General features: G+C 36.2%; 2 protein-coding genes across 2 annotated transcripts; both read left to right on the top strand.

Moving 5' to 3' along the window:
- Positions 1 to 27165: 27165 nt before the first annotated feature.
- Positions 27166 to 43888, top strand: LOC133865770 (ubiquitin carboxyl-terminal hydrolase 18). The gene is made up of 11 exons (XM_062302237.1): positions 27166 to 27731; positions 33180 to 33375; positions 34359 to 34447; positions 34629 to 34714; positions 34797 to 34959; positions 35104 to 35227; positions 35917 to 36074; positions 41313 to 41397; positions 41612 to 41824; positions 42335 to 42396; positions 42808 to 43888. The coding sequence occupies exons 1-11, from the start codon at positions 27460 to 27462 to the stop codon at positions 43592 to 43594; spliced, it is 2235 nt and encodes a 744-aa protein (XP_062158221.1). The 5' UTR covers positions 27166 to 27459; the 3' UTR covers positions 43595 to 43888.
- Positions 43889 to 45371: 1483 nt separating this feature from the next.
- LOC133866441 (membrane-associated progesterone-binding protein 4) lies at positions 45372 to 59436 on the top strand. Its single transcript, XM_062302971.1, has 8 exons — positions 45372 to 45595; positions 45799 to 45875; positions 45976 to 46047; positions 46763 to 46800; positions 49074 to 49117; positions 52157 to 52203; positions 58404 to 58578; positions 59039 to 59436. Exons 1-8 carry the CDS (start codon positions 45476 to 45478, stop codon positions 59204 to 59206), a joined length of 741 nt encoding a protein of 246 aa, XP_062158955.1. The 5' UTR covers positions 45372 to 45475; the 3' UTR covers positions 59207 to 59436.
- Positions 59437 to 68232: the final 8796 nt, after the last annotated feature.

Raw genomic sequence — 68232 nt, 5'->3', positions numbered from 1 at the left:
TCTAAGGTTATGTCTCTGTTGACTATGAACTTTTAAAAGTACCTCAAGTCTTCTAAGAGGTCAAGTAGGACCTCTTCTGCTATTCTCTCTAAGGGGGATTCTCGTAGTGACTCCTATGTCAAAAGGATTGGGGATAGGAAGGATAAGAAAATCAAGGTATTCAATGCTATGAGTGCTCTGGTTATGGGTATGTGAGAGTTGACTCTGGTAATTTGAAGAACAAGGATAATGTTGATTTCCTCTATTAGTGACAAGCCTGAGTCCGATGACTCTCAAGACTCTAAGAATAAGAAGCTTGTTTACATGGCTTTCCTGGCTACCTTGGACAATCGTGATGATGCTTCTATTTCTGGTACATAGAAGGATAGTGAATTTTGTAATGATAGTTTATAAGGATCGTGATGATGCTTCTATTTCTAGTACCTAGGGTAGGTTGTGAGTAGCATAATTAGAATTGTTTCTTGTGCATTTTTCTTTGCATCCCACTTCATGTAGTTTTACATTTTGTTGTTGTTTCTTATATTTCGCTCCCCTTGTGTTTGTCTGTTCCTTTCTCTTCTTCTTCTTCTTTTCTTTTTTTTATGGTAGTTGTCTTTTCATTGTATTGTATTTTAAAAAAAAATGGGGTTCCCATCTTGTTTGCTTGATTAAGTGTCATCAATTTCCATGTAACTCATGTATGATTCACTTATTATGTCATATCTTGTACCTCACTATCATGGACATTCACTTATATGATGGAAATTTTTATGTGTGTAAGCAATGTCCTCTTTTTGCACATATTTTCACAAGCTTGAGGTAGGTTACATGTGTAAGACTTGGTAGGCTTTTTAGTGTAGGGGGTGTAGTATTTCCTAATATCAAATTAACCATACACCATTCGAACCAAGGGTTAAATACTTATAACATTACCTCTTTCAATGACGATGCAAAAGGTGATCCAATATCAATTTTTTTTTTTATTGTCAAAATCAAAAAGATATAATCCCATCTTTCAAATTTTTTCCTTAAGTCCTTATAGAAAAAGTCGGTGTCAAATCATTGTGAAAAAATATGAAATGCCTGTGAGACTTAAATTGTATATGAATGCTTGAACAATTGAAGAGGAATAGTTATGTGAGTGCCCTTTTGGCCCGGGTAAAAGGTTTGCCTTTTGTGTCCCATGGTTTGCCCAGCTTTCATATGAGTTTGTCTATCTCCCTCACATTTGTGTGTGTGAAAATTATCATATGCTTCTTACATGCTCAAGGAACAAATGACATTTTTAGAAATTTGATTGGAGGAATTCCTACAACTCAATTTCTAAGAAATTTATAGGAAAAATCTCACTATTCCCCCTGATCTTTCATCACTTTTTTAATCATACCCTTAAACTTTAAAAAGTATCAATTTTGTTTATCCATCTTTCAATTTTTTTCAATTTCAACCCTCCGTTAGAATTTTCCGTTAAATCCTAACAGAGAGGTGTCAAAATTTTTAAAATACTCATTTTTTTAAGGGAAAAAAAATTGCAAAGATTTAAGCGTTGGTCAGGATTTAATGGAATTTGCAAAAAAAAATATCTATGTATGAATCTTTGAAAATTTTTATAATTGTTTTATATATGTATAAAGCACAAGAATATTTTAGGAATTTTGACAGGATTTAACAGAAAATCCTAACGGATGAATGAAATTAAAAAAAAAAAAAAAAAAAAAAAAAAAAAAAAAAATTGAAATATGAATACACTAAATTGACACTTATTAAAGTTTAAGGATATGATTACAGTGATAAAAGATTAAGGGTGGTAAGTGAAATTTTTCCAAATTAATATCCTTGCTTAAGAAGATCTTCGAATTGAAAAAATAATAAATGAGATCACGTGTTGTTCACAACGTAGTAGTTAATAGGATGCGGAAGTATAAAGTTCAAATATTTTGATTAAGAGTAATGCTGGATTGATTGATTGATTGATTTCTACTGGCACTGGAGCTTCTCCTGCTGGTAGGCATTTCTCGCTAATGGTCTAACGGCTAAAGGGTGAATCGCCTTAGCTGTGCCTTAGCTGCTGCACAATCTTCTGTCTTATTCCTTTAATCAATTAGTTGTTCCTATAATAAAAGAAGAAATAAGAGTGCTTAAAACTCAAGTTGATATCTACAACATATAGAACTAACAATTATAATTGGAAAAGGAAAAGGAAAAAGTAAGTAACTTGATAATTACGAAAATAATTAGGAAAAGTCAACTTAGATAAGTACGTAAAGTCAACTTGTCCTTGTAGTTTACAAAAGAAGGAGAATCATTTACGAAGATGAATTTTGATTAAAGTTGAGAAATGATTAGATTTTTAATTAGGGCTGTACTATTTGTCATATGGCCACGTCACTCCTTAAAATAAAATATGGCACTGCCACAAATAGAACTTATAATTTAATTATAGTTCCTTGTCCTCATTTTTAGCCCCTTTATCTATATGACCAACACGTTACCAAGGACATTCTTGGTATTTAAGGATTCTACTTTCACCAAGATAATTTGTATTCTTTCTTTTTTCTTTTTCTTTTGGGGATGAGGGTTCAAGTAATTTGCCATCCATTTGTCATAAATAAATAAAAACAAGGATAAAATCAGTCTAGGTCATTATACCAATTTGCTATAAGGTTTTTGTGATATAAAAATATTCTGATAGCTTTCTGCATGCAAAAATAATAAATAAGTCCCTTCATCTAATTTTCATTTAATTTTTTAATGGAAACCATCAAATGTGGTGTCAACATTAATTCTATTATAACACGTCTTACTCAAAACAAAAATAATTATAAAAAATAATTTTTTGTATTTATTATGTAATACATTGGGCCCCAGTCAGATTCAAAACTAATAGTATTCTCATCAATCCTCCTCTCATCCCTTCGATCCCCATGGTTAGCTACAAGGATCCTCCTTTACTTTCTGTTTAACTAGTGACTTGCAATTTTATTCTAAAACTTTAAGCTTTATTTTTGCCACACAAAAGATGGACGAAGGATTCAAACTAGTAATATCTGCTTCATGAGGCGTGATCCACAACTGACTGAGCTATCTCTCGGGAACATTGAACTACCCCTTAGTGACAAAATTTACCATGCTTTAGTTTGTTAAGTATCTATAATAATAATTATTATTATTATAAAAATTATATATATATATATATATATATATATATATATATATATATATATATATATATATATTAAAAGAAAAAATAAAACATTGAAACAAGAATGGTGGAACACCCTTTTGCCAAACGGGGTGGCTGAACCCCATTTCAGGCCGGCCACCGGGAGATCTCAATCCCCAATAACGTTATTTACCCAAGTGCCCCTTCACTTCAAGAACCAGAAGAGTCCCTATAAGAGTACAACACACTCTCAATCTCTAACGGCGAGTGCCACTATTGGTCGCCGGAGAGTGACACATCACTGCTTCCTATAACAATATGGCGATAATGGTAGCGACTTTCATCGCCTGTGTCAACGTGGGGAGAGTCAAAAGTTGCCATTTTGTGAAACCCAGAAAGAGAAAGGTCATGGATTTGTGAGAGAACGCATGGCAAGGCTTAAAAGGTCGAGGCTTTCTCTTAAAGGGATTTAAGGCATTTTGTACGTTAAAATGAGAGGTAGAAGAAGAAAGAGAGCTGGACAAGAAAGGTGTGCTAGGGCCTTACATGGTGCAGCTGTATTGAATTACCATCTAATTTAAAAGTTTAAATTTATAAAAAAAAAATGTTTTTAATATAGTATTATAATAGAGGTTTTTAGTTCGAACTATTTTTTTCATTTACCTTTTATTTCAATTAAATATTTCATGTATTGGGACTCACCTATTAAAATGAAGTTTGAGCCCAGTGAGACATAAAAATAAGTGTTAAAGTATAATTAAATAATTAAATTTATATATTCCTATAAACTTAAGTTTTTGAGATAAGTTGTAATTTAACATTTTGGACTATTAGAATAATCTTGGCATTTGGGAGTCGTTTGGTCACGTCCCTCACCGGCCAAAAGAGGTGCTTCGGCCGTCCGGTCTGTTCTAGTTTTGTTTATTTGTTTATATACTTAAATATTTATACTGTTTGTATTATTAATGACACGTGTCATAATTTTATTTGTGTCGACGTGACATTTACGTTTTTCGTAAAAATAAATTAGACAAAAGTTGAGTATAAAGACTTGTTTGTTATTTTTCATTCTACAATAAACTCTTAAAAAAAAAATTATACCCCAAAAAACTTATTGCAAGTCAGTATAAACGCGTAAAGACCATTGAAAATTGAAAGAGATAGACACTCTAGGAATAGGATCAGCCTAGCATCCTTTTCTAGGGAACAACTACTACACAATGAAGAAGTGAAAAAAATAATGGGAAAATATAAAAAGGAGATATATTAATTAATGAAAGGAATCCTAATAATTAATGTGAGCAGTGAGCAGTGAGCACCAACAAGAAATTGAAAAGATTAGTTGGATTAGACATGGATGCATGATAAATTGGTGTGTGTATATAATAAGGACATGTGTTCATATTTTATGCAACAAAACAACGAAGCCATATTCTTCTCTTCTCTGTCTGCCTTTCCCAACTCATTACTCGAGTTGATGGACATAAATCTGGTGCCTCTTCCCATGCATTTCCCCCACTCCTTTTCTCAGTGCCCCTCCCCCCTTCCCAAAAAAAAAGAAAAAAGAAAAAGAAAATGGTATGCCAGGTCACATCTGCTCATCCGGAGTCATCGCTTTAGAGAGAATGATGAAGAGCATGAGCCAAGTTGCAACGTGCTTTTCCTTAAAAGAGAAAAACAAATTAAAATAGAAGAGAGAGAGAGAGAGAGAGAGAGAGAGAGAGAGAGAGCAATAAGCATGTGGATCCTAGAAGAGTGTTCATTTAGTGTGGAAATCACCAATCTCTCAACATCAAGTCTCAAGACAGATGGGGGGCTGTTAAATGAAGGGAAGAAAAAAACAAAACAAAACAGCTTTATTAAATGCTGGTGTCCATTATTGAGGTGATTAATAACATAAGAAAGACTAGGGATCACTCTCGCATTTTACATAATTGAGAGAGTGAGAGGAAAATTACACCCTTTCATGACCCTCCTTTTATTTACCTAGAGAAATTAGGGAAATTATCTTATCATAATCCCTAAATTTTTGGTTATGTGACAGATAAAAGACCCGTTTTTGACATGTAACAAATAAGTTCTTTAATTAATTTTTTCATCTAATTCTTAACGGTAGAAGTGTCAATTGATGTAAGACCAATAAATTTGTAAAACATGTATTAAAAGCCATATTTCTTGCTACATATGCCAAAAAAATTTAAATATATCTATTCATAAAGAATAAAAAATTCAAAAATGTGGAGGACAAATCTTACCACCCCTTGTTGCAAGGGTGAAGGAGAAGGCTCCACCCTCTTCAACCCTCGCATACGGTAGCGGTGGGCATGGCTCCACACTTACCCCTCACTACAGTGGTGAAGCCACCTCCTCCAACCCCTTTGAGGGGTCGTCTTGTGAGGACAAGGGGTGGAGCGCAAGGATGGGGAGCAATTCCTCTGCCCCTCGTATTCTCTTTTTTATTCTTTTTAATAAAAAGATTTAAAGCATATGTGGTATGATGACTTGGGTTTTGATAAATATAGTACAATTTTATGAGTCTTATCTGGATAATATTTTATGTGGTAACATAAAAAAAACTTTTAGAAAGCATTGTGATAACCATTTCATTAAATGAAAGGTCGAAATTTGAAGCTGGTGCATCTAACAGTATATATAAAGTCAATGTTGGCACGTCTTTTAAAATTTAAAATAATGTGAAATTATGTACGCCATTAAATATATTAACTTTTAATCTTGACCATAAAATAAATATCATTCATTTTATTTAAAATTGAGAAGATTGTATTACCGTAATAAAATGGAAACACAATTTGTTATTATTATCATTTATAAAAGTGGAGGGTAGATTAGTAAAGCCCAATCAAAGAGTGTGCAAACTTTATTTAGAAAGTAAAGCCTAATTAGTCTAGTCCGTGAAGGTGGAATAGTAAAGCTTATTAGGCTTTAATAATGAGTTTTTGGAAGCTTTCTCCAGAAAGGATGTGCGTCATTAGAAATGCCACTCCGTTAGTTATAAATGCGAAAGTGGAAATAATTGCGAGTCGTGATTACTTGGAAAGGAGGAAGCAGGTTTCAGGAAATAAGTGGGAAAAGCACCACTCACTCACGAAACAAACAAAAGAAATGGCAAAAGCGTAGGCCCATTGGCGTTGTAATTATGCGCCTTTCTTCGTTTCTTCCTCGGATGCAACCACAAAAGCCTTATAATTTTATCCCCTTTGGCTCCCAACTGCTACCATTTTAAGCATCCACTGAGGATAAAATAAAAGGACTCATCTTTAAATGAATATTAAATACATACGTCCGACGACAAAGGAAAACACCCTGAGGAAATTTGCTTTAAACCCAACTCGGCCTTGTATATGGAGTTTTCTGGATATTCTACGGTTAAATTATCTACCTCTTGCTTTTCTTAAACTAGTGCTCCACTAGGGTCTAAGATTTGTCTAAAGATTAGAGGCAACTATATATATATATATATATATAGGGGAGTGATCCTTACACTCACACTACACAACAATTACACAATACAAAGGCATAATAGAGTGGAGCCCACACATGGACCCCACTTCATTGTGCCTTGGTATTGTGTCATTGTTGTGTAGTGTGAGTGTTTTAATCATTTCTCATATATATAAGCTTCTTTAACAAATAATCAGGAGGGCATTTCTTTTTTTCCTTTTTTTTTTTTAAAAAAAAAAAGGGAGAAGTTTCCTTTATACCTTTTGATCTTTCATCACATTTGAAAAAAATATACTCAAACTTTAAAAAGCGTTAAATTAGAGTATCATTTTTTCAATTTTTTTTTTTTAATTTCAACATTCTATTAAAATTTTCAAAATACTCCATCTTTTTTAGGAAAAAAAATTGCTAAGATTTAGGTACTGGTAAAAATTTAACTGAATTTGCAAAAATACTCATGCCTGAATCTTGGATAAATTTTATAATTTTTTTTAAAAAAATAAACACATGGGTATTTTGAGAATTTTTACAGGATTTAACAGAAAACTCTAATAGATGGTTGAAATTGAAAAGAATTGAAAAATGAATACTCTAAATCGATATTTTTTGAAGTTTGAGTACTCTTTTTTTAAAAGTGATGAAAGATCAGGTATTATAAGTAAAGTTCTTTTTTCTTTTTTTCTTTTTTTTATGGGTAAACTTCAAATTTGTGCAAAGCACCTCCTTTCATACGAATCGGTTAAGACTTCGACTTTATCAACAGATGTGATTTTAAAAAATTGTTTGCATTTAAGAAAATTTAAACATGAAATGTGACGAGGATACCATCGAGTTAAGACCCTTGGGACTTGATTTGTGTAAAGTTTAAAATTGATTTGGTAGGCAAATCCCCAAAATGAGCTACTAGAGGGTAGAAGAAACATATATACATTTTAAACTTGGGAGAAAGTAGTGATGATTGTCTGTGAATGCTGTGCTCTCAAAGTGTACGCCCTTGGATAAAAGTGCCTCCGAGCCTACTCACTCTCCTAGCAAGAACAGCCTTTTTCTATTTGTGATTTTTTTGGCGAGTTCAGGAGGGACAGAAGAGACGTTTTCTATTACCTAAAGGCAGATAGCGCACATTCAGGCTTCACTTGGACACGTCTGCGCTCGTGATTGCTGAGTCCCTCTTTTCTTCTTTATGTCATTTGCGTGAGTGATGTATAAGCAAACAGTTGTTAATCGTATATTTGCTTTTTTGTAAGGGGTTAAAAAAAAATCGCTAATCTTAGTTTATTTTAGGAAAAATTGCACCGTTGGTCCCTGTGGTATCCCGTAATTATTTTTTACTCCCTATGGTTTAAAAAATTACTGGGAGATCCTCGTGGTATGCAATAATTACAAATAGATCCCTGGCGTCAAATTCTGTTAAATTTTTTAACAGATTCCGTCAAATGCCACGTCAGCGACACGTGTCGCCATCTTATGGCGACACGTGTCCATCTTAATAAAAAAATATAAATTTATTAAAAAATAAATAAAAATACTTATTTTTTTAAAAAAAAAAAATTCAAAAAAAAAAAAAAAACTGAACGGGTGGCCGCGCGCCACCCCCAGGGGCCGCAGGGGGTGGCGCGCGGCCACCCCCAAGCCACAGGGGGTGGCCCGATGGCCACCCCAGGCAAATGGGGGTGGCCGCGCGCCACCCCCAAGCCACAGGGGGTGGCCGTGCGCCACCCCCAGAAAACTCCGGGGTGGCGCGCGGCCACCCCCAGGCCACTGGGGTGGTTGCGCGCCACCCCCGGATCTTCCAGGGGTGGCCCAAAGGCCACCCCCTGTGGCTTGGGGGTGGCCGCGCGCCACCCCCTGCGGCCTCTGGGGGTGGCGCGCGGCCACCCCCAAATGGGTGGCCAAGCCACCCGTTCAGTTTTTTTTTTCTTGAATTTTTTTTAAAAAAAAAATAAGTATTTTTATTTATTTTTTAATAAATTTATATTTTTTTATTAAGATGGACTTATGGCGACACGTGTCGCTGACGTGGCATTTGACAGAATCTGTTAAAAAATTTAACAGAATTTGACGTCAGGGATCGATTTGTAATTATTGTATACCACGAGGACCTCTCAGTAATTTTTTAAACCATAGGGAGTAAAAAATAATTATGACATACCACAGGGACCAACGGTGCAATTTTTCCTTTATTTTATTGACTATATTATGTCGATAAAAACACTCTCTTATCAAGGACATCGTAATTCCAAAAGACCATATTGAAGAATTATTAATCAAAAATATAAATGGCTTAATAAGGCAATTGATCAAGAAATGAAATGGTTGAACAAGGCAATGTATATTCCAGATAATGATAGAATAAATTCTTAAGACTTTACAGCTTAGCAAATTCAATTTCCCTTAAGACTGTCCGGACGGCCAGAAGCAGCTTCCAGACGCAAATCGCAGAAAGTCAGTGTTCGATACCTGTCTGGACGACCCAGCGAACGCGAACCATCGAGAGCACTATTTGCAAGGATGTTCGGACGCAAAAGTGAAGATTGCGGACAGAAACTCTTTTTCCAATAATCGTTCGGACGCTAGGTCAAGCTGTCCGGAGGCCCTTCAGCAAAACATAGGGTTTGTTGTTACCCATCCAGACGCTCAAAGTCCTATCCGGATGCCACCTAATTGAAATCCGAATTTGAGTAGAATTAATTTCTGAAGCCTATTTAAAGAGGCTTCTAGGCATTGTTTTTTTAAGAATTCTTGAAAGAATTCCATTGTGCTAAGAGAATGTTTAGGTCTCACTAGAGAGGAGCTCTAGTTAAGGGATCAATTGAAGAACTCTATATACGAGTCTAGTAGAGAGGCGTTCAAGTATAGGTATTTGTTAGAATTCATGGTACAACTACTGCAAAGGTATTATGAGTACGACTGTCTTGTAACTAGCTATTTATTCTATTAGTTGATTTCCTTGGTTTTGCTACTCCGGAGTGGTTTTTCTCTTTGGTACAAAGAGTTTCCACTTCGTAACCAAATATCTGTGCCTATCTCTTTATTACTTTATATATTTGATTACATGCTTGGTTGCGGTTAATTTAGGAATCTAAATTTATTTTTCATTTAACACCTATGACATGACAATTAGCAATTTTAAGGATAAGGGTAGGCGTAAGCGGCTAATAACAACTATCACCTACTCTTATATATATATAAAGACGACATCATTTTGGTACGTTTAATATAGAGTTTTCATTTTGAGTTTAATGAAAAAATTGATCTTTATTCATCGAAATAATAATAATAATAATAATAATAATATTCTTGAGCTTATTTACTTTTTGAAGCCTTCTAATTATTTGTAAAAATGCCCAAAACATCTAAAATTGGCCCTAAAAAGAGGCTCAAGCAAGGTCCAAAATACCAAAATATGCCAATTTCTAAAAAGTGGTTGTGGTATAGTTATGACATAATTTTCCTACAAACTGGTTTATAAAAACTGGTTTATAGGAAATTTCATACAAACCAAATTTTAGTAGTGACATGTGTGCCTTGTATGTGAGAAACGCATGTTTTTTTAACTGCATGTGAGATACGTCGCTTTTAGATATTGGCTTGTATGAATTTCTTACAAACGAATTTGTAGAAAATTTTTGTATGTACGGTTATGAGTTTCAATAATCGTTAACTGACGATTATTATGAGCATTGAATATTATATATTCAAGCCCCTTAACTCGCATATATAAGGCCATTAGTTTAGTTATGATATGATATGATGATTTGCATTGTTTTTATGTTAACAACATTCTCATGACTTAAAGGGAAAACACAAGTACTTATTTAGTTTTTAAGTTTCAAAAGCAGCAAAAGCGAAATCCAGCATTCTGCAAAGCAAAGGGCTCAAACACAGCTTACTTAAGCTTAAGCACAACACCTATTTGAATGAGCTCAAGTGCAATTTACACTGAGCTCAAGCACATTACCCAAACCATCAAACTTAAGCGCGCCTCAGGATAAGCTCGAGCGCACCTCAGGATAGGCTCGAGCTCAACTTGAGTTCAAGCACAGATCTATATGGGATCGAGCGCAGTCGCACGGCAGACTCTGATAGAAAGGCAAAATCAGAAAATGAATGAAGTTTTACTTCTCCTACTTGGACTAGAACTCCTAGAAGATCACGAATTGGACTAAGGTTACTTTTATACTCTATAAATAGATCTTTAATCCGTGCTTTAAGAGTATGCCACAATAGACAATAGAAATCAATAGGATTAGTGGCTAGTTTTAGGGAGAAAAGTGCTTCAAAGTTCCAGCAGCTTCTTGGGATGGATTTCTCTCTGACAAAGATGATTTTCAGCAACTCCATAAGCAGCTAACTCCTCCATAGGATGTTGATGTAGCCATTTTCAAGTAATTATATTTTTCTTCATGAATTTTATGAACAAGAATGATGATTGTTTAATCTTGAGATTATGCTTTAATGTTTATATTTGATTTTAATAAACCTCTTATCTTATCTTAGAGAGTTGTTTAGGTGGACAATCCGTGCCAACAGAAGATAGGTTATTCTTATCTCTTAATAAAAGAAATTTCTTGATAACATCTTTGGGTGCTTGACAAACACACACGAGTCATATCATTCATGTAAGTAAAATTTTCATGTTAAATGCAATTTACCATTATTATTAGATTAGTGATGAAATTAATTCCCTATATTTTCTCCATACTATCTTACTTTTATGTTTTTATTTAGTTTCAATTACAAAACAAAAATCAAATATCTTTTATGAATTAGATTAGAATTAATTTCAATAACTTAACAACAACCCACAGTTCTTGAGATTTGACACATTCACATAGATCTTATCCTATAAAGATTTGCTCTATTGCGAGTGGTTTTTATTATTGATACGCTCACAACTACATCAATTGTTTTAAAACCGCTAACCGCCTAAGGCGGAGCGGTTGCGGCTACAAAAATGCAATAACCGCTTAACCAAATCATCTACTAAGGGTCATCACATTAACTGAAATTATTATACATATCATCGATATAAAAAGATCAAAACTAAACCTTAATACACAATTCAAATGCTAAGCTTACAACATCCCCCAAAAGTACTAATTACCATGAGCGGCTTTCAAAATCATGCAATCAGTCTTCAAGCATTAATCGGATCGATATCACTACACGAAACGACCGCAACTGCTTTGATGTCCATCTTGAATCTAATATCTAAAGGCAATCCAACTATAAAACAACACATGTTTTATAGGTGGAAATGATACAAGCATAAATCCACGACTGAGTGAGTAATAATACACGTGGTTGCAGGTTATCATGTAGTGAACTCAGTTATTTATAAATCACATGCAGCAATGCAAGATTACAGTTTATCATTTGACAATGTTTTCATGGATCCAGTATAGATATAATATATGTTATAATAAGATAATCATGTCATAACTCAACACTATATAGTCTACCCAGGATATTAACCCATTCCCTATAGGGTTGGCGCTGTCCTGAGGGACCTGTAATACAACACTGGTGCCTCGGATATTGTACGCTACCGTTCATCATTAGCGGCTTGACCAAGTCGGACCTTGGGTGGCCCACGCTGTTAATAACATCAATTTACTAGACCATCAATCAAACTTGGTTACACCGGTCACAAGAATCAATGGATCCAATGTCAAACATAAAAATAAACATTTATTCATAGGGCTAACCTGTATAGTAAGCCCATGTCTGTTATCCCACATTTACTGGTGTACCATGCCATACAATGCAATTTAATATTTACCCTATTTTACATGCATACTTTTATAAACTCATCATTCTTATTATCTTGTTATTCATCACTCATTTTCACAAAATAGAGTTTACATTAATAAAAAAAAAAAAAAAAAAAGTGTATTTCATGTGAGTTATAAAACATGCATGTTTGGTACATAAAATAATCATGCTATGCAGGAAAAATAATAATAAGTATCCATGTTAATTTTTACTCACTTGTATCATAAGGTTCCTCCGTAAAATCCTCTTAAGGCTCCATAACCTCGAAATTTGATAAAAGACTTATCATTAGTCCTAATCCCGAGGTAAAACTAATTGTATGCTCAAAGAAGCTCAAAGAAGCTCAAAGTAAGCCTTTTGCCTGACCCAAAAATGTTTGGGACACAAGGATCGAACGTTCAACCTCGACATCAATCATTCGGTCAAGGAGGGTCGAACATTTGGTTTTGGACAAAAACCCATTTTTGAACCAAAACACTTCCAAGCAGGACATGCGGTCTTAACATGACTCCTAACATGATTCTAAGCCTTAACAACACATTAATGTAAGAAAAACTGCGTCCAATATCATCAAAATGCTAAACTAACATTAAACTAGTATTAAGACCAATAAAACTTATAAAGGATTAAGCCTACGAGCATAACAACAACAATAGAAACGAGTTAAGTTAGGAAGATTACCTTCTTAGAGCAAAAGGCTAAGAACACCTTCACTCCACCAAAACACTCTCACACACTCACTCTAGGATAAAGCTGGCTCAAAGGGGCGGAAATGAATTAAAGATGACGGGGGTGGAGTATTTATAGGGGAGAAAACACTAAGGATAAGGATGAACAGATTTATGCAGTACTGCCACCTGTCAAATGTTCGGTCTCAAGGTCGAACGTTCTTGTACTATTAGGGTTCCCGCAAAGTTCAGTGTACGATTCGATCGTTCGATGTACGATCTGACATACATACCAAAAGCATGGGATGTACCTTCTAACACACAGTCAACTTAGCATATGACAAATGCTTGAACATTTGGGCATTCAACATTGGACTTTCAACATCGAACGTCCGACATTAGGGTTTAACTTCGAACGTTTGGCCATGAACAAAAGTCAGTATTCTTATTTCCAACAAACCTTATCAAACTCATTAGTCATTCCAAAGTTTAATTAAACCTATATAATTTTTTGGGAGTATTACATTCCTCCATCCTTATATAAAAAATAAAAAACTAAAAATAAAAATAAAAAAATTTTGTGGTCGTCAAACCACCCCAGAGAATTGTTTGGGGTTGGCTCGACAACCCCCGTGTGGTTTGGTGGTGGCCAAGCTACCCAAAAAAAAAAATATTTGTTTGGGGTGGCTCGGCCATCCCCGAAACACATAGAGAGTGGCCAAACTAACCCAAAAAAGTATTTGGGAGTGGATCTACCATCCCTATATGATTTAGTGGTACCTAAGCCACACCAATAATTGTGGGGTTTTTTTTATTTTTCCTTATATGTTGAATTTTTTTAAAAAAAATATATTATTATTATTATTATTATTATTATTATTATTATTATTATTATTATTATTCAATTCTTTTTTAATTTTAAGGGTATTTACATGAACTTAGTTTCTAAACTTAGGATATTTTGTCATTTTAAGTTTTTTCAATGATTTTGACTAATGGAGTGGGGCGTTATATTAATAAATGGTAGTTTAAGTTGGTTGAGTGTGATAGGTAGTAGTTATTAGATTTTATGAACTATATTGCAAATATTAATATATTTTTAGCAAATCCTAATAATACATTGAAATATGGATTAAAATCTACACCATCTTTAGTTCCAAGAGTGACTGAGTATAAGTTACTTCTGTAAATAGAGATGGAGCAGCAAATAAAAACTTTATACTATATAATTGATAAGCGTTGAATGTTGCACATTCAAGCCCCTTAACTTGCATGTGTTAATTCCTTGGCATTGTTATTTGTTTGATTTTGTGTTGTTTTAATGTTTTCAGATTTTAAATAAAGATACAATCAATTCCATTAATTTTGGGCTTAAAACACACTTTGATAAGACTTAGAAGATATTGGTAAGCTTAACCAATCATAATAGAATACCTATATGATGTGGTTAAGTTTAATCAAATCAAGTGAATGATTAAATTGGAATTTCTCCACTAAGAGTCAAAATCGGATTGGGTTCAAATTTGGATTCTGCACATGTCTCAGTGTTTGGATCATAACTTTTGCGTCAGATATCGGATTGCAATAAAATTGGTGGTGTTAGAAAGCTAATAAAAAATGAAACAAATATGTCAAAAATAGCTTTTCATAAATTCGGACGTTTACTATGTCAAAATCGCCTCAAAATAAAAGACCACAATTCTGGACGAATTTGGAATCCTTTTCCTACTTGGATTGAAGTTTCAATCTCCTACTTGGACAAGAAGACTCAAGAGACGATTTTTATAGAATTCCAAGGACTTCTAGGACTTGTATGCTCCTTATAAATAGATCTCTAAGCTTTAAGAGAAGGTGTGCTTGGGCTTATGCTTAATTAGATTTAGACAGAAAATTCTTCTTGGAGGCCTAACAAGTTGAAGAAGAGAAGAACATGGCAGGAGGCCATCCCAGCACCACGATGAGCGGCTAAATTCCTAATAGGGTGTTGATATAGCCATTTCCAAGTAAAAATGGTTTAATTGTATTTTAATTTGGGATTTTCTATATGCATGATGGTTGTGTAACTGTGAGAATTGATCTTAATGTTTATATTCAATCATTAAGAATTTCTTATCTTGTCTTAGAAAGTCTTTTATATTGATTGAACTCAATCCTTCATATTTTCTGTGATTATGTGAATGATTGTTATACAACGGTTTTAATTTATATATGATCAAGAGGATTAGATAGACCATGCCTAGGGAAGACGGATTGTACTACACCTCTAGTTTAGTGTAATTTAGGTAGACAGTCCGTGCCAACCGAAGATGGGTTATACTATTCCATTGATTGTGTGTATATCCTATTAAAGACGTAGTTAGTCCATGCCTAGGGAAGACGGGTCGTACCGCATCTTAGTGGTTAGGTGGACGGTCCGTGCCATCCGAAGATGGATTATACTTATTCTTTAGAGGTAATATCTTGACTACTCGAGTGAGACGAGCCATTTATCATGCATAGTATGAATTTTCCTTATTAATTTATTATTAACCATTGTTATGCGGTGAGTGGTGAAATCAATCCCATATTCTTTATCTCATCCCTACTGTCTTTAAATTTATGTCTTTTACTTTTATGTATTTATTTTTAAAAAACAAAATCAAATCAAACATATTTTAAATTAAGTTATTTTTAATCTCAAAAAGCTTTATAACAACATATACGCAGTCCTTGAGGTTCAACACCCTCTCTAAAGCCTTATCCTACAAGGATTCGTTCTATTGCGAGTGATTAATTTTATTATTGATATATTTTGGTAAATAAAAGACCACATCAATAATCAAAGAAAAATGTTATTGTCAAGTTAGTGATTGATATCAAAATTTAAATGATTCTTTGTTTGTTACTACTTAACGATCACTTATAGCAAAAGGTCATGTGATCATCACATTGTTCATCAATCAATTAACACATGATATGTTTCTTAAGAAATTATATTTTACATACAAAATAATTTTAGAAAGTTGAAAAATTAAATGATGAAACTCTCAAAATTAATCAAACATCAACCAAATATCAGCATATGATAAATAAGATAATCAACACATGAATGAGAAAATACAAAAATCATAGCCCGTAGATCTTACTAATGAAGAAAGTCCAACTGCTTGGATAAAAATCTGAAACCTAGTCTAGATCAAATCATGTCACTATTAATGAAAAACAAGTACATGACTTACTAAACTCGTATATTGTAACACCTTGTTTCGAAGGCATGAATTTAAAACGTAAAATTTTGTAAGATAATGAAAAAAAAAAAAAGGTAGGAGAAAATATGTGATATGAGTTAGTATTAAGCATGGGTACTTAGGCAAGTGATTATTACAGCGAATAAATTGTCACGTTTGAAGTTAAACCTCGTTCAAATAGGAATGAAACTCAGTCTCGTTGAACGAGATGGAACTTAGGGAATGTGCTCGATGTATGACGTGTTAAGTGAAGACTTATTTGTATGAGATCATATGGCAGCATTACACAAAGTCACGACATAAACAATAAAAATAAGGGGATTAGGTTTAGCGTTTAGGTCATTTGTGCTACCCACGTCTTTCAGACGTGTGTGTGTGTGTGTGTGTGTGTGTGTGTGTGAGTGAGAGAGAGAGAGAGAGAGAAAAGAGAGAGCTTTGAGAGAAAATAAGGGAGGAATGACTTTTTATCTTTTAAAACAATGTTATAGTCTTTGGCTAAGTGTCTCAGCTTCCCGCAATAATAGCAAACTCCTTGCCCAATGAGGCAGTTGCCAGTGTGCGACTTACCACACTTAGAACACCCAGGACTTTGGCCTCCTACTCCATGGTGTTGACTTCTACCCTGTCTGCACATTACTCATCTTTTTGTTAGAATAGTTATGTTGCCTTTCACAAGATCTTTTGTTCTGATTGAAGAAATTAACATTCGTTTTTAATGTTCTCTCCACCACCACAACCTTGTTGATGAGATCAACAACATTTTTCAGCTCGAATCCTGCCACTCAATCCAAGATCCTAATGTGTAACCATTTCTCGAACTTTTGGGTCTTCAGTTCTTCATTAGGAACTAAATATGGGGCAAAACGCAACAGTTCCACAAACTTCATGGCATAATATTGCTTCTCCATCATAAATCCCTTAACGAGATCTGTGAACTCCTGAGCCTTGGCCAATCATAGGGGGAAGAATCGATCCATAAAGGCCATCATGAAGCTTTTCCATGTGATAGGGGCTCCTTCCCCTATTTGTAACGCCTCCAAAAATTAACAAACTAGTAGTTAACTCGGCACGCCTCCCAAAACCTATTTACCACATAAATAAGCCATAAGGGATCTCTTCCTATTAACTCTAAGTTAAAATATGCATTAGAAAATAAAATACTTATACAAGACATTTGGCTAAAATAAACCATAAACATTAAATTAGCAGAGAAAAATACTAAAGTCTCCAAAGTCTCACATAAATTAAACTTCAACCCGAAACTCATAACAAACTACTTAAAACATCATAAAATAAGGCAAGTCTCCCAATATACCGTAATAAAATTAAAATATTCTTAAGAATCTAAGCTTTCTGAATTATTCATGTCTATAATGAGTCACTCCTTGATATTTGGTTGACACCGAACACAATATACCAAAAAAAACTCGTCAATAAATTCATCAAGCTTTCCCTTGTATTCATTCCACATGAAATTCCACAACTTAGTCTCAATATCCTCAAACAATAGTTTGGCTATATCCTCGTCATCTAACTGCTGACTAGTTGTAAAACACAAACATGTTTTACAAATCTTAAGAAAACAAGTATAAGTCCACGACTAAATGATTCAAGAACACATGGAAGGTAGTTATTGGTTTAGCGAACTCAAGAGTTTGAAAAAAAAAATTTTATTTTCGTATTCAAAACATCATCTTGCAAGATAGTTCATTATCAAGATGTCTGTGCAAGAATGCAATGCAATATACATCTAGATACATGATAAGCAATAAGTAACATTATCATAGCTCAACTACATATGGTCTATCAAAGCCTTTAACCATTTCTTGATAGGATTTGTACGTTTTGTAAGAACCTCTGGTACAACACCGGTACCTCAATGCCTACAATAGTGGCCACCAACTAGAAGCCTGACCGAGTCTGAACCCGGGTGGCCCACACTACTAATGATGTCGTGCGGTTGTGGCCACCATGCGTGCATAGCTGTGACAGTCACTTGTCTGGCCCCTTGGATTCAATGGCAAAAACATATACACTATTTGGAACATAGGTCCTTACCCGTATAATGGTAGCCCATGACTCATAGTCATGTCATACGATATAATTCTTTACGATCTTTTATATGCGTGCATGATAAAAAGTACTTACACAAATGTTAATCTGATTCCATTCTTTCAAGTATTTCATATGCATAAAGATTGAGTCCACATGTTTATAAAAAATATTTTCGTGCAAGTAGAGATCATGCATGTTTCATATACATCAAATAATATGCCATAAAGATTAAAAAAAAAGAAGAAGATAAAAGTATTGATGTGAGGTTCACTCAACTTGGTCGTAGCAATAGTCCTCAAAACCAAACTTCAACTCACCAATAAGGTCTTTTGTAAAAATCTTAATGTCATAAGATTCTATCGGACAAAAAACTTGACTTAGAACTCAGAAACTAACGAAACTGGGAGTTGGAATAGGGTAGGTTTGATCCTGACAGTGCTGGGTTCGAATCTGTATAAGGGGGTTCGATCTTGTTAGCTTGGAATCAATCTTGGGCTGAAGGGCTTCAAACTTGATTGGGCAGTGACCATTCCCGGCTCGTCCTGAGCACTCTAAAACCCTAGAATGACCCATTCCAACCCAGGGAAGACTCCTAAGGGTTTTAAGATTCCTAAAAGTTTTCAATCTATACATCATCTATGGCCTCAAACATCGTATCCTAACCTATGCAACACCCTTGCGAATAGTTTTAAAAACCAAACAATAAGTGCTATGCAATCCAACAATCAAACATACCCAAAGAACTTATCAATATCAATAACCATACTGGTTTCGAACACATATCACATTAAACCCCCAAGATAAACCGTTTAGAATCATTGACAAATTAAAAAACAGTGTTTCTAATCGATTAAACGATAGAACAAAGCCTATACGACAATATAATAGGCACAGAAATCAAAAACACATGCGCGCGCGCACACACAAAAGGGTACTGACCTAATGTAAAACTCACATGCAATGGAATAGAATGCAACAATGGAACAATTATTTCACATGCAGGGCTTAGAAACTCCCGAAAAGACCTTTGGAGCTGCTAGTTGTCTTTGTCAAAGCCCACGTGGCTCGATCGACTGAGACACATGTCACCCAAAACTTTGGGCCCAAGTTTTGCCATGTCACCCTGCCACATTATTGACATATCTTGGCCAACCGAGCTCCACCTAGCAGAATCCCTAGTTTTTGCACTCGGTGTAATTTCGATTCGTTTTCGTGTCTCGTTTTCTTTTATTTTTGCATTATGAACTGTAGTTTCAACAAGATGGAGAACGAAACTAGTAAAGGAAGATGTGTGTTAGCGATCCAACCGATGATTTAAAAATAGGAATTTGGTTTTACACTTAATCGGTTTTCACAACTACGTGGATTTTAATATTTTTAACCACTCGCAATAGTACGGGACTTTGTAGTATAGTACTAAGGAGGGTATCATACCACAAGGATTGGAAGGTTGTTCAAGTTATGAAGTACCTAAAATGTTACCTAATTTAATTATGAAAAAGATGATTTGTTTTGTTCTAACACTAAGCTAAACAAGTAATAATGAAAAGTCTAAGAATAAGGAAAGTGTAGGGCATTGATTTCACTCGATCCTTAAGCACATGGTATATTGTATTCCTCTCGGATTTCTTTCACAAATGCAATACGAGCGCGTAATGATTGTCAATCACACGACGACCTCAATATAAAATTACTTTAGTTAAAGACAATGATAAACCATCTATTCATACACAAGTCATTCAACTCAAATCTAGGGTTGAATGATTCATGCTTCCTAGTATGGATTATAAGGTCTATTAATAAGCATACACATTCATGGAAAAAGCATAAATCATCTTAGTTCAACACATAATCTCCACCTAAACTTACACTAGAATGGAAAAACCTTTAAGCAATAATTAAACTAGAAAGAGTGTGGAGAGATATGTGTTCCCTAGCATGAGTTTATCAAATTCACATAAATTATGTCATGAGCACCATTACACAACCATCCTTAGTTTATGTAATCATTACACTTGTATAGAAATCCAAGAACAACACAATCTACCCCATGGCCCTTAGAGAGAGCTCATCAACACCCTACAACTAAATTAGCTACTCATGGAGTTATGGAATTTTCTTATAGAAGAAGAAGAACCCATTACTCTAGAGGATATAAAAACTACAACCCACACTAATAAGATGTAAAAACTACTAACTTTAATTATTGAATCTACTTTAACAACTAAAAAGATACTCAAAAACAAGCCTTAAAGAAAAGAAATTCTAAGTAAAACATTAAAGAACAAGCTATGGGCTCTGGAATCTAAGGATTCCAAAATTGTTTTCAACATAAAATAACACAAAAACAAAAGGAAGAAGAAGAAAGAAGTGCTGGAAATATAAGGAAATTATAAAGAACACTTGAATAACTCAAACTCCAACTTCACTTTACTATAAAAACGAGTTTAGACTAAATTACAGCATAAACATACCTTGAAACTAGCTCTCTGGAAAACATGAAGAAAAGAGTGCATCACTCCAATGCACAAAAGCTCAAAAAAAAACAATTTATCAACTAAACTAACTATCTCCTTAACCCACACGTCCATCCTCTATTTATGGAGGATTTGGTACGAAAAACCAAGCTCAAACAATCACTCTCAGCCGCACAAAATGATGGTGACAACTTTTGATTAGAACCGCACAACTTGAGGATGAATTTGAGCCACACAAAAAGCTGTCGACATCTGCAGATCTTTCTGAAATATCCGAAGTCGATCGATCGACTTATTTTGCCTTGGAGATTTCGATCGATCGAATGTAGATCGATCGATTTATTTTCTCAAGGAAATGTCGATCGATCGAATATACTTGATCGATTTTTTTCTCTTCTAGGCAGGAACACTTGATCTTCACATATCTTCATTAGGCTTAACTTGTTGATTTTTTTCTTGTTTTTCAATTAAGACCTAAAAAAGAGATGAAACACTAAAACATACTAACACGTTATTTAACAACACAAACTAGGGTTTAACATATGTAAATTAAGGGGCTTTGAATGTAAACATTCAACGCTTATCAATGTGAATGGTGGAATTGATACTGAAACTGAACATCAGGCTTTTAGATTCCAGTTGGCTCAAAGAAAGAAGCCAGCTAAAGTTGAGTAGCGCCTGAAACCCAACCAACTTCAGTTTATTAGTGCCACCATTTGTATGCTGGGGAAACCTCACACAAAAAAGAAAAAAGAAAAAGAGAAAAAAGGTGGATTGAATTTAGGGCGATCCCAATAATAACCCGGACTCATGAATCCGCCAAATGGTTCATTCATGAAAAAGCGGTCTCTTAAAGGGGTCCCCAATACAATTATATAAATCCATTCATTGACCATCTCATCTCATTAAGGCACGCACATGAACTTGTTTTTGGCCTTTTGGCTTGGCACAAACTCATTGGCCTTTCTTAATGAATGAATCTCCTCAATTAATCAAATGGAAAGTGTGGATGACTATATAGATGGATTTAGCACCTAATATCAATGCCACGTCAGCAAGTTCCAAGTCATCAAAAAAAAAAAGAGTTGTCATCACATATAAAACCCCCGCTACGTTGCAACCCCATTTGTTTCAATTGGCTTACCTCCATAAAACTCCAAATTAAGTTCATTGTAAGAGCTTCTTCAAAACAACAAGAAACAACCATAAACATTGCAAGATAATTCAAACTTTCGGAAACACATCTTTGGTGACCATAAGGAAGATGTTCCCACAACCACCATGTAATTCTAATTCAGCCTATATACTTCAAGAGTACATGCAGACATAAGAGATAATTGTCTCTGAAAAGCAATGTCCAACATTTTCCTTCCGACAATACAAAAGCAGCACCAACGAGCCAGCCACAATAGCATATGAGCTCCGTTATTCATCTTTGGAATAGGTTTAGAGGTGTCCCTTTTAGCATTTGCTTTCCTTTGATCTTTCTCATTTTTGGGTTGCTTTCCTCATAGCTTATTGTGTTGTATGGCAAAGATATAACCATAAATTCTAAGGTAAGAATAAACTCTAACAATGAAATTAATTTAAAGCGTTATGGAAGCAAGGTGGATGAAACAAAATGGGGCTTCAGCGTAATACTGGATTCATATGTGAACAGATCTTGTTTTTTGTTTTTTATTTTTTTTATTTTTTTTTTATTATTATGGATGACTTGAAACTTGCTGATGTAGCATTGACATTAGGTGTTGACATAGACGTTAACGTGTCATATGAGACACATGTGGCAAATGATAAATCGTTAACTTCGATAGTAAAGTGATAGAGGGACCAATTTAAAATTTGGGCAAAACGTAAAAACCTTATTTTGTTAATTAGAAACGCAATGACTAAATTCAAATCAAATGAAAACTTAAGGACTTCATATGATTTTTTCCTTTTCTTTTTGGGGGGGGAATTACACATAACACTCTCAAACTACCATCAATCTCATTGTCAATGTCCCCCCTTCCCCTACAAAAAAAAAAAAAATCTACCAATTGTGTAATGTCCCCCCCTAAACTACCAAAACATGTCAATGTTCATCCTAATGACAAAAATACTCTTCATACAATTATTAAGTTTTTTTTAAAAAAAAAAAACAAAAAACAAAAAAATTATTACAAAAAAATCTAAAATAACAAAAAGTTATAAAAAATAAAAATAAAATAAAAAAACTGGTTTTTCTTCTTTTTTTTTTTTAAAAAAAAAAAAAAATTGATTTTATAATTTTTCAGTTTTTTTTTTCCAATTTTTTGTTTTTTTTTTTAATTTAATTTAATTTTTTTTTTGAATTTATAAGAACATTTTTGTCTTTTTATTGGTCTTAGAGGGAACATTGACATATTTTGCTAGTTTGAGAGGAGACATTGACATAATTAGTAGTTTAAGGAAAATATTGACAATTAAATGGTAGTTTGAGGAGAATATGTGTATTTTTTTTTTTTTTAATGGTTCTAATAGGGTATAAAAGGAAGAAAGTTTTGCAGACAGGAGGTACCCAGGGCCAATTATTCTATAGTTTTTATTATTATTATTATTGAAAGGGTCAATTATTTTATAGTTAATTAGTTATAGTACTAATGTACATTTAATAGAAAAGGAAAAAAAAATTCACATAAATAAAAGATATAGAAGAGTTAAAAGAAAAGCAAAAAGTAACAAATCATCCGATCATGATTGGGCGGTTGTGGACCGTTGAAGCATGGAAATGAAAATATAGTTCAAATGAAGAGGATAGTTTAGGTGTCTTTTTATTGTACATTTTTCTTTACGAATTAAATAAATTTAAAGAAACAATTCGTAAAACTATTTTGCATAATTTTTTATTCATCTTCCCAGTGTGTTCTTGCTCGGATACAGCAATGCAAGTATGCAACTTTTACAAATTTTAATTTCAACCTTTTCGTTGAATCATAGTATTAAATCTATAGTCAATTCTTCAAAATTAGGAGCGTTAAGGAAACTTTCTATAAATTTTGTAAATAAAATTTGTGATAATACTATTTCTTGTCTGAATATGCGTTATGAGCTAATACTCTTATTTGATGGTTGAACACATTTCTTTAAAAATGATGTTTTCTAACGTAGTAATGTTAGAAATTACATTTTTATTCCACAATTATCTCGTTATGCTGACATGATATTGTTAATCTACTATTGAATTAGCTCTATTAAAAAAAAAAAAAATAGAGGTTAGATTAATAGTGCCACATCAACATAATAAAATAGTTACGGGATAAAAATGTGATTTCTAATATTACTCTTTTCAATAAATATCTCCATTAGAGATAATATATACTCTATCTTTTTCAAAGTAGATAAGTGACTTCAAATGACATGTTTATTAACCAAAGAGATGTGCTATAAACCATATTTTATCTTATAATTATTTCAAAACGTTAACGTGACAGTTCCAGTCAATTTTTAAATTTTTTTCTTCTTCTTTTAACAAAGATTAATTTAATGGTTAATTAGGATTGTCACGTCAATGTTGTAAGATAGTTGTGAGATCGAAATATAATTTCTAGTAATACCACCGAAATGTAAAATTATAGTGAATTTCTTCAAATGTATTTTATTTTACATTAAAAGTGAAAATTTTAATAAGAATCTTATTCGATTTTTTTTTAAAATAAAAAGATAATTAAAAAAAAAATTCAATATATGTTTGAAACAAGCTTTTGTTGTCAGCATCCATCGTCTAGTTAGTTAATGGCCCAAGTCACAAGAAAGTGATTACACTAGAGCTGGCAATGGCCCAATAGGCCGAAACTCATTCATCGCCCGAGAGTTTAGTCAGCTCACTTTCCGCTTACTCGGAGAAACAATCTGACCGGAGCCAATGGAATCATTTGAACTTGAACATTTTCAAACTAAAGCCCGGTCCATGCCCACTAATCTTGCCGACCCAAAAAAGTTTCTTATCGAAGGGTCCATCTAAATTTTACGATTTTAAAATGTGTCATTTAAAAATAACAATTTAAAAATATGTGATTTAAAAAAATAATTTTTAAAAATGCGATTAAACGTTTAGCGAAATCACATTTTGGCCTTTAAAATCACATTTTAGCCTTTAAAAAAACACCTCATTGCCTGAGATTGGAAAAATCAGCTTTGTTCGTTTTTAAAAATGTAATTTCTAACGATTTATTTTTACAAATTGATTTTAAATTATACTTTTTATTTACGAAATCGCAACATCAATATGCATCTTATATAAGAAACTTTATAAACTTGGAATTTTTTTATTTTTTTTTATTTACGAAATCGCAACATCAATGCATCTTATATAAGAAACTTTATAAACTTGGAATTTTTTTTTTTTTTTTTCAGGGCAAATGGTTTTATTTTATTTTTTAAAATTTTTTCTATACTTTCAAGGCAAGCGATTTGATTTGGATAAAGAACCCCATCATTTAACACCCCTACAGTGTTCCCTATAATTAGCGTTGCGTTAAAAGACAAAAATTGAAACTCATCAGCTCCCAAATCAGAAACAATCATGATGGTTCTTTTCCCGTGGGACCCAAGGAAACCAAGATCGACGGCAACTTCCATCCATGTCCTCTATTCGATTAAGATTCCTAAAATGTTCGGTTATAGTGCTAAAATTTGCATGCTAAAGAATTTTATTTTATTTTATTTATTTATTTTTAAACAAATAACATGTGACATCATATATAATTGAAGAAAGTTCAATGGCCAGGCCAAATACAAGAGGTTCAAGATCCTCTACACCCTAAATCAGACTTAAACATGAACCTAAACAATACATAATCATTACATGAATAACAATGAGCCACTCTTTACATTTAAGCATAATTAACAAATAAAAGATGACAGATCTAGCATCTAAGCCAACAAATAGTCTAGTAACATTTGAGCATCACAGAAGCATACTATAAAGAGTAAAAAATAAAAAAAAAACAAAAAAAAAACCTCTAAACAAAAGCCAAAATTGGGATCGGCGTGGGGTGGCACCGTTTACACACGCCGCCACCAGAGACCTTCTCTGCAGCAAAAATTCGCTGAAAGACCTTATATCCATCGAAAAACCCCCAACCGTGCCATAGAAGACAAGCCATAACCCACACGCGCCGGTCCATGGAGTGACCTCCCTAGTGCGTGTAGGCCACGCGCCGAGAGTGAAGTATCGGCACGGCCGTACTGGAGGCTGCTGGACCAAAAGAAGTCGATGACCATTGTGGAGAAGCGCATGACTTCGAAAAACTAGCCGAAGTGAGCAGATTTGACTCCAAATAAAGAAACCAAAGCAAAAAAAAAAAAATCAGATCAGAAACTCCGTCGAAAACACACACCAGAAAAATCGCTCTCCAACCCCAATCCCGTGAAATCTTTTGCTGAGGAACATCAACCTCCACTGGATCTAACTTGAGAGAACAAAAACTCCACATCCCTAATGGCTGAAAGACACCAAAACTCCACTGGCTCTAGTCAGGGAGGAGCAAAAACCTCACATACCCTATAAGGGCAATAAGGGAAACACCATTGGGGGAGGGAGGCATGGAAACTCCCCTACTAACACCCAGCCGCTTAGTCTTCTTTTGCTCTCTAGGGCCGACTCTAGCTCTAAAATTTTTTATCAAGACAGAATATTTCATAAAAAATTATTTTGGCTCTACTTTATCTTATGGTATGAGTAGTTTAATTAAATAAGAATAGTTGTAGTTATCTATCTATGTCGGTCTTTTAATTATTTATAGTATTATGGTGTATAAGTCTTTTAGTAGTAAGTTTCTATTGTTCATCATAGGAGTTTATCTCAAAGTGTAAGTCTTGTATTCATTCTATTTAAACGATGTCATTTAATGAATAAAAAAATAGAAAATTAATCTCAACCTTGGCGTTTGAAAATGTCTAGGTTCCTCAGAATCTAAGATCTTAGTTCTCTCAGAATCTAAAAGGTCTAGGTTTCTTCAGAATTTAATGTCTACGTTCCCTCAAAACCTAACAATTTATCTTGTTAAGTATTTGAGAAATTATTCACGTAACATATACGATCATTCAAGTAACATGTACGATCATTCTTATAACGTGTTTTAAGTATTTTTTATTTTTAATTTTTAAATTTTTTTTTTAAAATAATAAATAAGTATAATGTAATAGACGGCAGCAAAGAGTAACAGTTAATATGAAAATCTTAAAGAATCCTAATCCTGAATTAATTATAATTCCCTCCTGATAGGCAGTGATGCCCACTTTTGTCACAGCACGTGAGAAGATCGAAGAGGACACCTACTAACTAAATCTTTCCATACAAGAAAGCCTCAAGGCGACGCATCCACACGCCAGGGAAAAAGACCAAAAGGGTGGCTTGTTCATGCGCTTTCTTTCTATCTCCTATAAAAAAATTAACTTCGGACAAACGAAAGGAAAAGAGAAAGTGGAGCGAGGGATAGGGCAAGTCCTATTGAATGTAAAAAGATCCTTTTTGGCTTAGCCTTCTTCCAAATCTCTGCTACAGTGCTACACCAAGAAAATTAGAGGGCATTTTCTTGAAAGAAAGGAATTTTTTTTTTGAAGAATTATACGAAGAGATTGGCTTGTGATCGATGAAAAACCCTAGGATCGAAGAGGCATCGGCGTAGATGCTTGTCTCTGCAGTGCCTCTGGACCAGAATTGGTTCCTCCAGCTGCTATTGACGGTTTTCGTAATTGCCGTGGGATTGCTCCATCTGGTGAAGAACACGGCCTCCAAGTACTTTGAGGTCGACGCCAATTTTGAAGCGGGAGGAGGAGGAGGAGAGCCTTCACATCGCCCCCCAATGCCCGGCGTTCTCACCGACGACCACGCCGTCTGCGCCAACTGCAACAATTCCGCCTCCAAGAAGTGCTCGCGCTGCAAGGCCGTTCGCTACTGGTAATTTCCTCCTTCCACTAAATTCAATTTTCATTGTGGTTATCCCTTCTTTTTTTTTTTGTGATCATTGTCAGTTTTGTAAATGCGTTTGGTACTTGATTGTGGCAATTTGTTTTTCTATTTTTTTTTTTGTTGTGATTATGGCAATTTTGGTTCTTGAAGCTACTCGGTATTGCTCACAGTTCTGCGATGATCATGTTGTTTCTAAATTTCAATCGTTTCTTGGTTTCTAGTAAAGCACTGGAATGGTGGTGTGCGCTATTTTAGTGATTAGATTAGGCTGAGATCTTTTTTTTCTTTTTTTGGATGAATGACAAATTTTTGCCAAAGAGAAAGCACAGTACAAACTCTCCTGCTTATCCGCTGGAACACATGCTACTCAACAGCATCTTACAAACCACACCACACCTACTCTACATAATAGCCAAAACACAATTCCAGCAAACAAAGCAACTCTAATTCTCTTAGTTTTAGAGAATTTTATCTGGTAATCCCCAGCTGCAGCATATCTCTAAATTCTCATTTGTCTTTTCGAATCTCCCTTTTGCCATAATACGAATTCTAACCTCCCAAATAATGCTCTGCAATATTCTCTCCTCTAATCTAAGCTGGTTCCCATGTTTGTTGTTGTTCCTCTGCCTCCAATATGATACACTGTCGCACTCCATACCAATCTGCATATTGTTTACTTAATGTTCTTGCTTTTTAAATCTTTTAAAGCCTACATCATAATTTCCTCCCCCATTCTGTACATGGATCATTTGCTAAGAACCTTTTCAAAGCCTCCCTCCATATCCTTTTGCTAAATCTACATTGAAAGGACATATGATCGCTTCCCTCTATATTCATTTACTAATCACCTTTTCAAAGCCTCCCTCCATATCCTTTTACTAACTCTACATTGAAAGAACATATGATCTCTTCCCTCTATACTGCTTCTGCAGAAAACACACAGAACATCTCCCTTAAAGCCCCATTTCAGCAACCTGTCTCCTGTAGACAAACCATTCCTTACTACCAGGCACAAGATGAATGCGTGTCTGGGAATTGCAATGGAAAATAAAATTAATCTCCACTAGTTAACTTTTTGAAGCTTGGTTCAAATGGCATTCCAAGTTTCTGAGCTATATAATAGGTTCCTTTTTTCAGAAATGACCCAAATAGGCTGATCTGCAGATCCTATTTTTGCCATTGGCAGTTTACTTTGGATACTAACTAGCTCATCTGATCTTGCTGGCTGCCATCTCCATTCTTTATCTTTTAAGACACTTGCCAGTTTTGCTTCCACCTTATTGTCAGCATCATACACAACCCGATGCCTGTATTTTGTATAAAAAAATTCCATTAGGATGCTACCAATCTAACCACAAATGAATACTTTTTCCATCTCCTGTTGCAAATTTGATGAAATTCTTAGCAGCGTCACGAAGTTTTAATGGCCTCGTTTGATAAACATTTACAAAACACTCAAATTTTCAACTTTCTGTCACATCACAACACTTTTTCAACCCAAAAACAAAAACCACCGTCTAAAATTGTTATCAAACGAACGCAATATTTTCCCCAACTCCAAAAACAATTCCTGAGGAATTTTTGCTTGCCAGAAATTTCTACCCTTTAACAAGTTTTCCTTCACCCAAGCCACCCATAAAGAACCAGGATTAGCAATTATATTCCATATGTGTCTCATGATGGCTGCCTTGTTCCATTTGTCAATCATTTTAATCCCCAAACATCCTTCCCTTTTAGGAACACAAATCACCTCCCATGCCACTTTAGCTCTAGCACTATCAGACTACTTTCCAGACCATAGGAATCTATTGAATTTCTGTTTTAGTGATCTAATGATCTTTTTAGAAAGGATAAAGATACTAGACCAATAAACCTGTATACTACAATACAGATGAGAGGAGTTGTAGTCTCCCTGCGAATGACAAATTTTTTGATAGCCAAGAATTAATTCTAGCTGTGATTTATTTGATTAACAAATTACAATGTGCTGCAGTAAGCTTCTTTGAGATCAAAGGGACTCCCAAATATCTAACTGCCAGTTTACCTTCTTTAACTTGCAAAAAATCAGTAAGTTGCTCCTTAACCAGTTGAGGAACCCCTGTACAGCAGAGTGAGCTTTTGTTTGGATTTGCACACAACCCCAACAGATCTAAAAACTCTTGAAGCACTTTCTTGATGGTCTGCACGGATTTTAAATTTGCAGCTGAGAATACAAATTATTAGCAAAACATAAATGAGTAAGATGAAGCTTCAAACATCTAGGGTGAAAATTGAAAGATTTATCATCCATGGCAGCCTCTTCCATTAATGGTTTTTTTTTTTTTTTTTTTTATAAGTAAGAAACCAATCTCATTAAAAGCGTAAGGCGCCCCTTAGTACACTAGGAGTATACAAAGGAAACACTTAATTAGAATAAGAAAAGCGAGCAAGAAAGTCATCAAAACTAAACAACAAAGGGTGCACATAAACCGTAGTTCAAAAGTACAATGTAAGGTAAAATTAGGGTAAAATCTCCTCCAAGGTACTTTCCAAATCCTCAAAGCTCCTATTGCTCCCTTCCCTCCATAAACACCAAAAGAGGCAAATAGACGCCATTTTTCACATCTCAACACTCCCTGGCTTTCCAAAGGATCACCAACAAGCAAGCTGATAACCCGTTTGGGCATAACCTAAGACATCCCGAAACGACTGAAGAGAGTACTCTACAAAGCAGAAGCTATGTCGCAGTGAAGAAGAAGAAGATCCATAGACTCCCCAGTCGTCTTACACATACAACATCTGTTTATCATGATAACAGGCTACTTCCTGAGATTGTCGAGGGTAAGGATCTTGCCAAGAACCGCTGACCACGCATAAAAAGCCGACTTTGTAGGAGCCTGAGTGTGTCAAACACTTTTCCAGGGAAAGTAACTACCTCTAGAGCAAGCCAAGGCGTAAAAGAAGGACTTGGCCTTGAACAAACCTTTTTGGAGGAGACCCACCACATCTTGTCTTCACTACCTCTTCTTGCTTTAATTGAATGGAACGCTTGGAAAAAGGAAGCAAAAGTATCCACATCTCAATCGTGAGCTTCCCTAGTAAAGCTCACGTTCCTCTAGATGGAACCACTCAAAAACTCCAAATTATCCACAACAGAGGCGTCCTTCACGCGAGCAATACCAAATAAAGATGGAAAAGCTATCTTAAGAGCCGTGTCCCCACACCACAAATTATGCCAAAAGCTGATCTTGGTTTCATCCCCCACAAGAAGTCTAGTGAAGCTTGAGAAAGAAGCCCAACCTTTTCTGATGTTCTTCCACATCCCCACCCCAAATTTTGACAACACTTCCATTGCTATCACAAAAAGGTAAGGTGAATATGGATTTCCTTGCCTTAAACCCCTTCTTCCTTGAAAGTACCTAACAAGAGTTCCATTTATAGCAACTGTAAATCTTACATGCTAAAGAAAAGTTTTTAAATGCGTGGAGCAGGAATTATTTACATGCTAAAGATTATAGAAGTTCAATATGTATGTAACGACTCACCCCAGTGACACAATATTGTTACTTATCAAAAAGAAGTTCAATATATATACTGGTGGAACCGGGAACTATTTACATGCCAAAAATAATTGAAGTTTGATATATAAATAGTTTTTTTGATAAGTAATAAACTGGTCTTATTAAAAGCGTAAGGCTCCCCTAAGCATACTAGAAGTATACAAGAGGAAGCACTAAACTAGAAAGCGAAAAACGAAATATCCCACAAAAAGAAGGAAACCCAACAAACGCTCAACAACCAAAAGCCCTCAAACCTGAACCCTCAACTCGAAACCCACAATGAGCACTCAAAGCTACAAGAACAAAACCCAAACAAATCCACAACAACCAAAGCCCTTAAAACCAAAACCCACAAGTAACATTCAACGCTCTAGTACCTAAGCCTTTCCTTTCATTCGCCTAGAGGATACGCTTGCATTGTCGTAGTCAATGGAGCTTTTCAGATTCAACACCTCTTTTTTCCCTTTGATCTTCAGATGTGCACCCTTTTTAACCCGAAGGACTCCTCTCCAATGGCATCTCCAACCCCATCCAACATCCAATCTAAGGACATGTCGGGATGACAAACACCCAAGGGGTAAAAAAAATCTCCCTAGACGGGCCAAAATCAACCGGCTACTTCTGAGATTGAGTCAAGCCATCCGACTCGAAATTCGCCCCCTTCTCATCAATAGGAGCAGCGGAACCACTCCAAGGGGAAGGAGCAGAAGCATCAGAATACTCCTTAGATTCCAAATCCGAGCACACAGAAGGGGACCCAGAAAGCTTCAAACCAGGACCAGAGATAGTGAAAAAGCTTACAGTGAGATGTACAGAGGCAGAGGAAGGGGACCCAGAAAGCTTCAAACCAGGACTAGAGATAGTGAAAGAGCTTACAATGAGATGTACAGTCCTGAACCCCTGATTTATGGCAAGAGCTTAGGAATATTTTCATTGTTTGTTTTTTGTCAATTGCTAATTCAATAGATGGATTTCTGTTTAGAACGTTAGTGTCTTTGCAGTTTCATCTCATGTTTAATAAAAGAACATATGTGATTCATCAAAAAATAAAAGAACATTTGTGTAAATGGTTGTTGTCTATGTTACTATAATGGTACTCCAACCATATTAAACATTAGAGGACAATCAATCCTTCAAGCCAGTGGATGTTGTGGTGCCAACTAGTACTGAGTTCTGTTCAGGCAGGCAGTGTTGCACAATCTCTTGACAGATCATCTTCATGTCAAGATATTACTTCCGTGGGATTGTTAATTAGTAGTTCTGTGAACCAGAGAATTAATTTGTTAAATTAACTGTCTTTTTTGGCATGCTACCAGATGATGTTAGCAGATTCATTCTACAACATGGCTATATGATTGGTGGGCTATATCAAAATTTGGATGATAAGAACTTCTAGATAAAAGTCATGAATTTTTAAATTCTTATCATTTGGGTGAAAGAAAATATTTGTTCTTGGATCAAAGGAGATTTGCTTCTTTTTCCACGTGGACAACAGTAAAATCCAAGCAACTACCTTGAGAAATACAAGCTCGGATGTACCTAGTGCTGATAATTTGTTGCATGAGGAAATAACTCTTTTGTCTGTGTAACAACCCTTGTCCTTTTTTCCCCCCTTATTCTTTATTGTAGTAGTGGTATTAACCTTCTGCTTTATTCTATGTTTTTTTTTTTTTTTTTTTCACTGCATAAATTTTATAATGAGCTTTGTCTTTGGTCGGTGAGTGCATGCTTATGTTTTTCTTTTGTGGCATTTTTTATTATTTTATTATCTATTTTTTTTTTACTGTTTTAATGAGTCTCATCGGTAGTGGGTGACTGTGCATGCTTATGAGGTGTGGTTAGGTACAGAAAACATTGTCATGTGGTAATATATATATACTTTTACTGTTTTTTCCAGCTCTCAAAAATGTCAAGAAGCACACTGGAAATCTGGGCATAAGACAAAATGCAAGTATTTTCAGCCACCTGGTGTAAATTCAACTGCAATAGCTAACTCTGGACACACAGCTTCTGGTGTTGGGGTTAAAAGTTTTTCAGCAATTGCATTGGTTCCCACTCGTGGAAGCTCTAAGTTTATCAAGCAGCCAAAAAAGGTAATTGTGTCTATTTTCTTTTTTCACTTTTCTTTTTGTAATATACCACCAGAGATCGAAGGCAGGCAGAGGAGCTCAAGTGAACGCTTCTTTGTTGGCCGAAGCTGTGGCGGCATTTAGTGCTCCGATGGTTCCATTTTTGGGTGGCCCATCTCACCTTTTGGTCGGGGCCGTGGTCTAGAGTCCATCGGTTGCCCAACCCTCGTTTGTTGGCGTTGTGTCTACTCTTCTTTCTCCGTTCAGCGTGGGTGGGTTCCCTCTCTCATCTTAGTGGGATAGTGGTCTTATGGGTGATCAGTTGCTAGGTTTTTCGCTGTTGCCGCCTAGGCCATTGCTCTTCTCGGTTATTGGGTGCTCCCCTCAGTTTTTTCCTTGAATGGCTTGGAGGGAGCATCAATCTCCTTGTGTCTTCAAGGTGGGTGTATATTCGAAGGGGAGCGATCCTGAGGGAGAGGTTATTGGTTACCCTGAGACAGTGCAAGTGGCAAGTTCGTGTTAATGCACTATGGGGGTTTCCTATGGGGGGAATGAGAAGGGTTTTTTGGATTTTTTTGGCTCTAATTGATGAAGGGCAGCGCCAAGAGGTGTCCGTCCTTGCTTCTAAACTTAAAGGGTATAGAGAGATTAAGAATTTAGAATGGTCAATCAACTTTGATGCTAGGAGAGTTGGTTCTAGCCAGGTGAAGGGCAAGAGGGCCTGGAGGTTGTAATGTAACCTATGTCTTTTTGTGGACGTTGGGTTTCTGTAGTGGGGGTTTTTGGGGTTTCTTTTGTCTTCGGGTTTTTGAGGGTGTTTTCCTTTGTTTTTTGTTTTCTTTCTGTTTTGGTGTCCTTTTTGTATACTCCCTATATGCTTAGAGGTTCCTGATGCTTTTAATGCTATTTCTTTATTACCTATAAAAAAAAATATAAATGATGCTTGAACTATTTTTGTAGTTCTTCATGCATTGAAAGACCTGTAACCTGCGCTTGTATTTTTGCAGATTCTTTTCCCGTATGAGGAATTTGTGAAATATTTTAATTGGGACAAACCAGGATTTCCTCCTTGTGGACTTCTAAATTGTGGAAACAGGTTTGCGTGTGTGAATATCATATTTATGCTTTGGTACAATACTTTCATTTGGATGCTTAAAACATAGACATATTGCACTTGTGCAAACCCTTCTCCTTATATAAAGCACACATACACATGCATGTATATGGGGCTCATTAATGGTGATCCTCTTTTCCAATTCTTTTTTTTTCTTGTGCAGTTGCTTTGCCAATGTTGTTCTACAATGTCTTGCATTCACACGGCCACTTGTTGCTTACTTGTTGGAGAAAGGCCATCGGACAGAATGTAAATTCATGACCAGACGCCAAGGAATTATTAGTGCTTAAACTATTTCTCACTCTTATAACTGCTGATTTTTGTGTTCCAGGCAATCGTAATGATTGGTGCTTCCTATGTGAGTTTCAAACCCATGTTGAAAGAACAAACCAAAGTTCGCAAGCTTTTTCTCCCATAAGCATTCTCTCTCGCTTGCCTAATATTGGTGGTAATCTTGGTTATGGAAGGCAGGAGGATGCTCATGAGTTCATGAGGTTTGCTTTATTTGTATCGAATTCTGTTACATGCTTATTTTAGCAAATTCACCCCAGTCCCGTTGAATACGAACATAGTGGACTCTAATGGACTTCGATATAAGTTTAGTTTCAATATCATGAAGTATATTGTCATGCTTGTAGGTTTGCCATCAGTACAATGCAATCCGTCTGCCTTGATGAATTTGGTGGAGAAAAAGCCATCGATCCTTGCTCCCAAGAGACAACCCTTATCCAACATATATTTGGTGGTTACCTCCAATCTCAGGTTATACATATTCTTAGGCAGAACTCAATGATTTTTCTTCTTCTTTAGAAAATTCCTGTTACTTCTGCATATAATCTAGGTGGTAGAGATCAAATTGGCAGTCTTCTTCTTTTTAATATTTTGAACATTTTTGGACAGCACATGAAGAAATGATAGTGTTCCGAGCGAACTGTGTTGTATAATCTGTAGTTGTGCCTAGTTTTTGAGCCTAACTTAACTCGCTTTCTTTTGTATCTCACTGCTGACGTAGAAAGTAACTTGTAATACTTGTCATATTTGTCATGTACACGAATTTTCAAATTCTTTTAGTGGGGATAGAGGTTTCCTAATTTCTGTACTTTCAGTCCTCCGGACAACCTGATTATGTTATCGCTTTTCCTTTATTTTTTATTTATTTATTGTTTATTTTTTTGTTTATTGATATTCTTTAAATTTAACATAGTCACAATGCTCACAATTTGGCCAGTGATATAGCTCTAGTTACGCAAGGATAGAGTTTGACAAAATAGGGCTTCTGATTTCCAGTTTCGATTCGAAAATATTTTATTTTTTATTGGGTAATTAAACTAATTTGATAGTTTGCTGTGCTTGTGCAACTGTACATCTGATGCCTATACCCATGTTCTTTTTTTATTAGTGCCCTTTTCAGATATTGAATTTGTGTGTTATTCTTCTTATTTTTTTTCCAGGTGATATGTACAAAATGCAATAATATCTCAAACCAGTATGAAAATATGATGGATTTGACCGTGGAAATTCATGGGGATGCTGCATCATTGGAGGAATGCCTAGACCAGTTCACAGTCAAGGAATGCCTTCAAGGAGAAAATATGTATAAATGTGATGGGTATGATTGCTTCTCTTTTTTGATCAGGTTCAATGAATGAATGAAAAAAATTTCTAATTCTGCATACTGTGTTGTTGGTTCTTGTGGGATGCATGTCTGTTTTAGTGATTCTTCTCTCTCGGCGTTAAGAAAAGTTTATAGTTTTCTCTTTTGTGATCATTGTTTTGGTCATCCTTTTTTTTATAAGCAATCTCAAATTCAAGGAAGACAAAACCAAGGTGTCTCTCTTGTTTTGGTCGTCCTTTTAAAGAAGTAAAACGAAACTTTTTATCTTTATTTATTATTATTTTTTTGATAAGTAATAAATCAATCTCATTGAAAGCGTAAGGCAGCCTTAAGCAGACAATAAGTATACAAAATGAACCACGTAACTAGCAAGAGCAAAACGAACAAGGAAATCACCATAACTAATCGACAAAGGAGACACATACGCTGCCGTCCATAAATACAATATTTCGTAGAACAAGGATAAAATTTCTCCCAGCGTCGTCTCGTCCTCAAAGTTTATATCATTCAATTCCCTCCACAAACATCAAAAGAGGCACGTAGGCATCATTTTCCACACTGCAACACTCCTTGGCCTGCCAAAGGTTTGTTTGAGAAGAGCCTGAATGCTTCGTTTATTTCTCTTATTCTGAAGGTTCCAGGGGCTAACTCCATCAAAGATTTCCGGCCTATTAGTTTGGTGGGAGGCATCTACATGATTATTGCTAAAGTTCTAGCAAACAGATTGAAGTCAGTCTTGGAGAAGGTCATTTCCAATTCTCAGAGCGCTTTTATCAAAGGGAGGCATATTCTTGATCCGATTCTTATTGCTAATGAATGCATTGATAGTAGGCTTAGATCGGGGTACCAGGCATCATTTGCAAAATGGACTTGGAGAAAGCATACGATCATGTTAACTTGGATTTTCTTTTGTATATGTTGAGGAGGTGTGGCTTTGGGGAAAAATGGTGTAGGTGGATAGCTCATTGTATATCAATTGTGCGGTTTTCGGTGTTAATCAATGGCTCCCCTTTTGGTTTTTTCAGTAGCTCTCAAGGTTTGAGACAAGGGGATCCTTTGTCACCCCTTTTGTTTGTTTTTGTGATGGAAGCCTTGAGCCGTATGATCTCAGCTGCAATTAGTGGGGGTTTGTTGGAAGGTTTTAAAATAGGTGACTCAGATTTTTCGCATCTTTTGTTTGCAGATGATACTCTGATTTTTTGTAGTGCTCTTCATTCTTAGTTACATAATTTGCGGAGTCTCTTCCTCCTGTTTGAAGCAGCTTCGGGGCTGAAGGTTAATTTGGCTAAGTCAAATTTAATTCCAGTGGGACATGTTGATCAAGCGGAAAGGCTAGCCGACATTTTAGGGTGTGGGTTTGCCACTTTATCGGTTAAGTATTTTGATCTTCCTTTGGCGGCCTCCTACAAGTCCACTCATATTTGGGACGGGGTTGTTGAGAAGATTGAACGTCGTTTGGCTAGTTGGAAAAGGATGTATCTCTCTGAGGGTGGTAGAGTAACCCTTATTAAGAGTACCCTTGCCAATGTGCCTACTTACTTTTTGTCTCTGTTCCATCTCCCGAGGAGTGTTGCTGCTCGCTTAGAGAAGCTATAACGGGAATTTCTTTGGGGTGGTTTGGGTGAAGAATCTAAATTTCACTTGGTGAGGTGGTCGAAAGTCTGTTCCTCAATTTCAGATGGGGGGTTAGGTATTCGGAATTTGTTGTTGTTCAACCATGCTTTGTTAGGTAAATGGTTGTGGCGGTATGGAATAGAGAGAGAAGCTTGGGGGAGAGTTGCGGTGGATGCCAAGTATGGTAGTCTGTGGGGTGGGTGGTGCTCCCGCGAGCCTGTAGGTGCTCATAGGGTGGGGCTGTGGAAGAATATCAGGAAAAGGTGGGGGAGTTTCTCTGGTTTCTCTAGATTGGAGGTGAGAGATGGGGTTAGGACAAAATTTTGGCATGATCTGTGGTGCGGGGATAGGGTGTTGAAGGAAGTTTTTCCTGTTCTTTTTGGTATTGCTCGGATGAAGGATGCTTCCGTTGCGGATAATATGGAGGTTTTGGGCGGCTCTATCCAGTGGAATGTGAGCTTTGTTAGAGAGGCGCATGACTAGGAAGTGGGTGTCTTTGCATCATTCTTTCATGTGTTACATTTAGCCATGGTGAGTAGAGATCGTGCTGACAGGCTTAGGTGGGTCCCTTCCAAGAAAGGGGTGTTCAAGGTTAAGTCCTATTTCAGCTCCTTGGCCGGTGGAGAGGGTAGTCGTTTCCCTTGGAAGAGTGTGTGGAGGACTCAGGCTCCTTCGAGAGCGGCGTTCTTTGCGTGGTCGGCAGCCCTTGGAAAGATTCTTACAGCGGATAATCTCAGAAAGCGAAAGATCATCATTGTGGATAGATGCTACTTGTGCAAAAGAGACTGGGAAACTGTGGACCACCTTCTTCTTCACTGTGATGTGGCTTCTACTTTGTGGAATCATGTCTTTTCTCGGTTTGGTATGTCTTGGGTTATGCCTAGGAGAGTTGTCGATTTAGTTTCTTGTTGGTGGAAGGTGGGTAGGTCAAGGAGTGCTGCAGTTTGGAAGATGGTGCCTATTTGCATTCTTTGGTGTGTTTGGAAGGAGAGAAATCTTAGGTGTTTTGAAGACTTGGAGAATTCCATGGAGAATATTGTTGCATCGTTTTTACACTTGTTGTATCTTTGGACGGAGGCTTTTTTGTCTCCCGTGTCTATTAGCTTTTCTGATTTTCTTGTTCGCTTTTCTTTGCCTTCTTAGGTGTTTCCTTGTGTATACTTCCAGTGTACTTATAGGGGCGCCTTACGCTTTTTTTTTTTTTTATAAAATTTCATTTACTTATAAAAAAAAAACACTCATTGGCTTGCCAGAGGACCGCCAACAATCATACAGATCAACAACACATCTAGGCATAATTCAAGACATCACAAAACGATTGAAAAAAGCACTCCAAATGCCGGAAGCCACATAAGAAGGTGGTCCACAAACTCCTCATTTCTCTTGCACATGCAACATCTGTCAATTACGATGATGTGCCGCTTCCTGAGATTATCCAAGGTGAGGATCTTGCCTTGAGCTGCAGACCATGCAAAAAAGACCGGCCTTAAAGGAGCCTGAGTTTACCTTTAGGAGAAGCCAGAGAACTAAAGAAGGATTTGACCTCGAACAATCCTCTTTTTGCCGGAGTCCACCATAGCTGCTCTTCACATCCTCTTCTCTCTCTAACTGAATGCAACACCTGGAAAAAAGAAGCAAAGACATTCACCTCCCAATCATGCGCCGCTCTAGCAAAGCTCACATTCCACCGGTTGGAGCCACCCAAAATCTCCAAATTAACCACAATAGAGGCATCCTTCGCACAAGCGAGACCATATAAAACTAGAAAAGCTACATTTAGAGTCGCTTCCCCACACCACTAGTCATGCCAAAAGTTGATCTTGGAACCATCTCCACCTCAAATTTAGTAAAACTAAAAGAATTTTCCCACCCTTTCCTGATATTCTTCCACAATCCCACATTGAAGGCTCCTGTAAACTCAAGAGAATACCACCCTCCCCATAAACTGTCATATTTAGAGTCCACTACTAATTCTCCACCAAGCCTCTCTCTCAAGCCCATAGCGCCACAACCATTTATCTAAGAGAGCGTGATTAAACACCATCAAATTCCTGATACCTAACCTCCCTCAAAGATTAGTGAACAAACCTTGGACCAACTAACCAGGTGATATTTGAACTCTTCACCTAACCCACCCTACAAGAAATCACGCTGGATCTTCTCCATGTGGTTAGCAACACTCATCGGAAGAGGGAAGAGAGACATGTAATGCATAGGCAGATTAGTGAGGGTACTCTTGATGAGGGTAACCCTGTCACCCTTAGACAAATACATCATTTTTCAACTAGCCAACCGATATTCCAGCTTCTCAATAACGTCGTCCCAGATATATTTAGCCTTGTAGGAGGCCCCCAACGAAAAAACCAAGATACTTGATTGGCAGAGTGGAGACCCCACACCCTAGACTTCAGGCCAACCTTCCCACCTGTACCAATTCTGACTTGGCCAAATTTACCTTTAAGCCTGGTGCAACTTCAAAGCACAAGAATAAGCTTTGCAAATGACGCAAATGAGCAGGAAGAGCATCGCTAAAGATTAAAGTATGATCAGCAAACAAAAGATGAGAGAAAGCAACATTGCTCACTAAGAAACCATCCAGTAGCCCCCCCTAACCGCAACAAATAACATTCTACCCAGAGCCTTCATCACAAAAACAAACAGCAGGGGGGATAAAGGATCCTCTTGTCTTAACCCTCGAGAGTTGCTAAAGAAACCCGAGGGAGTGTCGTTAACTAAGACTGAGAAACGCACTTAGTAAATACAATGGGCTATATGTGAGCACCATTTTTCTCCAAAGCCACACTGCCTCAGCATATACAATAGAAAATCCCAATTCACATGATTATACGCCTTCTCCAAATCCTTTTTACAAATGACGCCGGCTCGCTAGATCTTAGCCTACTATCAAGGCATTTATTGGCAATAAGAACTAGATCAAGAATCCGCCTACCACTTATGAAGGCACTCTGCGACTTTGAGATGATCTTCTCCATTACCATCCTAAGCCTCTTAGCAATAATTTTGTAGATACCTACGCCCCCCCCCCCCCCCCCCCCCCCAAACCAAACAGGACCGATTGGGCGGAAGTCCTGAGGTCGATAGCACTTGGAATCTTTGGAATGAGTGTAATAAACAAAGCATTGAGGCTCTTCTCAAACTTACCTCTAGTGTGTTGGAGCCCCTCTTTGGCATTATGTGGGGTTTTAAAAGTATGGTTTATTGGATGATTGGACAGGATGATGATATATTTTTGGGCAGGGTGATGGTTGAGATATGCCTAATTTGGCCTTGTGGTTGAAAAGTTTGAAGAACAAGCTACAAAAGAATGGGAGCATGGGAAATTTATGTCTCTTGATTGAAGCAGTGCTTTTTGAAATCTCTAATTTTGAATTTCATTAACTCTATGTTTCTCTTGAATTTGCTTTGCAAGCAAGAAAGCCTTGTTGAACATTAAAGGTTCTTTGTATGTTCTGTTATCTCGTATGGAGTTAGTTTTATATGGTAGTAATTAGTTTGTTATTGCTCGTTTAATTTACTGATGTTTTGCTTCTAAATTATATGTGTTGAGTGTCAGCATATGATCTCATGTTAGAAATTATATATTTCTGGTTTTTGCAGCTGCAATGACTATGTTAAGGCGTGGAAGCGTCTAACTGTTAAAAAAGCTCCAAATATTCTTACAATTGCCTTAAAAAGATTTCAGGTCTGAGCTATACCGATTTTGCATGTTCTATTTGATATTTTTGTTAAACACTCTTAATGTGTTAAATGTGATAGGTATGGTTTTAGATTTTACCTTCAAAGTTTTGCTATAATTTGATTTGTTTCTGTGGATCAAATTCTCCAATGTCGCTCAGATTTTGGTTCATCTTTGGGTTTTATTTTGATTTCTCATATCTGCTGGTAAATGTTTACAGAGTGGGAGGTTTGGGAAACTGAATAAGAGAGTAACTTTTCCTGAGACTTTGGATCTTAGCCCTTACATGAGTGAAGCTGGAGATGGTGCAGACTTGTACAAACTTTACGCAGTTGTCGTCCATGTAGATATGTTGAATGCATCCTTTTATGGTCATTACATCTGCTATACCAAGGATTTCCGGGGAAACTGGTACAGGATTGATGATTCTAAGGTAGTTCTATCTGTTTTAGTCTACTTCTCTCTCTTATATATGTGTGTAATGCACGTTTCCTGCACACATTTGCCCAATCAGACCCAGTGTAAGAGTTGATCTTCTTTATTCCTAAAACGTAAATTGAGATTACATGTTTGTTTCCATGATCTTGCTTGTTCAATAACAGCTAGTTTAGGAGTTGATTGTACCAGTGCCACTGACATCTGGTGTAGAACTTGTTATTTTTATACTAAAAAGGGGCATGTGATCCCATGTCTTGTAAGCCCACTGTTCACATTTATTGAATCAGTAGCAAAACGATTGGCTTTTAAGATTGGTTCTGCAACTTATAAGTTGTCTTGATGAAACATTGGTCCCACAGTAGAAGTCTGACATACGAACTTAGAAAGCCAATTTGTGTCTCCCCTGCAGCAAGTAGGCATGGGCGAAAAATGCACATTTTTTTATCTATCATAAATAATTTGCTTGAAAAGTCTCAGTTCTTATATCTTTTGCAACTTTTCTCAGGTTACAAGTGTTGAATTAGAAGAGGTTCTTTCTCAGGGAGCATATATGCTTTTATATTGCAGGTACTCGTGCGTTTATGTGTATGTGTGTGCCCCAATGTCCACTCTCATTTTCTTTTCTTCTCTTATTTTATTCACTTTACATTTTACCTCATTTAATATTTGGAAATTTTAGTTGCCTCTTTTGTGATTCAAATTATGGACTATTACTTGGGTGGCCTTGAGAGTTAAGTTTTGGGTTAAGTTGTATTGGCTGTTAATTTCTTTCATCTTCAGATTGGCCTTCTTTTGCAATCTGCATATCCATATGTGTGCGTGCAAATATGCAGACATATGCATGCTTGAATTTGAATGTGTGCTTTCCCTGTAGATGCCATCATGAGTGTTTGCTTTTGTGTATGCCTGGGTGCAATTCAAATACACTAGTGTTCTGATGGACACTCTAAATGATCCTGTTTGCCTTTGGATGAGCAGGATTTGTGCTCGACCATCGTGTCTTAGAACTGGTGAACCTTCAGGGAAGGAGCAGCAGCAAATGATGCAAGTGAAACTAGCAGCGCCTTGCCCAAAAGAGCAAGTCGAATGCTTCACAACTGCAGAGTCTGAGACACACATTAATGGTTTCTCTGTACCATCTGATAGTAGTCGGTGCCCAAAGATTTCTAGCTGTGAGGAAGAGTCATCTACTGGAATTAACCCTGTAGCTCCAGAAGAATGCCTTGAGGATATGGATGTGGTTAGTGTCAAGTCAAGTTCATCTGTTTCTAAGGAAGTTTCCATCTGTGAGACCGAGTCATCTTCTGGAAGTAGTATTGAAGCTTTAAGAGAAGAAGATATAGGGGGTGGTATAAACATGATGGCCAATTCTGCATCAAATTCGCTTGTTTCAAATGGGCTTTCTAGCTACAAGGAAGATTCTCCTGTTGCATTTAATTCTGAGGCTGGAAGAGAAGATCCAGAAGATATGAATATGTCTCACTCAGAGATGGATTCTTCTGTTTCAATTGATTGTAAATCTGTAAGAGAAGATTCAGAAGATATGGACGTTGAGTCATGGCGATCTGCTGCAAAAGATATCGAAGTTTGCGGCAACGGTTACACACACCAAAATGAAATAATTCCATGTCCAGTGGAACATGCTCATAAGATGGTTTCGGCTGAAATTAATAAATTGAAGCACGAACTACCCCTTTGCAATTCGGATTGTGAGGTGGATGGAAATGGAGGCAGGCGAGTAGCAATAATGGGCGGCAATTTGTAACAATTTAGGTGTTTTTTTTTTCTTTCTAAGTTAATATTTTTTTTCATGATCCCATCCCACCATCAAAAGGAAAAGATTGAGTTGGGAATTCTTTTTCTGGGGTTTCATTATTTGCAGAAATCTCGGATTCTCTATTGTACCATTTTCAGATGGACTTTTTAACTCTTATCAAACTTGACAGAAATTTAGGATGTCGCCAAGGATTGTATAATTCCCTTGTTGAGCTAATTTTTATCTGTAAAAATATGTATGGTACAATTAATAATATTTGTTCTCAATGTTTTGAGACGGCTATCTTTACTTCTAATTAAATTTTGCTTTGATTTTTTTGTGATGTGAACCTAATAATATCAATTTCTGCATTTTTATGACTGGTGTCTCTACATCTTTAACTATTCGATCTAACAAAAACCTCAGTTGTTACAAAAATAAAAATTTAATGTCATATTTTTCCGTTCAGTAGTATGATATATTATTAATATGGATAAAGACAAAGTATTTATTTATTTATAGAGCAATGCTACACATCATCCCCTTGTCCTCTTTTTGTTCTCTCAGAATTAATGTGGCTTTTAAAATCACCATTGAATTTTTGATATATCACTCTTAGATTTTGATTCAATGATGATTTTAAGAGCCACATCAATTTTGGGAGGACAAAAGGAGGACAAGGGGATGATGTGTAGCATTACTCTGAATGTTAAAGCTTGGCTAATTTAATTTTATTTCGAACACGAGTCAAGCTCAAATAATTTAAATTAAAATTACACTCACAACAATAATTTAAGTTATATCTATGATATTAGGAAGATAATTCATTTTTACTTAAGATGTTTTTATTATAAAATTAAAATAAGACGAAAAGTAAAAATTGTAAAAATGAAGTTATACGAGTTTGTACAAGCTTATCAAAGTCGAACCGAGTTTATATGAGTATGTCTCGTTTAATATTCGAACATATTATTGTGTTTATGAACGGCTCATTTATTATTCAAATCAAGACCAAATCGAACCAAGTTGACGAGCGGCGGATCTCATCTTACACCCCTACGATGCGCATTGACTAAACGACCTAAGCCAGAACAGTTTTAAAATGTATAAACTCAAAAAATAATTTACAACGTAAGCTATTTACCTGGAAGTAAAGAAAGTTTTTTGTTCATCCAAAAATAAAAAAGGGATAATTGCACAATTGGTCTATGAAGTTGGCATAAATTACAAATCACTCTACGTGGTACAAAAAGTTCATGAAAGGTCTCTGTGGTAAACTATAATTACGAATCACTCCCTGAACCCGTTTTCGTCCACCAAGTTAACAGATTCTGTTAGTTTCTCACGTCATACCTAATAGAAAATCGATACGCGGCCACTCCAGGCCTAGGGGAGGCCTTGTGTCATCTCCCAGACGTGGTCGAGCCACACCCAACAACTTCTTTGCTATTTTCTATTTGGTTAAAAAAATAAAATAATTTCTAAGTTTTATTTATTTATATATTTTTTTAATTGTAGTGGACATATGTCAATTTCTTATTGAGTATGACGTGGCAAACTAACAGAATCTGTTAATTTGGTGGACGAAAATAGGTTCAGGGAGTGATTTGTAATTATAGTTTACCACATGGTCCTTCGATGAACTTTTTGTACCACTGGGAGTGATTTCTAATTTAAGCCAACCCCATAGATAAGTGGTGCAATTATAAAAAAGAAAAAAAGGAAAAAAGAAAAAGAAAAAAACATTTGTCGATAACATTTTTAAAAAAGCAACGTAAAGCGAACTAGAGAGCTTGTCTCTCTTCTCATCTAGAGAGCTTGTCTGTCTTCTTCCCCACTCTCTTGACTTCCTCTTGTAGGCTTCGATTGAGTTGGAGGGGCGTGAGGTGGATGGCGGCGAAGATTTTAGGAATGTCCCCATTTTTATTGGGGATTACTACGGTTTTGATGGCCCTCATCGCTGTTCTTCTCATCAGATTTTCACCTAAACCCGATTCTCAGTCCCCCCAGGTCAGCACCTCCAATCTTTCGATTTACTCGTGGCAATTTCAATCGATTTTTTTTTTTTTTTTTGCAATTTCAATCGATTTGAATGCTAATTCCTTCCATTTTTGGTTGGAGTTTTTGATTTTCCGGCCAATTAAATTCAGGTAGAAGATATTATTATTGTTATTTAATTAATATTAGTAGCTGCTGTTGCTTGCTTTTTTCAGAGACTGTTCACTGTCGAGGAATTGGCCTTGTACAATGGGAGTGATGAAGGGTTACCCATCCTTTTAGGAATTCTTGGGTACTCTCTCTTTCTCCAAGTATGAATTTACTTTTAGTCTGTGTAAGGACTTATTAACATCCGTTGTTGATTCTGATGTCTATTCTATATTTTGAATCAGATCTGTGTTTGATGTAACAAAAGGCAAATCTCATTACGGTCCGGGAGGGGGTTACAATCATTTTGCTGGAAGGTATTTGACATCCTCGTTTGTTTTCCGAAACAGGCTTGGGTTTTAGGTTTTATTATGTCAATGAATTTACCTACATGTCGTACCATAATTCCTTTGTAATATTTTCTTTCTTGTGGATATTTAATTGAGAAATGCTACAAACACATTTCTATCCAACCCTTGGATGGGGCTGTCATGTCAGCATCGTGGGATAATTGTGAGATAAAAAAATGTAGCTTCTAGCATTACTCTATTTAATTTGTTGCCATCTCAATGTTAAAGCCCTTTTGTTGGCTTTGTACACTGTATACCCTGTCTGCATGTTGAGCTCTTATCCGCCTTTTGCTTTATATTCCTTCACAAATTGTTATCTAACCAAAAAGTAAGAAGGAAAAATAAAGTTTCAGCCAGTTTCCTTGGCCAAGAGACCTGCATGGATTTCTGTATATGATCTCTCAGTGAATGGCTTTAAAGGAAGGATAAAACCTTTGTTTTATGCTGTAAATCTACCTTTTTTTTTTTTTTTGTCACCCTTTGTGAATCTATTGTAAAACCCTCATATTCTCACACCTTGCCTAAAACGTCAATGTGCCAACTTTAAATACCATCATTGACATAGCTCCCACTAACTTGTATTTACTTATTCATATCATTTCTCTCATGGTGCTTTCTTTCAGTTTATGTTTTTAGAATTGTATTCTGACAGCCTTTTGCTTTCTTATTCTCCTTGAATCAGAGACGCTTCTCGTGCATTTGTTTCAGGAAACTTTACAGGTAGCAACTGTCATTATTATTTTTTGGTCAAGCCTATTGACTATCTTATGCAAGTTTAGATGTTTGACATCCCCGTGTGAATATGTTGAAGATTAATTTTTCTTTTTTTAATTCATGGTGATCCTCCATTTTTTTGAGAAAGAAACCATCTTTTTTGCTTCTTCGTTTTTAAATTCAAGATAATAGTGGTAATTTGATACTAGAAGGAAATGGATAGTTGAAAATCATCATCGAATTATCACTTACCCAAAAAATTAATCATTTTGCTCCCTCATCTTGCCATGATAATCTGTACTTGCTTGCCTTGTTCTCCTTTGTTTAAAGGATAAAATGCATTAACAACCCATGAACTTTTATTCAGTTGCATGGAGACCCCCTTAAACTTATCTTTTAGCTAATTTACCCATAAACTATCAAGGAGTTGCAATAGCGCTTCTGTTAGCCTCCCATCCAAATTAACAATGATGCATGATTGTCATGTGAAATTACAAATGGTAGATAAAATATGGATAAGAGACACAAATAGGGAGAAAAGGTGGGGGGGGGGGGGGGGGGGGGGGGGGGTGTGGAGGGGGGAGAAGAGAGAAAAACAAAAGAGTTCTTAAATACACTCGTTAATCATGAGTATTGTCGAAGAGGAGAGCTTCACGGTTTGGGCAACCGTCACAGCGGAGATTCGGCATGGGAGCTTCACCATGCCGGGGCTTGACTAGAGATCAGGAATTTTTTTTTTTTTTTTTACTAATTCTCATGTTCTTTTTCCAAACCGTGAAGCTCTCCTCTTCGATAAGGTGATTCTATGTTGTCGTTGTGGGAGACTTTATGTGCCGCCATTACGGAAGGATCCAAAGGCTTATGACAATGTGTTGGAGTGAGATGTATGGATACACAAAGTAGATATTGTGATGAATGAGTTGGAGTCAGATTTATGGATACACAATGTAGATAATAGATATTGTGATGAACTCGTTGGGGACTTCTAATCTGAGGCCAAGGTGAAAACCCTGCAGATCTTTGCTTCATGGCACACTAAAAAGAGTGAAAAAAACAAAACAAAACAAGCCTCAATGCCTGAATTTTGGTACTCTGGCTGAAACCCAAAAAGGGGCAAAAATAATATTCTTAAAGCATCAAAATAAATTCAGAGAAACAATTGGGTGGAGATGGTGTGTTGTTGCTCTCTTTCTTTATCTTACTTGATTCTTTCTCCTCTTGGTGGGACTAGATCAAGAAGAATTTTTATACTTCTATTTCTCATTTTATATTTTAGAAAAAGCTTTTTAGTTGTCATGTGCGCATAACATTGGCCAGTTTCAATTATTATTTTGAACGGAAGGTTAATAGAAGGGGTCATTTGTAAATTTCTAATTGTTTGTAGGTACAACTGGTTACAAATTCAGTTCAAGGGTGTTTGTGCAACTAGATGAAGTTTAGAAGGCTGGCATTTGTGCATTTTAGCCTTTTTTCTAAAGTAATGGCGTATTAAGGCCCCTTTGTTATCTCTTTCTGTAGTGTCCTTACTTGTAATTATGGGGTTCATTTCTTTTGAAAGAGTATTTGGTGGACTAAGGTTCCTTTAAGAGTGGTCTTTTTGGCCGGTGGCCCTAAGGAAGATCCTTGCCATGGATAACCTTAGGAAACATGTCATTGTGGTCGATATGTGTTGTATGTGCAAGAGGAATGGGGAGTCTGTACACCATCTTCTCCTCCATTGTGAGATTGCTTGTGCCTCATGGAATTATTTATAAGTCGTTTTGGGTTGGCTTAGGTGATGACTAGATGAGTAGTTGACTTGTATGCTTGTTCGTGGATTGGTGGTAGCACTCAGAGTGTTGCTATGTGAAAGATGTTGTATTCTTGCCTCCTGTGGTGTCTTTGAAGGGAAATGAATGATAGAAGTTTTGAGGACCGCTAGAGGATATTGATGGAGCTCGAGTGCTTTTTCTTTTATACTTATTATATTTGGGCAGCTGCGTTTGTAGCTCATTTGGTGCTTAATTTCATGATTTCCTTGTTCTTTTTTCTCCCTCTAGTTAGGTGTTTCTCTTGTATGTATCATGGGTACCTGATTAGCGCTTTTCGCTTTTAATGATATTTTGAGTACTTTTTTTATTTTATTTTATTTTAAAAAAAAAAGGTGTATTATAGTAGCAAAATATTAAATGATAACTTTTGCAGCTCAAATTTATTACTGTGTAAAATTACCTTCTTTTTTTTTTTTTTTTTTTTTTTTTTTTTTTTTTTTTTTTTTTTTTTTTTTTTTCGTAATACAGGAGATGGACTCACAGACTCATTGCATGGATTATCCAGCACTGAGGTAACCAACTTTATTTGATTATATTTGTTCAGTGGTGGAATTTACATAGCATTCTGGGGTATTGGCATCCCAAGGATCTGAAAAAATCATTATTTTGGCCTTTGCAAATGAGACTAGAAATAATTTCCCCCCCTTCTTTTGCCTCTTGTTAGTGAATGATGTCAACGTATGAGTTTAAGTAGCCTATATTTGATGATTGCTTGCTAAATCCTGGCTCACTATTTGTCATAGTCCTTATGCATCTTTCCAATTTTGTTACATAGACATACTCCAATTCCTTCTTGAGGCAAGTTTAGAGTTATCATAAGTCACTTCTATCGTAGTAGATCACAATCTAGGATTGCTTGATCAATTTGTTATATACTATGCTATTAATACACTAATTTGGCATCTGATTTTTTATTTTTTATTTTTATTTTGTCCCCTTCTTCTGTATTTGCCCTCTTTGATAGGATATTTAACTCTTCTCTGCCTAATGACATTTTAACTTCAATAAAACAATCTGCTCCTAAATCCTATATAAGCCTAATTCCATTGTTCCAAATTTTCATTCTTCTGTGTATTTCAATTATGTGTTTTCTAGGTAACCTAGGCTATGGTGTCTTCTATACCTTCAGCTATTCAATATTTTGTGTATCTTTTGATCATTTTTCACAGTTTTTTTTTTTTTTTTTTTTTTTTTGATGAATGATCATTTTTCACACTTTCAATGAAGGTTACTAGAATATAGGATGAGAAATTGAGAATTAGAGCAGGAGCAATATAAAGAGCATGAAGCATCATTTTGAATATTATACCAGCCAATGTGAACATATTAGGGCATGCCTACTTATCAAAAAAAAAAAAAACATATTAGGGCATGCCTCAAAAAAATCATAGGTCCTTAATTGGAGCAAACAAATTGGCCTTGGTGGTAGGTGTCGCTTGTTACATTGTTCTAGTCTTTTTATAATCCATAAAAAATGACATTCTTTGAGCCTTGTTCATAAGAAATGGCCTTGAGTTACCAACAAGAGCTTCAAATCTGTGCGCCCTATATTAACCAGTTGATTTATGAAGTGCCCGCCAATGGTCCTTGGGCCAAATGGTGTCTCATCCCTCCTTAGGTAAGAGGTGGAAGGTGGGCTTATAGTTCAATATTGTGTTAGGAAGCAAAAAGAACAAGAAAATCATGATAACTAATCACAACAAAAGCTGTTGTCCAAAGATATAGGGTGTTGAAAAATAAAAACTTAATCTACTCTAAAGCCCTTTCACAATCTTCAAAACTTCTATCATCCTTTCCCTCCAAAGACATCACAAAAGGTATGAATGCACCATTTTCTACATAACAACACTCCGAGTGCTGCCGACAGTCCAACAAGCATACAAGTCAACTATTCATCTAGGCATAACCCAAGACAGCCCAACCCGACTGAAGAAAACACTATGCATATCACAAACAACCTCATAATGAAGAAGAAGATGATATACGGACTCCCCCATTCCTTTTACACATACAACACCTATGGACCACAATGGCGTGCCGCTTCCGGAGATTGTTTATGTTAAGGATATTTCCTAGGGCCACCAACCAAGCATTAAAGGCCTTCCTAAACGGAGCCTTAGTTTGCCAAATACTCTTCTAGGGGAAGCGGGAACCATCATTACAACTCATGACATTGTAAAAGGTTTTAACAACAAACAACCCTCATTTGGAAAGGACCCACCACAATGTGTTCTCGCCTTCCTGTCTCACTCTCCCTAAATACAACACTTGGAAAAACGAGGTAAAGACATCCACCTCCCAATTATGAGCCACTCTAGCAAAGCTCACGTTCCACTGAATAGGACCTCCAAGAATTTCCACGTGAATCCGCAACAAAAGCATCATTTGTGCGTGCAATACCAAATAAACCCGGAAAGGCTTCCTTAAGGACCATATCCCCTACACTATAGACCATGGTAGAATCTAACATTGGAGCCATTTCCCACCTCAAATCTAGTGTGACTTGAAAGTTTCCCCAACCCCTCGTAATATTCTTCCATAGCCCCCCTCATATGCCCCAATCGGCTCCCTAGAGCGCACCTTCCCCATAAAATTCCATATTTAGCGTCCACCACTACTCTACCAATCCTCTCTCTCAAGCCCAAAGTGCCAAAGCCATTTACTTAAGAGAGTATGATTGATCCTCAATAGATTTCTACTCCCAACCCTCCCTCAGAGATTGGCGTACAACTTTGGGCCAACTCACCAAGTGAGATTTGAACTCTTTGCCTAGCCCACCCTAGAAGAAACCGCGTTGAAGCTTCTCTATACGATTTGCAACACCCTTAGGGAGAGGAAAAAGGAACATGAAGTACATAGATAAATTGGAAAGGGTGCTATTTATAAGGGTAAGCCTACCACCCTTAGACAAAGACAACATTTTCTTCCAACTAGCCAACCGACATTTTATCTTCTCAATAAAACCATCCCATACATGCTTGGCCTTGTGGGAAGCCTCCAACAAAAGACCAAGATGCTTCAAGGGCAGAGACGCAACCCCACAACCCAAAATCCCAGCCAACTTAGTCACATTAACAACATTTTCAATAGGAACCAGTTCCGACTTGGCTAAGTTTGTCTTCAAAACCGACAGTTTCAAAATATAAGGATAAGCCCCATAGATAACGTAGATTATTACTTATCAAAAAAAAAAAGAAAAAGATTATTATATTATGGTCAGCCTCACAAAAAATCAAGATATCATCATCAAACATAAGGTGAGAGATATCAGTCCCTGTCCTCAAAGAGAAGCCTGACAACAAAATGGAGAATGCATCTATTTGTACTTAGCGAGGGCTTTCAAATGGTTGTGTATCTTTTATTTCAAAACAAATTTTCTCTCAAGACAGGTAGGTGTTCAAAAAAGGAGTGAAAAAAAAAGAAAAAGAAAAAGAAAAAGATTTTCCTCTACTCTGTGAGATATGTTGTGATTAATTTTGCTCCATGCACCATAACCAATGTCATTACAACTTCAACAAGGTCCATGTGTGATTGAATTACTGTGTTTATAGGTGAAGAGTGTTGTTGGATGGCGGGATTTCTACTTTAGAAGCTACACGTGAGTTACATTGATCAGTTATCTTTTTCCATTCCAGTAAGTTGAAATTTGGAAATTCTCATTCATATTATAATGCTACCAATATAGTTACTAAAAGCCTTCCACCCTGGTGAATCTTGATTTTGTTAGTGGCCTGCTTTTGAAACTTAACAAAGCCTCTCTAGGATTATATAATACTTTTGTTTCTTTTTAGCTTTTCTCTTTAAAAGTCGTTCCGATAAAATGATTATTCATACACCTCCAAAACATTTTCTTTATTTTTTATTGGTGGATGTGATATATGATGCATCTACATCTTCATATATTGCATTTAAGATTTATTGACACTAATTTTTTAATTCAAACATTGTCTAGCAGTTTGGATATGATATTCATTATGTAACTAGCAATAAATGCTTGCTATGCATGAGATGATAGTATTGTCCAAAAGCTAAGAATTATTTAAGAAAGTAATCGATTGTATAATTTTGTTAATTTTATATAATGTATTATTTATAATAAAATTTTATTTAGCAAAATTAAAATAAGAAATGCTATGGGGCCATCTTTGAATGCCAACTTACACCTTTTTTTGAAAGTGTCAAGCCCATGTTAAGCTCCTTTGCTGCCTTGTGGGACTGGAAAAATATTGAAAAATGGCATTCATAGATAGTATCCTAGAAGCGTTGCAACTATCTTGTCTTTGCTTGTTCCTCACTCCCCTCAGTTACTTTTTATGATTTTTACAAAATCAAAGCATGTTTCTCAGGCACAAACCCATCTTCTATTTCATCCCAAAGTCCAATCTCATTTCCATAACCATAGAAAATTCATTTGCAAAATGAGTGAGAAATTATTTTAGTTCAAAGTAAATTTGAATGAAACGAGGGAGTAATAGAGATAATTATATATGAAGTTGTTCCCCTTGGATTACACTTGTGGTTGGTTCAAGATCCAAAGATTCAAAGGGTCTGTGGAGTAGTTCTTTATTGATGGAAAACCGTCAACAGAAGTCTCATGCATGGACACTTCATATTACCAATCCTATGATACTGATACCGATGTACATATCTTGGCCACTCCATTGCTATAGTACTTTGGATCCTTTTCATAGACTTAGGCTCCATCCAATTCGTAACACATGACTCATTCCTCACATCCATCGCAATCACTATTTCTTGTTATATTTATGGGGTGAAAGTAATTGTATCGGTAACATTTTTATTGCGAATGTGAATGACAAACCCTATCAATACTGATTTGTGTTTGCCATGAGGTTAAATAGATAAGGTGTGTTGGATGTACATGAATGAGGTGATAATATGTGGGACTGATGAAACTAAGCGGGTTGCTTCTGCTCCAAGAACAGAGTGCTTGTAAGAGATGTGAATCTGCTAGTCGAACGGATTTCTTTAGTGTTTGAGTTTATCTGTGGCATGAGTTTATAAATAATTTAAACGCAGACCAAAACCTTGTGATTACATCCCATTTTTCAAGCAAAGGCCATTTATACGTGTAAACAAAAGAATATTGCAGTAAACTGGCAAAAGCTGTTGAGTTTGTGTAATGGGACTAACTGCAGTAATGAAGCAAAGATCGCAAAACGCAATAAACTCTGAAGGAACCAGAGAAAAAACGTAGACATGTTTGTATGGTGTGCAGATCGACATTCAAAGGATCTAAAAATTTTCATATTGCAATAAACCCTGGGCTGTTTAGGAGATTTACACGTCATACAATCATGTATAGCAAGCACATAAGAGTCTGATCTTTAATTGTCATTTATCATAGAGTATACAGAATAAATTTTCTATTCTGAACTTACGTCATTGTGGCTCTTTTCATTTTTAAGCGAAGGTGATCCAATACAATCTTCTAGCTCATTTGGTTTAGTATTATTTTAATTATTTCAGAATAAGAAATAGAGTAATGACTTATCATACTAAATATTAAGATTCACTTTTTTCTCAATTCCCAATTTCCTTTCTATAACAGTACAATCAGAAATAACATTGGCAAAATTTATGTCTTTTGTTAACTGACGCTTTGTCAGATGGTGTTTTTTTTTTTTTTTTTTTTTTGGGGGGGGGGGGGGGGGGGGGGGGGGAAGAAAGAAAAAGAAGAATTATATGAAACACAATCCAAGAAAATTGTTGTGGGAATATTTTGGAACTGTGTAGGAATTTGATGCTGTTCTACCATCAAATTGGACTGAACCACTGCCCTCCTAGACTTGTCTTGAACTCTTTTTAAATTTGAATTTGTCTCATTTCCCAGCATTTGTAAATAAACTTTTCCCGGTACTTGCCATGTTATTTTTGTAGAATTCATGGTGTCTACCCCACTAATTAGAGATTTGCATTGGTCGCTTCAAAGATTGCCCTTTAGGTTCATATTCAAGGGTTTTTCCTAAGAACTCTAAAATGGGGAAAAAAATGAAGAAAGAAAGAAAGAAAGAAAAAAAGAGCATAAGGTTCCATTTAATAAAAACTGTTGCATTTTTGTCCAGGGTGTTTTTGATTGAAGGCCGTCTCTGAAATCATTTCTAGTCGGTCTATGATAGTTGCTAACAAATATTACTAAAAGTACAGGTTAATTTGGATGGGGTGATTTTGTCTTACACGGAGGTGGTGCGTGGGGCGGTTGGTTCTTCTATTAAGATCTCAGCTACGTCGGTGCCGATGGCGGAGATTAGACAGTTGGATTTGCTACCGATGTCGCTGTTTAGAGACGAAGAGGATATGAGAGTGGCGGTGAACTGCTTTGATTTGGAGGAGAAGTCACCAGGGGTTAATGGAGAAGAAACAGAAGATCCAGAGTCATGGAGGCGGCAAGGTTAGGAAGATGAAGTTGGAGTATCCTAGATTTTGGAAGAAGCTTCTCGAGCTCCTTAGGTTAGACTTGGACCTGGTTTCATCGACCGTGGCCCAATTCTTTGGGCTGGATCTGAAGCCCAAACTCTCTCTAGGTGTCAAGAGCGCTCGGGTTGGGATTAAGCTCATCCAGAAGAAGGCTAGAGGGTTTGTAACTGCGAGGCGTGAGCTCGCTTCTGTAGTGTCGGAGTCCGGTTTGGGTCCGAGTTCGATTTTGGATCCGGGTACGGTTTCGAATCTGGGTACAGGTCTAGATGCGGTTTTGGACCTAGGTTCGGATCCGGGCACCGATTCTCTTCCTTTTCTTTTTCCGGTTACTTCTGTGGCTTCCACGGCGGCTAATCAGGAGAAGATTCTCGCTAATCAGACAGTGATTAACCCCCAAGTACACAGTCATGAGGATTTGGGGCGTGGGCCAGCGATGTCTAAGCCTCTGAACTTCTATTTCCGCAAGTCCAAGGCTAAGAGAGGTCCGAAGGTGTTTGTTAGTGCTGCCGCTGAAGAGTGGTTGTCAGGTACTCTTGGCCTTACGAGTATGCCTGCTCCTGTAGCTCAGGAGGCTGTGGCGTTAGAAAACGTTGATGTTGGGTGGTGGAAGAGGAAGGAAGCAGGGCTAGTTCTGGGTGCGGGTTCTGCTGGTTCAGGTTTTTCTCTTCCTCAATCTTCGCCTGAAGTGGGTTCGCCGAAAGGTAGGGTTCCTCCAAAATTATCCTTGGAAGACTTCACGCCTAAGACTCTGATTCAGTATAAGCACAAATGCAAAGACATGAGGAAGCCAAAGTTGGTTGTGGGTCAAGGAGAGCACGCTGATGTGGGCTTTCTCAGGTGGGGGTTTCTCAAGTCAAGCTTGCCCTCTCCTTCCTTGGCAGATCGCTGTGATTCTGTGATGTCCCACATCTCTAGCTCGTTGCTTGATGCTCCTTTGGTGGTTGAGGCTGCGGGTGATGTCCAGTCTTTCTCTCCTTTGGAGTGGTCTTTGTTATGTTCCATGGTGGGGTTCGGGTCCAAGGGGCAAGAGGATAAGATTGTAGCTTTCCTCTCTGCCCTTGATGAAGTCACATTCGGGAGGATAAGCTTGTGGGTTGAGAGCTTTAGGGGCTTAGGGGTTTGGAATGTGGGATGTAGTTTGGGGCGGGTCGCTGTTGAGGTGTTTGTTTCTCGTATACTTAGTGTACTAGGTACGCCTTACACTGTTATTTATAATATTTGCACTTAACAAAAAAAAATTGGATATTTCATGAACTATACATGTACTTCTGTTTTAAGTAGTGTATAAATTAGTAGATAGAGATTCTGATAGATTTGCTAGAGATTGTTTTTTACTTATTTTTTAGTTGTCCTCGTTTCACTTGTGATTTGTCTATCATACTGCCAAGTTTGCGTCAAAGGCTTGTAAAGCATGGTGGATAAATTCAGTTATGCTTCCGTTGTCCATTAGGTTGTTTCAGAACCTAAATCAGCTTCAATTGCTGGCTAAATCTTTCTCTTAATGGCACCTGGTGTATGCTTTGTCGAAGTCAAACCCCTAACCAGGTTAACTTGTAATGATGCCAAAAGATATTAATTTGTGACTAAAGTAATAAAAATTGAAGGTTCTATTTCTAGATTTAGGACAACTTGAAAGTGTCGTATAGCATGTCAAAGTCCATGGGTCTTACTCACTTTCAAAAGACGCATTGAGAGAAGAGAGATGTTCATGGCTTATAAAGTCCTCAGGTCATGTATTTCTTGGCGAAGTGGGACACTTTAATACGTCCCCTCACGTGTATCAACTTTTTAGCCTAACACGTGTTCAACATTGGGAGGGAAATACCCATCATCGTCCAATGAACTTGCTCTGATACCATGTAAAAGTCCATGGGCCTTACTCACTCTCAAAATATGCCTTGAGAGATGAGGGATGTTCATGGCTTATAAAGTCTCCAAATCATATATCTCTTGATGATGTGGGACACTTTAACATAGCATGTTGTAATGCATACTTTTTCTTGTGCATCAAATTGTTAGATCTAACATATGAGATCAACACTCTTATACTGAAATACTTCGGATTGTTATAGTAAGAAATTCTTTGACAGAAATAAAACAAAGTCATGGAGGTGTAAACTAAATCCTCCAAAGAGGTTATGTTTAAAAGAGCAATAGAATCCCAAAATAATGATCGTAAATATTAATTTCCTAAAGACAAAAACTCATACAGTGTTCTAAGTGGCACAGACCTAATTGAATTGTCATTAAGCTCAAATTGTTGTAGTTACTGTTATTCCTCTTATGCTGAAGTATGATAAAAAGCGGAAATGCACTCCAAATCAGACAAGCCTCATGATGACTGAAACTTTGTTTTCAGCATGCAATCATCTACACAACTTCCCTAGGCATCAAGCCCACTCCAAGACAAATTTAATGATCACTAGTCATTGCAAAATGTGTAGTAGGGGAAGTTATACTGTATCACTGCTATTCTTACACATACAATACCAATTTTGTAATATTTTTTTGCCTCTTCCTTAGATTGTCTACAATCAGAATTTTACCCAAAGCAGCTTTCCAACCAAAAAATGCTACTTTTAGTATGACCTTGACATACCAAATGCTAATATTCTGTATGTTGCACTAAATTTTTTTCATACTATTTCTTTCTTTAGATCAAGGGTTATTTTATTGCTTTTTCAATTAACAGATTACCGGTGCCTACTGTTTCAAAAGTTTAAGCCATTTGCAAGTGAACAATGTATATGAAATCCCACAGTAAGGCACTGATATGCCCCTCTATTCGCTGGCCCAAAACTACATGTGATTCCTGAAACAGAAATAGAAGTAGAAACAAAGACCAAGGCAAAGACTGTAAAAAGTAGAAATCCTCAAGATTTGAACAAAAAGACCTTTTAAACAGATAAGGTTGTAGGGCCATTAGTTATCTCAAAGTTTTAAGTAATCTGGAAAACATACAACAATGTGTATCAAGCACTTAGTAGCATGGGCGAAAGCTAGTAATTGTGGATAAAGTTTCTAATGGCACACAGTGGGTCCCTACATATGGCTAATACATCCTTTTGTAGATAATTTTTGCTTAATTAGCTAGATGCCTATTTTGCTTACATTGATGTGAAGTTGATGTTATATTTTGTGCTAAAAGTGCCTGAAACAAAACTTAATATGGTGAAACTAAAATGTTTCCATTTTTCAGTTTTTAGTTTGACATGCTTCTGCTTTTTATTTAAGGTGTCTTAGCTTGAAGGGAAGAGTTATGTTACCCTAGAAACTCAAAAATTTCAAATGAAAATAATGCTTTGTATCAAGTTTTAGCATAATATTTTGTATTGATTCAGTGTTAACTCGTGTTATTAGATTTATTGGCAAGCTAGTAGGTCGTTATTATGATAGCCAAGGAAATTCCACAAAATATTTGAAAGGAGTTGAAGCAAAGGCTGCAAGAGGTGCACAGCTTTTGGAGAAGCAGAAGATTGAAGAAGCTAAACTGCCTAGTTGCAATTCAAGGTGGAGCCAAGATGATGGTGGAGAGGTATATCTTTTCATGACTTGAGAACAATGTCTTAGAACTTGATTCTGATTGCTTTGGGAAATAGAACTTTTGTTTATGGAAAAAGCCTTATTTTCAAGCTTTTCCAAAACTCAGTTTTGGGCTTTTTACCAAACAGACCAATTTTTTGCTTGGCACAACTTTTTATGTACTAAAGCTCTTTTTAAGTTCCTTAACGCAATTTCAAACAGGCTCTTAGTGTTATTCCGGTTGTTTGGCTCCCCATCTCAACTTTTTGATTTTGTATAGGCTTCTTAAAAGAAGTTTGGTGACACATGGCGGCTAGTGGAATTAGCAACCATCTTGTCATACACAAATCTGTGGTCATGAAAATTATGGCGCATCAACACAGAATGAGAAATGACCCAAACATTTCATAATGATTAAGCAGGCATTTTAATGTTCATTGAGCTATATTTCAGATCTTGATTGTTGTTGTCAGGTTTGGTGTGATGTTGGTGTCCCAAGGTTAATTCAGAGGCCTCTGGAAATTGCTTTGACTGGAAAGATGAGTAAGCGCTGTGCTTGCTTTAAAGAAGATCAACTTGACCAGCCAGGTTTGGAAGTTTATGATGGATGTGACTTCCTTGCCAAGACTTGCCGTGTTTAAGTTAGATTGTATTAGTCCTGCCTGTAGAACTAAGTTAAATCTTCCCGAATGTGTTGAAAACAGGCTTTTCATATGTAATTTTCAACTCATAAAGAAGGTGAAAAGTATCAAAGATCTAAAAGTTATGGGTGGGATTGTATATGATTCTTAAACCACATTTGAAGCTTTGTAACTATACATGTACCTTTTATTTATCTTTGAATCAGTATATGCCTCGTTTACTTACTATAGATATTCACTCTTTGATAGATTTGTTATGCTTAGTTGAAATGGTTAATGGCATAACTTTGTGGAATGGAGTTAGGGTGTCAGCAAGATGTCGTCACGAGATCTTTTTAAAGGAGCCACTGAGAGCTTCATCAATTAGGTCATCAACAAGACGTCCGGACGAGTGCTGTTTCAATGGACTTCTCGAGAGATTCGTCAGCCAGGCCGTCAACAACCCATCCTGACGAGATGACTTTGGAAGGACTCTCGAGAAGCTTGTCAGGAAGGTCTTGACGCCACTTTTGATAAATTCTAAAACCATGGAGTTCTGATGAGTTCATTATTTGTCCTGATGCTAATAAGATACATGCATGGTTTTGGAGTTTCACTCGATATGAAAGAATGGGATTTTGCCTTGGACAATATAAGGAGTGTTATGCACGACTTCCAAAATGCTTAGGCCATTAGTTTATTTGTGCTAAGAGAGTTATTTGTTTTCTAAGCCTTGATTCTTGATTCTTTCTTGGAGTTTTGTTCAACCACACCAATTCACAAATCATAAACTTTTAGTCACCAGAGTTCCACTAAAGAAGATAAAGTAGAATAAGTATCAATAAGTTCTAGGAGAGCTATTGCAGTCGATGGCAAGTGGATTGCTTGTCTAGTACAAGAGTGTATCAATTGCAAATGTTTTATAAGTGTGAACAATTTGTAAATCCTTTATTTTTCTATTATGTATTGAATTTCTAAGTTTAGTTGTCCCAAAGTGTTTTACCTTTGAGAAGTTCTTCAAAGATTTTCAATTCGTCAACAAAATTGTTTGTTGAATGTGTGTATGCTTTATATGATTTTAAGTGTTGGTTCATTATCTTAATTGTGTATTGAATAATTATTAATTAAAGCATAATTACTGCATAACACTTACTCACCTAAGAACTGCAATATACTGGAAAAGTATCCACATTCTATCTATCAAATCTGATTTTTTTTTTTTATTTAATTTATTTATTTCTTTTTTATTGGGGGACCACATCACAAAATTAGGTACGACGTATTTTTCCTACAACATGATAATGTCACCTGCCAATACTAAGCGCCATAAAGCCTCTTGAAAAATTACATGCTCTACAGTTTCCTAGGACTGATTGACTACTAGGGGTTGCTAGTACCTTCAGCAGAAGTGGCACAACGAGCTCCGATGCAACCCATCAGGTAATTTATATCTAATCGAAGATTGGGAGCGATTGAATCAAGAAAAGAGAGTACCATGTCTAATATGGTAGTCACTGGCGAATCCAAATCGATGAAATACTTAACGGCGGGAACTCGATCAACAATGATTTGAAAATGGACAATTAATACTAATTTTTTTTAAAAAAAAGTCATGGAGATGATAGCTCAGACGAGCCAAAGATGAAAACAGTAAAGTTATCCTAAATTGAATAGATGTACGATATATGATTCAATGTATATAGATGAGACATTTTCAGTAATTTTATTGTTCGAATTGCTAGTAATTCGGACAATAAGTGTAAGAGAGTTTATATGAAACTCACTTGACCAAACAGATTTCAGGCAGCCCACCCATCTGTTAGAATATGTGAATCTTATAGAGACAATCCAAGCAAAAAAATTGCTGAAGATCCAAATCTAGATAGATGACCAATATCCTATGAACAAAAATGTATGTCTATTAGCAGAGTTGGTTTCAAATGCTTTTTGGGTTTTCCTTATGCTCATTCCTTGTAATTCATGTGTCTTTATTTCTATGCTTCTTTAGTGATTGTGTAGTTTGTTTTTATAACACTACTTGCACTAAATTTCATCATTAATTAAACTAATGACCTTTTATTATCATGCTTATATGCTTAAGATAAGACATATCTTTGTCTTTAGTGCATGCCTTTATTAAGCACCTCCTTCGAGCGCATCTCGATGAAAGGATAACTTTTTAGTTCTACCGGACAATTTTTTTTTTTTTTTTAATTGAAATAATGATTAGAGGAAGCACTTGACTAACGAGATGTGTGGTAGAAGTATTCGTGCATATGGGTATAATAGTACAATCTGGTCATTAACCTTAACTATAGGCCTCATTTGATTCGCTGAATAGACCTTTAGAATATTCATTCTTTTTATTTGGAATGGATATATTCCTTAAAACAGTTATTCCTATTGGAATAACTATTTCCTTACGAAGAGAAAAACATATTCTTCTAAAAAATGAGAGGAATAGCTATTCCTAAAGGAATTAACTACATTTAAAAAGAAAAAGAAAGAAAGAAAAAAAAAACCCACTCGTATTATTTCCTATTTTCTCTCAAACTTAAAAAATAAAATAAAATAAAAAGCCTACGTGAATACTGGGGCTGGCCGACCACCCCGGTGCATTTGAAGGTGGTCTGGCCTCCAACCGATGGGCTTCGGGAGTAGCCGCGGCCACCCCAAGCTCGTTGGGGGTGGGCGGTGGTTAGCTGCTCACTAGTATTCACATTCAGGTTTTTTTTTTTTTTAGTAATTTTTATCCGATTCCAATTAAAGTATATGTGTTGTCACAAAACTAGGAGTATGAATAACTATTCCATTTAAAAAAATAACTATTCACTTTTTTAATGGAATACTCATTCTACATACCAAACGAGACCTTAGTTTTCAACAATGAAAGAATATCCATTACCTATAATATTATGAGTTTGAGAAATATCCTGATTAATATTTGATGGAATTTAGAGATCAATAATATTTTAGGATTAATAGCACAGTGGTTTCAATTTGAACCTATTTGATTGCTAATGTATACAATTCTTATCTATACATATTCTAATAATACACCATAACTTCCACTATGAGTGTACATGCAAATACGGTTATTTGCAATACCTGCAACCGCATCTGCAAAATGCGGATATCAATTTTAGATCATGTTTTTACTAATTATTGTGGTTATTATCCGCTATCCGTATATTAAATAATATGTCTTTTAGGCTATTTTAGTCTTTTGGGCATTTTTTGGGTCTTTATTTGAGCCTATTTTAAATGATTTTGAAATAATTTAGGCCGATTTTTTAGTGTTTTGGGCTTGTTTTAATTTTTTTAAAACAAGCCCAAATTTCATATTACTTTTTTTGAAAATATATTAATTTCATATTACTTTTGCCTTTTTCCCCAAGTGTTACACAAGAAAGCAATACAATCAACCAAACCAATGTAAACATAACTTATACCTAATTCAAAACGATGTCGTTTTGGTGAATTTATTAAATATGATATGATGAGCATTGAATGTTGCACATTTAAATCCTTAACTCGTATATGTTAGCCTCTTAGTCTCAATGTGATACGATGTTTTGCTTGTTTTTTATGTTAACAGTACTCGCAAGAGCCAAAGTGAAAAACACAATCAATTCTCCGGACTAAAAGTGCTAAAAATCCACAAGACATATCCAGCATCTTACGCTACTATAAGCGCTCGAGCGCACCTCAAAGGGCTCGAGTGCACCTCAAAGGGCTCGAGTGCAAGCCAGGAACAACAGGCTCTCGAGCATACATCAAGCGCAGGAGCCCAACCACACCAGCAAATTACGCTCGAGCGCCCTTCCATAAGAGCTCGAGTGTGCACTTGGAGGTGGCAGAACTGGCAGTAGGGCAAAACCAAAAAAGGAAAGATCTTTTCCTTTTCCTACTTCGACTAGAATTTCTAGACAGCCACGAAATCAGCTAGGGTTTCCCATGTACTCTATAAATACACCTTCTATTGGTGACACCCAACTTTTTAAAGAATAGAAATCAATAGGATTAGTGGCTAAGGTTTGGAGAAAATAGTTCTTATTTTCCAGCAGCTTCTTGGAATGGAATTCTCTTCAACAGAAGTGATTTCCAACATCTCCATGAGCAGCTAAATTCTTCATAAGGTATTGATATAGCCCTCTCCGAAATAATAATGGTGTAATTGTATTTTTCTCTTGGGAATTTCATATCATGAGTATTGGTTGTTTAATCTTGAGAATATTTCTTAATGTCTAAATTTGATTTTGATAAACCTTTTTGTTTGTTTATTGGCTACATTCTGTTGCCAAAATCACTACCATATCAGTGTACTGCCATAACAAGGACACCGTAAATATTCAGTTTTTTCTAGAATATTCAGAGTTTATTTCTCCAACTTGGAAAGAGCCTTATTATGGCAATATCATTGTCACAAGCTGATGAAGGCAATTTCTGGAGTCCAGGAAGATTCTGCGCAGTTTACAGCTTAGCAAAGTTAGTTCCCTAGTTATCGTCCGGACGCCCAGAGGAAACACCCGGACGCCCATCAGTGTTTGAGAAGTATCCGAACAACTCAGCAGACACCAACCACAATGAAGATAGCATGAAACAGTCTAGACGCTAGGACAACACAGTCCGGACGCGGAGACTAAAGATTAATGAAGAAACGCGTGAGACCGCGTGAAAAGAAGTCAGTTGCTGCTTGCCGTCTAGACGCCTAGTGTCTTGGTCCGGACACCACCCAGAGAACTCCGAATCAATATTGTATTAGGTCTTCTAAAGCCTACATATAGAGGTCTTTAGGCATGTATTTTTCAAGGAATTCAGTGTAGAATTCTGAGTGTACTAAGAGAGGGTGTTTAGGCAGAGATTGTTAGATTTGCTAGCTCTCTTAGAGATTTTGTGTTGTGTGATTTGATCAATTGAAGTTTAGTTTAGGAAGGAGCCCTAAGCTAAAGGAGTCCATTGAAGACTCCTTTAGACAGGAGGTTTGGTTGGGAAGTGTTCACATATAGGTACGTATCAGAGTTAAAGATACGACTACTGCATCAGGTTATGTGAGTATTACTGCCTTGTAACTAGCTTTGTCTTTTGAATACTGGATTTCCTGGGTTTGGTTGCCCCGAATTGATTTTTCTCCTGATAAGAGTTTTCACTTTGTCAACAAAATATTTGTCTCTTTAAATTCCGCATTTAATATTTTGTTGCATAATTGATCACACACTCACGTTAATTAGGAATCTTTATATTTTTCAATTGGTATCAAAGCAGGTACATTTTTTTGGATTAATTTCCTGAGTGTGATCCATATTTTTTCTGACTATTTTTTTTTTTAATTTTTTTTTAAAATGTCTCAAAATCTTAATTTTGTTTCTGCCTTTGATGGCACGAATTATGGCTATTGGAAAGTCTGTATACGCTTCTTTTTAAAATCTATTAATGTTTGGCAGATTGTAGAATTTGGTTGGACTAAACTAGAGGCTACAACTATTGAACTCACAGTTGTTCAAACCAGCACACGGCTTTCCAACGATAAAGCCCTCCATGCTCTATGTCAAGCTCTTTCACCATCTGAATTAACAAAAATTTCAAACAGTGAATCCGCTCAAGAAGCATGGCGAATTTTGGAAACAACATATGAGGGCACAAAAATTGTTAAATATGCCACACTCCAAATGTTGATTTCAAAATTTGAAAAAATTAAGATGTTAGAAGATGAGACATTCAATGAGTTTTACACTAGGATCAGCGACCTGATAAACTCGATGGTGAGTCTCGGGAAGAAAGTCTCTGATGTAAAACTCATCAAAAAGATTATAAGGTCTTTACCTGAGCGTTTCAAAATCAAGGTAACAACCATTGAAGAAAGCAAGGACCTGGAGTCGATGAAGATTGAAAAGTTGGTGGGATCTCTTCAAACTTATGAGTATTCTCTGCCCTCAGTCAGAAAGGCGAAGGTAATTAACCTCAAGGTCTCAAAGAAGAAAAGCAGAGTATCCTCTGATGAAGACTCCAACGATGAAGAAAAGGATGCAGTTGCTATGCTCGCCAAGAACTTCAGTAGACTAATGAAGAACGACAAATTCAAGAAGAAGTTTATCGAAAGACTAAGGAAAGTCCCCAAGGAAGCCGAGCCAAAGGAAGCTAAGAAGAAGGATCCTAAAGGTTCCCGATGCTACTCTCAACGAATCTGAAGAAGAGGAGACCCCAGACAAGGATCATAAATTTTTGGCCTTTGTAGCACCTCATGAAGAATCTGAGGGGTCGCAGTCTTACTACTCAGAGAGCAGCGATGAAGACGGGGAAGAACTAAAATAGGCATACAAAGTCCTCTATGTAAAGTTCTTGAAGCTGAGGGAGACGCGCCAACAGCATGTACAAGAGCTGAACATGCTTAAGACTGAGAGAAGCACAATGCTCATCAAGATCACAAACCTAGAAGAAAAGTTGTTGGAGGCACAATTGCAAATAGAGTGGCTGACTGATAAGAAGCTGACCCACATGCTATCAGTCCAGAAGAGCCCAACAGAGAAGACATGACTTTGGTATGTAGCCTCTACTTCTGATATCCCTTATACTTCCAAGATTATGTTTGTCAAGCCCATAGTCCCTGAGCCTCCACCCGCTTGTGTGGATAAGGGAAAGGCTGTCATTGGTAGAGATGTTCTGGTTGTTGCAAAGCCCACTCAGAAGCCTCCTACAATGAGAGGGCCTCCCATATGCAACCACTGTGGCTTGAGTGGTTACATCTGGCCCAAGTGTCCACTTCTCAAAGCTTAGAGATTGAAGGTCAAGAAGGAACTGCCAGGACAAGCTACATTCGGCACTAGACCTCCGAAGGGGCATCAAACTCCACAGCATCAGCGGTGACAACAGCGATTTGCTCCTGCCAATCAGAGTGGCAAACCAAAGAAGAACAAATCAAGGCGCTATAAGAAGAAGCCGCAGAAGCCCAACAACGACCAATCTTATAAGGGGTTGCCTATTTTGATGTAGAGCTTGCTGAGATGGATGGACAATCAGATGAAGGCCTATCAACAACCACCATGGGTAAGGTAGGTATGGGTCAAAAAGAATAAGCCCATTCACCCCTTGAGGAGGAGTGGACTCACCTAGTTGGTAAGGTCACACATGCCTAGGATTTTGGTTCCTAATCCTAGAGCATATCAGGTTTGCTTGCATTTTTTTTTTGGTCCATGTCATATCTTTACATATGCTTTGCATTCTAGGAACCATATTTGTTTTATCCCCATATTTTCTTTTAATTGTCTTGAAAAAATTTCTACAGGTATTTTATAGGGATGACAGAAAAAGCACGCCAGGCGGCTACTTTTCTATCGTGGTAATTCTGAACCTCTCTTCCTGAGGACATATTTGATCTTACCTCACATGCTAGGACTAGATATTGTTTCTTTTCCTCATAGCATGTCTTTGTTGTTTTTGTCTTATTTTTTTTCAACAAAAAAAAAAAATGGGAGCGAAGATGCAGAATTTTTATTTTTTTATGTCTTTTGATAGCTTTTAAATATCATATGTATTTTTACTTGATATCTCAGTTCATTGTGCATTAATTGAATATGCTTATATATGATTGAAAGTTTATACCTGATATATACTAAGTTTCTTTGTTGCATCTTAATGCTAGATAGTTATTTTTCTCATGCGATGGAATATTGTGCACTATCCAAAGCTCCCCTAAGGTGCATTTTTTTTCTTTGATTTTTTAACTTTTGAAAATTCTAATGAGAGAGAATTTTTTTTTTGCTAAGATGGTCAAATTGACCAACTCGCTAGTTGAACCTAGAACCTATAAATTCTAGCATTCTCTCTAGGTCGCAGCACAAGCAATAAATAAAGCATTAAAAAGTTAGAAAATTTGGTTTCAAAAGATCCATTGCTGAATGTACTTAAAATATATTCTTGAACTTGTCCTTATAGAAACAGTCAATGACCAATTCATTGCGGAAACAGACAGTCACTAATGGACTAAGTGAAAGAAAAAAAAAAGTGCTGCTTCTAAGGGGAGTGTATCAGATGAGGGTGACTAGGCCCTAGTAAGATAAGGTTTAACTTTTGACTAATCTAACGTTAAATATTTCTCTTATTTAGAAAATTCAGTTGTTTTAAATCATATCAGCAAACATCATACCTTATTGAGAAAGTTTTCACACACACACACACACACGCGCATAGCATGAGTTGAGTAAGCTATTAAAAATTTATATTTGCAGGGAAATTTATGCAAAGAAAAGGTACTAAGGTTCTGGAATTCACCCCCACTGAATCATAACAACATACCCCATGTTCATCAATATTAATCCGAAGTTCTCACAATTAAAATCTTAAGTATGTTTTACTATGCTTCAAACAGTTAATCAAAACATCCTATGTATCCATTCTTTACACAAATCACAGAAGATATCCGGTTTAAACCAAATCATCAAATGTATCTGTAAAATAAATCACAAGGGATATCCAATTGTTTTGTAAATAAAAATCAAGTAATCAATTATGTGAAATTATCTCAAATCATCAAATTCACCCCCACTGAATCATAACAACATACTCCATGTTCATCAATATTAATCCGAAGTTCTCACAATTAAAATCTTATGTATGTTTTACTATGCTTCAAACAGTTAATCAAAACATCTCATGTATCCATTCTTTACACAAATCACAAAAGATATCCGGTTTAAACCAAATCATCAAATGTATCCGTAAAATAAATCACAAGGGATATCCAATTGTTTTGTAAATAAAAATCAAGCAATCAATTATGTGAAATTATCTCAAATCATCAAATGTGTCCTTGACTCACAAAAGATATCCAAGAATCATTCTACACATTGAAAAGAAGTAAAACAATTGAAATATTAAATTCAATAAAATTGGACAATAAAAACTTACATGGAAGTATTGTTGTTCTTCATTGATGAGGCTTCATCCTCAACCTTAGTTGAAAAATTAGCTACATATGACTATAAAAAATAAATCCTAAACTAAAAAGAGAAAAAATATGAAGCTTGATTTCTGCTCTCTTGCTTCCCCCC

This window comes from Alnus glutinosa, chromosome 4 (assembly GCF_958979055.1).
Source record: "Alnus glutinosa chromosome 4, dhAlnGlut1.1, whole genome shotgun sequence".
NCBI classification, from domain to species: domain Eukaryota; kingdom Viridiplantae; phylum Streptophyta; class Magnoliopsida; order Fagales; family Betulaceae; genus Alnus; species Alnus glutinosa.
Note: the sequence above shows the minus strand (reverse complement) of the source record. Positions and strands in the feature narration are given on the sequence as shown.

Excerpts from the sequence above, each read along its gene's own strand:
- LOC133866441 (XM_062302971.1), top strand. The coding sequence starts at position 45,476 with ATGGCGGCGAAGATTTTAGGAATGTCCCCATTTTTATTGGGGATTACT. Across the intron at positions 46,801-49,073 it reads TGTTTCAGGAAACTTTACAG|GAGATGGACTCACAGACTCA; the intron begins GTAGCAACTGTC and ends TTCGTAATACAG. Across the intron at positions 49,118-52,156 it reads ATGGATTATCCAGCACTGAG|GTGAAGAGTGTTGTTGGATG; the intron begins GTAACCAACTTT and ends CTGTGTTTATAG.
- LOC133865770 (XM_062302237.1), top strand. The coding sequence starts at position 27,460 with ATGCTTGTCTCTGCAGTGCCTCTGGACCAGAATTGGTTCCTCCAGCTG. Across the intron at positions 33,376-34,358 it reads TTATCAAGCAGCCAAAAAAG|ATTCTTTTCCCGTATGAGGA; the intron begins GTAATTGTGTCT and ends GTATTTTTGCAG. Across the intron at positions 42,397-42,807 it reads TATATGCTTTTATATTGCAG|GATTTGTGCTCGACCATCGT; the intron begins GTACTCGTGCGT and ends TTGGATGAGCAG.